The sequence below is a fragment of the Bidens hawaiensis genome, unplaced genomic scaffold (assembly GCF_021521415.1).
Source record: "Bidens hawaiensis isolate Kalapana, Puna unplaced genomic scaffold, B.hawaiensis_p1.1 tig00021502_1, whole genome shotgun sequence".
NCBI classification, from domain to species: domain Eukaryota; kingdom Viridiplantae; phylum Streptophyta; class Magnoliopsida; order Asterales; family Asteraceae; genus Bidens; species Bidens hawaiensis.
In genome coordinates this window covers 147,736-219,824 of record NW_027493339.1, presented here as the reverse complement: position 1 = coordinate 219,824, position 72,089 = coordinate 147,736, and the positions used below count along the sequence as shown (strand labels likewise).

At 32.8% G+C, this 72,089-nt stretch overlaps 2 protein-coding genes and 3 pseudogenes across 5 annotated transcripts in view; 2 read left to right on the top strand and 3 right to left on the bottom strand.

The window, feature by feature from the left end:
* LOC143563637 (uncharacterized) overlaps positions 1–3,849 on the bottom strand; it is a 4,595-nt pseudogene extending 746 nt beyond the window's left edge. The window contains exons 1-10 of the transcript XR_013140705.1: positions 3,748–3,849; positions 2,674–2,787; positions 1,865–1,983; positions 1,702–1,748; positions 1,515–1,615; positions 1,291–1,378; positions 1,090–1,197; positions 558–708; positions 400–471; positions 201–314 (exon numbers count right to left, since the gene is read on the bottom strand). The product of XR_013140705.1 is annotated as an uncharacterized LOC143563637 (transcript). The remainder of the gene's footprint in view (positions 1–200; positions 315–399; positions 472–557; positions 709–1,089; positions 1,198–1,290; positions 1,379–1,514; positions 1,616–1,701; positions 1,749–1,864; positions 1,984–2,673; positions 2,788–3,747) is intronic.
* A 4,845-nt stretch (positions 3,850–8,694) lies between these two features.
* Positions 8,695–10,080, bottom strand: LOC143563622 (putative galacturonosyltransferase-like 9 pseudogene; annotated as a pseudogene).
* Positions 10,081–20,302: 10,222 nt separating this feature from the next.
* On the top strand, positions 20,303–24,509 carry LOC143563636 (uncharacterized). Its single transcript, XM_077051137.1, has 7 exons — positions 20,303–20,377; positions 20,466–20,495; positions 20,759–20,791; positions 21,459–21,529; positions 22,141–22,222; positions 22,370–22,439; positions 24,490–24,509. The coding sequence occupies exons 1-7, from the start codon at positions 20,303–20,305 to the stop codon at positions 24,507–24,509; spliced, it is 381 nt and encodes a 126-aa protein (XP_076907252.1).
* A 630-nt stretch (positions 24,510–25,139) lies between these two features.
* Positions 25,140–33,646, top strand: LOC143563632 (uncharacterized). Of its 2 annotated transcripts, none has more exons than XM_077051133.1 (16): positions 25,140–25,265; positions 26,988–27,253; positions 27,935–28,063; positions 28,634–28,841; positions 28,957–29,103; positions 29,318–29,392; positions 29,524–29,595; positions 29,683–29,754; positions 29,857–29,928; positions 30,023–30,094; positions 30,740–30,811; positions 30,899–30,970; positions 31,056–31,199; positions 32,306–32,377; positions 32,474–32,620; positions 33,448–33,646. In XM_077051133.1, the coding sequence occupies exons 2-16, from the start codon at positions 27,056–27,058 to the stop codon at positions 33,630–33,632; spliced, it is 1,737 nt and encodes a 578-aa protein (XP_076907248.1). In that variant the 5' UTR covers positions 25,140–25,265; positions 26,988–27,055; the 3' UTR covers positions 33,633–33,646. The 2 variants fall into 2 exon arrangements, with proteins under 2 accessions (XP_076907248.1, XP_076907247.1); XM_077051132.1 differs by lacking the exon at positions 25,140–25,265 and adding an exon at positions 25,416–25,525.
* A 1,884-nt stretch (positions 33,647–35,530) lies between these two features.
* Positions 35,531–57,006, bottom strand: LOC143563635 (paired amphipathic helix protein Sin3-like 3; annotated as a pseudogene). Its single transcript, XR_013140704.1, has 17 exons — positions 56,720–57,006; positions 56,481–56,643; positions 56,273–56,374; positions 55,854–56,184; positions 55,641–55,777; positions 55,360–55,435; positions 55,047–55,267; positions 54,800–54,963; positions 54,440–54,567; positions 54,092–54,346; positions 53,356–54,011; positions 53,051–53,145; positions 52,837–52,975; positions 51,909–52,061; positions 51,662–51,828; positions 51,333–51,444; positions 35,531–35,587 (listed from the first exon to the last, which is right to left on the bottom strand). The product of XR_013140704.1 is annotated as a paired amphipathic helix protein Sin3-like 3 (transcript).
* Positions 57,007–72,089: the final 15,083 nt, after the last annotated feature.

Below are 72,089 nucleotides of genomic sequence, written 5' to 3'. Positions count from 1 at the left end.
CACTGGGATTTCAAAAAAAGTTACTAGCTTATTATTTTATCCATTGGGGTTCAATTTTGCACTGGTACTAAAGTTGGGACCGGACAAATTACTAATTTTATCGAGGTTATTAATTTATAGAGGTTTTACTGTACTAAGAATATAAAATATAGAAAACAAATATTTATAAAACACAAGTATAATGATAATAGTGAACTTACAGGAACTGTGAGTGGAGTACCGGTAACAGAGGTTATACAGTTAGCTGCAAGACGACAAGCTTCTTCACAATAATCAGAAAAAATAGTTGGAACTTCTATTTCTCTTATCAACTCCTGATATTGCAATTCAAACGAGTCAAGACTGAGTCAAACGGTTAGAAGTATACAAACTTGAACTTCATATACATAAAAGACATACGATAGTCGGTAACCAGCTTTTGTAAGCAGCAATACCGGCATTTGGAGCAATGATCAAATCAGGAAGAAATTCCTGTTCATGAAGAAAAGAATGCAATTTTAAACGCATAGAGTAAAATACTAGTGATTTATGAAAATAATAATAATAATAATATATACCTTGGTGAGTTCTTGATAACGGTCATTATAATAGCCTGAATGAAACCTTAACGTAATCTTTGAAGAATCATCGGTACTTTTAGGAGTTTTACAACTGCAGTTTGCCTCCATGCAATGTGCATAGCTACTAAGACTGATTGTCTCACCGTCCCTATATACCAGCTGCCACGTCAGATGTCACATTCAAAGATTGGTTAAGTGGAAAGAACATTATTTATAACTTATAAATTGAAAAATAAAAATGATATGTTTTTAAAGATTTATAGTTGGAGTAACTGTTAAATGCCACATCAGATGTATGGCATTTACACGTACACTAAATGACAAATAAGATGCTACGCCACGTCAGCAATATTTGGAAAAACGATAAAAGTATGATATGCTACCGTTTAACCTTTGACCAGATCAATGATTTAAAAAATCAGGAATAATCTGACGCTGACGTGTAATTTGAGGGAAAACGGTTAAAGTATGATATGAAATGTACACTAAAATTAAGTTTCTTACTAACATATTAACATATGATGCTGACCCGTCATGTGGAACTGCGGGCCCCACGAAATCTATATACACTCGACTCCAGGAAGAAGAGCATGCAACTCCCCAAAGACAGCAGTTTGATAAAGTTCTCGCTCTGGACCTTTATATAGACAGTTCATTTAAGTGAAATGAAGAATCAAGCTCTAAAAGTAAAAAATAAATAAATAAAAGAAAAATGCTAGTGGAATAATACCTAGGTAGTGTATGCAAAGTTCATCTGTAGTTTCAGTGGTCAACTGTTTACCAAAAGCAAGTTGAATGGCTTGATATATGGTCAATGGCTGGAATAAAGTCTAAGTATTAATGATAGTTATCATATCACAAAAGATGACTAAATAGCTAGATATAACCATATAGGCATATTATTCTACAAAATTATATTTTTATTATTCATAGGAAGTAATAGTAGTTTAGTACCCAGTGAAGAAGTAGAGCAACTGAAGAATCTAAAGAGATGCCTCGCCATTCATAATATTCACTCCAACTGCATAACTGTTTCTTTAATATAGACAAAGGCCCTGTATGTTGAGTTTGTGTATTGTAGCTTTAAGAAGCAATTGTAACTGATTTAAAAACTATAATAATTGAGAAACTATAAAATTACCTCTACAAGGGCATAATCTATTTGGAAGACTCCATCCCTTATCAGACCTTCCAATAAAATGAATAAAACAGTGATAATAATAATAATAATAATAATAATCAAAATGTTGATATTGCAATTATATTGATTAAACTTCAAGAATATAAAAGAGTGCAATAGAAACCACAAATCATCCAACGACAAATCTGAAGATCCGCAACTGCATTCACAGATCCAGATTCCTGCACGGTGGATTCCAAGTTTATCCAATAATGAACATCTGGTCTCCATCTTTTCACACACCTGCAACAATTCAATCAAATAAATTAATTAAAATCATCCAAATAAGCTCCATTAATCAAGAGAACACTTTTGACTTTTGAGGTCAAAGATTTAACTTTTACAAACTAAGATAGATTCAAGTTGTGTACTAAATTTACAACAATATAATTAGAGGTGCAAATGAGCCGAGCCACTTGCGAGCTACTCGAGATCGATAAAAAAAAGCTCAAAACGAGCCGAGCCTTATCTAGCTCGAGCCGAGCCTGAGCCTCAAATTAAGTTCGTTTAGTTATCGAGTCCAAGCTTGAGCCTTGTATTAGAAGATCGTTTAGGCTAGTCAAACCTTGTGTTTTTTTAAGTTTTAACGCTTTTGGACTTCTATGTACTAACTTCACACTACAATGCCGAGCATTGGCCCGTTTAACGTTTTATAATAATATACAAAAATTAAAATGTAGTTAATTATTAAATAATAAACGAGCCGAGCTCGAGCTTTAAAAAAGGAGCTCGAAACTAGCTGAGCTCGAGCTCAAGCTCTTGTAATGTAAGTCAAAAGTCAAAACGAGTTGAGCTGGAGCCTAGTCGAGCTTGGCTCGTTTGCACCCTTAATTATAATTCTAACAATCTTCAAGAAATTGCATACTTCATATCAATCTTGTATTAGAAAATTGGACCAATTGGCCTTATGATCAAACTATATAACACGATTACCTGGTAAGTAGCTTCCCGGGAAAAAGTAAAAGGGAAGTCATTTAGCAGCTTAACACAACTCATTTGTTGTTTTAGTCTTCCACATTCTTCTTTATGAACACTCCAATGTGATATCTTAAACCAAATTATTACAAACACAATTAGTTAATAATGTTCATGGATATCTGAAATTTTCGGATAGTTGATAACTTGATATCACTAGATGTATAAACGAGCCGAACCCAAACTCGAATAGGCTCGAGCTCGGCTCGTTTTGACTTACGAGAGCTCGAGCTTAGCTTGCGAGTTGTTTTTTTCAAGCTTGGGCTCAGCTCGTTTAATATTTATTAATTAATATATATATGTTTTTAAATATTTTTATATATTTTGAGAAAAACCTTAACACAAGCCTACGCTCAGATTGAGCTCGTGTAGTACCTTAACGAGCCAAAGCTCGTTTGTGCAGTGTAAAATTAGTGCATAAAGTCCAAAAAAGGTAAAACATAAAGATAAATAAGGCTCGTTAACAGTCGACAAGCCAACAGCCTTCCCATACAAGACTCGAGCTCATGCACGATAACTAAACGAGCTTTATTTGATACTCGGGATACGCTCGAGCTTGAAAAAGGTTCTACTTGTTTCAAGCTTTTTATCAATCCGAGCTCAAGCAGCTCGCTTGTTTGCGCCCCTAGTTATCACTATCCGAATCCGTAACCAAAATTTCGGATCAGGATATCCTAATTCTAAAAAAAGTACATTTATTATTTATTAATTTTTAAAAACATATTTAAGAGTTAAAAAAAATAAACTTATTTTGGATATCCTAAATTTATTATTCATATTTATCATGAAATATATATATTTTTTTTGGATATCCAAATATTCAGATTTAAAAAAATAAACTTGTTTTGGATATCCTAAATTTATTATTCATACTTATTATTCATCATAATTAAGAAATATATATTTGTTGTATATGATTATCTAGGGTTTGTATTGAGGTTTAAGCAGCTGAAGATATATAATAACGAATTGTGTGAGTGTTTTAATAATAATAATAATAATAATAATAATAATAATAATAATATAGAAAACCTGATGACCGGCTGAGCAGTAGAATACGGCACCACAACCGTCGCACCGGCGATTGGCTCCGCCGGAGCACCGCCGTGAACTTCCCGTCGCGGCACACTCCATAAATATTATTATTATTTACAAACTCGTTATTAAATTATTATTGAGTAAATATTTAAGATATTAAGCAGCAGTTAATTTTGTTAAGAGTGTGCGGTTTGGTGTGGTTTTCTTTTAAAACTAAAACTTTAGTTTTAGGAGTTTTGAAACCCTTCACTTTCGGTTTTTTTTGTGTTGGTTTTCGGTTTTCATTTTGGTTTCGGTTTTTTCGGGTTTTGCCATTTAAGTTTGAAAAGTTTAGGACGATAAAAAAGTTGGCAAAAAACAAGTACTTTAGGTATAAATAATTTTGTTAATTGTAAAATAATAGACTATTATTCATTTGATAAAAAAAATATATTGGAGATACATATTTATTAAATTCTTATAAATCACTTAATATAATATATAAAAAAAACAAAAATTTAGGAATTCGGTTCGGTTCGGTTTTTTCGGTTGAACCGATAGTGCGGTTTCTACAAAAACATAAAACCAAACCGTTGTTTTTTTGTTTCGGTTTTTCAATTTCAAATTAATTTTTTCGGTTTGTTGCACACCCCTAATTTGGGTCACTAACTAACAATCTATGTTACATTTGATTATCTCTATTTCCCGAGTAGGAATTGTAGGGTGTTAGATGACACTTCTCAAAATGAAAGTCTGTCCTGGAACCTCACATAATTATGACACGTGACGCAACCAGTTACTTATTTATTATGTATAGATTTTAAACCAATCTATTTTTAACATTTAGGTTTATGGATTTTGAAAATTACTTTATTAGGGCGGAGGGAGCGCAGGCTAGCACTACCCGTCGTCCCACCAATCACCACCTCAACCATTGTAGTTGAACCGATCTTAACCCAAACCCACTGGTACCACATTACCCGCCCAACCCTGCCTCTCTCTCTTGCACGCACAAACATGTTTTCTCAACTCCCCAGTCCCCCGGGTTATATCACCCGCAAAAGCTACTCAGAAAGAAGTTTTGAAGGAGTGGCAGCGTTGTTACAACCTACTCCCACCCCCTCCATTGAATTTTGTCTTTGTATTTTCTCGATTAACTTTTCCATTTATATATTTATGACGATTCTATTAACATTAATAATAAACATCCAACCAGACAAGTATAAGTATTTCAACACAAATACGCCCTTGTTCGATATTGAGAAAAGAACATAGGCTAATTCCTTTTGTTATATTCATTTCTTGCCTACCTCTTTGCTTGCAACATAATGCTATCCTTGGATTCCATATTCCATACTTCTAAGGGCGCTTTTGTTTCACGAACTTTTTTAAAGGATTTAGAATTGGAATAGGAATTGGAATTGGAATGAAATGTTTGAGAATCCCTATCATGTGTTTGGTTGGTTAATATGTATTGGAATTGGAATCTTCTTCATTATTGGGTTTTTTTTTTTTTTAAGAACGAGGGCAAAGGCGGAAACGCTTTAGTTTTTTTACATTTTTCGTTTTTGATTTATATTTTGAGTTATGATTTTTTTTATTAATTTTTTTGAATTTTTTTAGAGAGGTTTTTATTGTTAATAAGAAAATCCTTAACAATCCTTTCAAATAGGTGGGATTTTAAAATCCCATGAAATGTGAGATTTGATGGGATTTAGTTTCTATTCCCATTCTTTCATTTAATGAAACGAACATATCAATTCATGGGATTTAAAATCTCATTCCTTAAAATTCCTTACAAATTCTTAAAAAGAACAAGCCCTAAATGTTGGCATTGGAGGTATCTCCTCATGTTTATCTAACAATGAAAGCAATGTTTATGAACACAAGTACATTAGAATATATTCTCTTCCATTAGAAAATGTCATTTGCCACCATGTGATGCAACCCATAGAAATATTCAAATTAATTCATCTTTATAAAATATTGTTAACTAACAATAAACAAAAGATGTAAATAAATAAGATGTAGAGAATATATGTTATCAATGTATTAGCTTAAGAGCAACTAGGCCACATGAACTTTGACCATTCTTGGATTCGATGTTTTCTTCATTTCTTTATACTATTTTTTTTATTGTCATTTTATTGTAAAAGTACAACTTATGAATATAAGTACAAAACAAATAAATGAAGGCATATACATTATATATTATATATATAGATAAATATTAAATGTTGGTGCCACAACTCCTTTTATGAAATCAACTATTTTAGTATTTGTGATTTTAGTTTCATTATTGAAATAAGTTTGTTTGTGATGGTGTGTTGGCTAAGGTGTGCTTTGCTAACTTTCTTTGTTTAAGGTTGCCTGGTTTAAATCTTTAGTGGTTGTTTGTATACATGAATTTTTTTTTAACTATTTATTTTTTTAAATTTTGTTGGGTGTGACATTATATTTTTGAAAGGCCTTTTAACTTAGATCTTTTTTAAAGGTTTTTAATTTGAGAAAATTGAGTTTTAGATTTAGTTTCGGTATTGTGACGAATTTAAGTGACGCCAACTAAAAATGCAACGCCTCATCGCCGCAACACTAGTGTTATTGTTTATTTAGTTTTGTTACTGTAACAAATCTAGCCAATAACGGAACTATTTTTTATGTTTACTTCTGGTATGATAACGAACCTAATCTTTACCAACCTAATGTATGTCGACTCGCCACAACGCCGCGTTTGTTTGTTTTTTAAATATGCCTATTTTTTGACATTATTTTTTGGGTTTAGTTCCACTGTTGTGGCGAACCTATAGATACCGACCGTATTTTTGTCACAACGCTTGTAATTTGCCAACCAAATGAACGTCATTTTACTTATATTATTTTTTGTATCATAAGCTATACGTTTACTAATTTATTTTTCTATCAGATACCGATTGTATATGGGCCGCTTTCATCATAAGTTATACGTGTGCTGACACTATTTTGGGCGTTCACATAATTTTTTGATTTAGTGTACGTGTCGTGACATACTTAACTGATACCAACCGAATATGCGTCAAGCCGTCGTCGCAACGCGACGGGTTCTAAACCTGGTTTTTTTTAAGTATAAAAGATTGTGGAAACGTAGGATAAATGCAAAATATTATTAGGAGAACGTATAGATTTCAGGGATTAGGTGTGCATGTACTTTTAGGTGTAGGGTGTTTGGGACCTGAAAATGCTTTAGTTTTTCATTTATACGGCTTTTTGTGTGCCTTATGGTCTTTTTATCTTCTGTTACTCTCGCTACTGACAATTTTGACGTGTTGTTTATGTGTATGTGTATGTGTATGTGTATGTGTATGTGCTATGTGTATGTTTTTGAGTGTTGGTTGCATGTGTTTTTTCTTACTTCATCTTTGTTATGTGTGTCCTTAGAGCCCAAGGGGGGGGGGGGGGGGTGTCTTGTCATGACCAATCTATCATATAGAAGAGATGTAAGGTTTACCTCCATTTAAACCCTCCCTAAACTCTATTCAATATATAAATTCTCACCTTTTTTTTCCTTAAAACTTTTGAATTTGATTATGTAATGTTAGTATACATTTATATGCATTAAGAAGTTTACCAAGACAATAACAGTAGTTGAAATAATTACTCTTGAAGGGGAAGAAAAGACTTTGAAAAAGTGATTAAAGGTGAAAACCACTTCCAATGGCTAAGCAAAGGGGTGTTTGACACATTCATCTTCCCATTACCTTTGCCTTTAAATCATCACTTATCAAAATTAACCAATCATAAACCTATACAACAACTCCCACAAAATTTCACAGCCCATAATAGTGTGAAATTAAATTCTCATTTTTGATAAATCATCATCAAATATTTTTTTATTTTCTTTTGAACTTTATCAACTATTTTATCTTGCTTTAAAAATTCTAACTTATATTTCTAAATAATATGCATTATACAATGTAAGTTTGAGGGACACAATGACATAGGGTTCTTCCTGAGACGCCCCTTTCACCCTAAGCGCATCCGTAGTAGAGAGGCTAAAAACATCATTTTTTTTTTGTTACGTCAATGTCACATGGAGTGTATGTAGGTTTTTTTCATTTTTTAAGTGTATTGGTTAAAACCTTTGTAATAATTGACGCCGTTGCTAAAAGACGTGGAGTTTTCTTTGTCAAAAACGCCCAAGGCATAGTAGTGTTTGGGCGTCGTAGATGGTTTTGGGGCGTTAGCGAAGCGCACTATGGATTCCCTAATTTCTTTAAAAACACTAGTTTAAAGTTTTCAATTAACTGCTAGACACAGTTTTCCAATAGACAACATTTATTTTACATATATTCAATTATGGAAATGATATTAATGGTACCAAAACACATGAACCTCTATTTAATTGTCATTAACCACCTAACTTATATTCTCATAAATATATTAGATTTTCTTATTTATTATTCTGAAATATTTTGGTGCTACATGTTAAAAATTCCAATCAATTGTCATAAGCAAACCTCCAAACCAAACCCCATAAACTATCATCATGTAATTAATTGAGAAACAAATTAAATATAATAATACATTTTAAAATTTAAATAGTATTTTACTTTATATGTTGCATGTTAAAAGTTACCATTTTCTGTACTTTGTAAGGTATGTTACTATAGTTTAATCAAAGGGGTTACGAGTATCTATTCGATTTTCAGTTTGTTCGGGTCATCAAGTTAGATTTTAATTCTCCGGTTAATTCCTTTCGACTTTGTTATTTTTATTTGGCATGATTACAAATGCGATACGTAAACTTACAATGAAACTTCTTGAAAGCGGGAAATAAGTGAGAATCAAGTGTAAACCTATAACAAATTATACGAGTCAATTCACTACCGACCAGTTTGTCATAATATTATTAAAACTCTAGGTAAAAATAATAAACCATTAAACAATTGAATACCATATCATAACATTACAAAGATGAAATGAATCACAAGAACAAATCAATTTTTTCTATTTATATCACTAAACATCTCTACCAATATGTCATCTTTGAATCACCAAATCCTCCAAAAATAAAAAAACTTAAAAATAAAACCAAAAAATAAAAAATAAAAAAACTTTTCCTTAACCAAATAATCCGAATCGAATCCAAATAATATTCTAAAAAACTACGACTAATTGAAAAAAATCCAACGGTTGAGATCTCTTCCTATACAGATCATACACCTTCCAAATATGATCCAACGGACACGGTCTCTTCTCATCAAACCGCACCCACGGCTTCCCTTTCCCACTCCAATGCAACAAACTAACCGGACCCGGATGCAACGACCGACAACTCCCCTTCACATTATCCCCACCGAGCCCATGTTGATTCCACCGATGATCAATCGCCTCAATATCTCCCGCAAACACCAACAAAAACGGCGGCAACGATCCCAACTCGTAAATCCGCTTCTTCCGTTGAATCTCCATCCAATTCTCGATTTTTCTACGGTAATTCCCCTGACGAAACCTACTTAAGTCCATCACCATCACGCCCGTGTTAAAATAACACGGGCGTGCTCTGATTCCCGTTCTGGTCCCCGTTCTAGTCCCACTACCCGACATAAATGTTTGATTTAAACTCGGGTCGGACCAGAATGCGTCAGTAAAGTAATTAGTAAAATTCGCGTGACAATATTCCGGGGCTCCGATAACCCGGTTATTATTTAATTTTATATTCCATAGTTTTATAACATCATCCACCAATACAACATCACTATCCAAATATATAACCCGTTTCACATTCGGGTCAAGTATATCGCCTAAATAGTTCCGGGCGTAATTCAACGGGTTCTCCAACGCGACCCGGACTGACGTGGATATTAAGTTGATGACGTCATCTTCCCGGTAGATATAAACTTTGAAACTTAACGACGTAAACGTGTTTCTAACCAATCGCGTGAGGACACGTGGACTCGCCGGATCAAACTCTGCGGCGATGAAGTGGAAGAAGATGTTCTCCGGACACGAGGCGTGGCGGAGGACGGAGTGTACGGCGGCGATTGAGCCACGTAGGTACTCGGAGTCCAACGTCATTGCCACGTGTACGGAGGCGGAGGTACGGCAGCTTGCGGCGTTGAGGTACTCCGGCGACTCGGTGAACTGGAAGAACTTGTCGCCGGAGATGACGTCATCGGTGGCCGGAAAAGAGCGGATGCCGATGGAGAGTAGCGGGAGAGATAACAAGAGGATAATGTTGAGAGGATTGATCGGAGATGACGTCATCTTGCCGGTGAAGATGACGGTTATTGGATGGTTTTAAGAGTTAGGGTTATGGTTAGGGTTTCATCTCCGGCGAGAAGTTGGTCAAACGGTCAACGGTGACTGTGTGTGTGTTCGTTTATAATGAGATATATTGAGATATAGAGAGAGATATGTGTCTATTTATATATGTACATATGGATTGGGTCAAGTTATACGAAAGACAACAAAAATGAGAAGTGTGAGAAGCATAAATAATTGACATGCGTCAAGTGTGGATCAAAAGGAAAAAGGTACAGAGGTAATTGTACATATTTTCTCTCTCCACATGCATGGCACATGTTAATACCCCATCATTTTAGAACGCCTATAACTTTTTCGTATGATATTTTTTTAAAAAAAAGTTCATCACAATAACAATCGTTTTTTATCTTTAATATGAGTATGATTTTGTTATATAAAATTTAAAACAAAAATTACGTCATTGTGTCTTTTCGTACACCATTGTGTCTTTTTTCGCCATTGTGTCTTTTCGCACACCATTGTGTTTTTCGCACACCATTGTGTCTTTTCGCTTATCATTGTGTCTTTTTTCATCATTGTGTCTTTTCGCACACCATTGTGTCTTTTCGCTTATCATTGTGTCTTTTCGCGCACAATTGTGTCTTTTCGTTTATCATTGTGTCTTTTTCGTCATTGTGTCTTTTCGCACACCATTGTGTCTTTTCGTACACCATTGTGTATTTTCGTTTATCATTCTGTCTTTTTTCGTCATTGTGTCTTTTCGTACACCATTGTGTCTTTTCGCTTATCATTGTGTCTTTTTTCGTCATTGTGTCTTTTCGCACACCGTTGTGTCTTTTCGCTTATCATTGTGCCTTTTTTCGTCATTGTGTCTTTTCACACACCTTTGTGTCTTTTCGCTTATTATTGTGTCTTTTTTCGTCATTGTGTCTTTCAACTCATCATTATGTTTTTAAATATTAATAACACCGTTGTGTAATAATTATATGTAAAAATAAAGATAAAATAACAACAAATTATCTAATACATAAAACACAATGATTAATACATGTTACACAATAACTTGAAATATAACACAATGATGAATACGTATAACACAATGACCTAAAAAGTAAGACACAATGGTGAATACGTATAACACAATGGCTTAAAACATAAGACACAATGGTGAATACGTATAACACAATGACTTGAAACATAAAACACAATAGAAACAAACATATTACACAATGACACAATGGCCTAAAAGTTATGGAAATTTTAAAATGATGGGGAAATTTACACGTGCACTGCATGTGGAGAGAAAAAGTCAACAAAGGTGTGTTATTACCTTCATGCCCTCTCCATCAATTTTTATTTATTAAATTAATCTCAACCATTCAAATATAAGATTAATGGACTAGATTCCTTCTCACCCTTCTCATTTTTATTGTCATTTGTATTTTAACTTTACCCCATATGGATATATATATATATATATATATATATATATATATATATATAAGATTGATTTCTTTTGAGAACCGCTTTGAGCTTTAAGAACTCGAAAGAACTCAACGTAAAAAATTTTTTTTTGGATTTTTTTTACACATGTGTAATACGTAAGCGTAAATAATGTACAAAAAATTACCGTAATTTTTACACACCGAATCGACTTATTACGCATGTGTAACTAACATTTAAACTTATGTAATTATCAAAAATACTTATTCTCTCTCCTGATTCATTATTTAATCAAATTTAATCTCAGCCACATATTCAAACTCAATTAATTAAATTTGTGGTCCGAAATTGAGTTTTTAAAGTTCTTACAACTCATCAAGTTCACAAAATATCCCTCCCATATAAATATATATATATATATATATGTGTGTGTGTGTGTATATATATATATATGTGTATATATATATATATATATATACAGGTGAGAGTGTATGTATGTATAGCTTGCTGGCAAGAAAAGATGATACGATGGGGATGGTTTAGGACTCAGTGGCGACGAGTAGGGATGTTCAAAAAGTTTGCGGCTCACAGCTCGTTCGAAAATATCTTGAAAAAGCTCGGCTCGAAAACGCTCGATTCTAAATGAGCTTGGCTTGACTCAGCTCGATTTCCAAACAAGCCAAGATTGAGCCAGGAGTCAGCTCGGCTCGTTGTTCGGTCTTGGCTCGACTCGTGATCCCGGCTCGTCTGCTCGTTTATATTAAACTCTAAAAATATCTATATATAATAACTTCATACCAAAAAAAATAAATAAAAATTATTTATATATTATATCACTTGATATCTAAAACTTTATAAAAAATAATTAAAATAAAATATATAAAATTATAAATTATCTATTTTATTTATTTTATGACATATTTATGTTAGTGTTATAATATAGTCTTTTATCTATCAAATTTATAAAATATAAAATGAAAATAAAAAATAAAAAAAAATAAATGAGCTCGGCTCGAGTTTTAAACGAGCCAAGCTTAAGCTTGATTTTCAGCTCGATAAAGACAACGAACCGAACTCGATTAAGTTCGAGCTCGAGCACACTCTGGCTCGACTCGACTCGGCTCGTTTACAATCCTAGTGGCGGCTGGGATTAATATTTTTTTAAACGGTCATCACTTATTTTTTCACCGACTCACTTGAACTATTTTCAATCCTCGAGAATGAAACTGTTAGGTGCTAAGCTGACACGAATTCGAAGGGAAGTTTGTACACTCTATAGGTCCCAATCAAGAGACCGATCTTTGAAGGAAATCCGACATTGTTTGTCATTAGTGAGATCTGAACGGAAGAACTCTTCCTTTATAACTTTTAAATAAAGTATTTGGTGTCTCGTTATTAATTAACAAATGTTAGAAAAGTAATTGTAGAATATTTATAAATGATAAATGAACACCGAATGATGCAAAAATTAAATACTTTTGGTAATTTATAACTTTTTTGCTTGTTATGAATAAAAAATGGATTTGGGTAAATATGGTTAGCTAAAATAAACAAATGATTAATTAGCAATTGATTGAGAAGTTGTTGTAGAAGAAATATTAAATTTTAAATATTTTTGTCAACTTTTGCTTACCATTAAAAAATAAATAGTTAGTTATAATCTGTTACATTAAATGTTTATCGTCGTCGCCGTCTTCACCATCATCACCCTACCACCACAACTGCCACTATTCCAGAAAGGATAACTTTAAAAAATGTTTAAAGTATTAGAGTTTAAGTTTAAGTCAATTATTTAAGTTTATCGAGTTGTTTAAACTTTAGTCATTAAGTTTATCTTTTTATTATGATAGTTTATAAGAGTTTAAACTTTAAAATCATAAGGTTTATCTTAATAATTTGTGGATGGTCTTATTTTCAGTTTGGTTAAATGAATAAGGAGTCGATCAATTGCTATTGATCAACGTTGTGTTGTTCTTTTGATTATGGTTTCTAACAATCATCAACTCCTAACCACCGTCGTTGTCGCATTACCATTTTTTTATATTTTGTTAAATTTTACTTACTTTGAGGCAATAATATTTTGTCGTTTTTTTTAATCATCGCATGTTTCGTATCTACCAAACAAAATAAGGTTATTATTTATTACATTTATATATCAGCGAAATAAGATGATAGAATGATAATGATTCATTAGACATTTCATTATCTATTCATTTTCATTCACTCACTAATTTCATTACCTCATACAAAATTAACTATAGTTTACTATTTAAAGTTGAAAGTTTCGTCTTAAAATCCAAATGATGTAAATTAAACAAAAAATTATAAAGTTATATATAATAAAAAAAATAAAATTATTGCAAATATCATCTCAATGTATGAAAGGTGATATTGGGACACCGAACCCTTAGTTTAAACACCATTTCATCAGGGTCTATACAACGAGTTGAATAGACTTCAGGGGCACGTCAATGGTACTCCTCACAATGTGACTCGTATAAACGCATAATTTGGCGTGTTGTCCGTGATTCTTGGGTGATGTCACGTGAAGGTAATATTGACATATATAAGATTTCACCGACAGTTATATGTTGGGATATAAGATTCTTTCGAAACTATTTGACAAATTTAGTATTCTACATATAAATAGGACTATAAGTTTATAAATTTTATCCATCTTCATTTCTCTGATTATCTCTATAAGTTTAGTCATCTATAAAATTTAAACGAATTAAGTTATCCTATATGACTCGTATATAGACTATATATATATGATCTTAGTGTTTATCTAAACATAAATCAATGCTCTAGTAAAATTGTATTGTATTATAATATTGACTTACAACTCTTTAGGGTTGAAGTTCTTTGCTTTTTAAAGCTATGATTAAATGATATAAATTACATTTAATTTTATAAAGAACAAAAAAGGACAAAAGCAAAACCCAGCTGTGGAATATAATGGTGGCAGATGTGTACAAAGCAAAAATTAAAGTGTTTTTTATTTATTTAATAATAATTAAATTAAAATAAAAAAACATGCATAAATTTGCTATTGTCAGCGGGCTGGTGCACCACTCACCCTATCACATGCCACGTGGCCCACCACCTCCTCTGTTTTCCGACATGGCTTATGTATTTATCTATCCACTTTAAATTCTGTGAACCTGCTCTTAGTATATACACTAACAAAAATATTATAAAAAAAGAATCCCGTTTAGAGCATCCGCAACAATAAAAATTCAAACCGTTGAATCAATTATGTCTACGTCACGTTTTAAACATTCTTTAAATACTCATATTTTCTTCTACAACAACAAACTTTTACATACCAATTAAAAAAATACGTCTGCGTACATGAAAGTGATGCGACCCTATAACCAGAGGCGGACCCACATAGTTTTGATCGGGGTCACGGGACACCAATATTTTTTAAAAACTATTTAGATGCGATATATTAAATTTTGTAAGAACCCCATAAAATTAGTACTTGAAACCCATACTATTAATGCTGAATTGATCTAGTGAAAAGTCCTTTGTTTTTCCTTTGAGCCTTTGAGAGGTTGGAGGTTCAAGGCTCACAATATTCTGTTTTTGTAGCTTTTTATATATCCTATTCAATATTAGTTATTTAGTTAGGATATTTATGTATGTGTATTATAATGAATCATTTATTTGTATTAGAGTTAGTTTTTCATGTTTTGGTCATGTATGTAAGACCATATATATAGCTTACGTTTATGTTTTCAGGTATGAATAAAAATGAATTAAAAGTCTATGTTCAGTCTAGTTTATAATATAGATTCTTTCTACTTACTTGTTTCCAATGACACAATATTTTTATGTTTTGTTATGTTCCTCTCCTCGACTTTACCCGGATAACGACCGACCTGAAAATTTTATAAATCGAAAAAAATTGGGTCTCCATTGGTAAAAATACCGAGTCCGCCATTGCTATAGCCCATCACCTCCAGTATGCCTCTTGTTTGCAGATACAAACGTGCCACAAACATGATCTCACAAACTTGCTCCACAGGGGCAAGGTTTGTGGTTGGCATGATTTCGAGAGACAGACTTGGTCACCTAGACACGTGTTGTGCGCGCTCTAGTTGTTAACATGTATACGAACATCACTAACATATTATGTACACCGATAACATGTCATGCAACGTGTATGACATTATTTAACATTTTAACAATATCATACACAAGTCGTATAACCTTATACGGACCATTTGATATGCATAAATGTATATATAAACACGTATAAGATGTTATATGAGTTGTTATACAAACTTTTATGACTTTACAAAAACTGATTAACGTGACAGAAGTGTATTGTTATAAATGTCATACGAGTCGTATCCATACAATACGTATGTCATGTTAGTGTACATATTTGGAGGTGGTGTATGTATAACACCACTCTTTTTAAATGGAACCGTACTACATAAACTTTTAAACTTATAAAAAATGGGCAATTTCATATAATAGTAACCAAGTTTCAAAAGTGTTCCAATTAGGTCACTCAACTTTAAAAAGTGTTTAAATTAGGTCACTCAACTTTCATATTTTATTAAATTAAAGGTTTTAACTAGGGGTGTGCACAAAACCAAAAAAACCGAACCGAAACCAATAAAACTGAAAAAACCGAACCGAAAAAACCAAACCTAAATAGAAACCGGTGGTTCGGTTTTGAACTTTAGAAAAAACCGAAATATTGGTTTTGGTACGGTTTTGTATTTTGTTAAAAACCGAAAAAACCGAACCGAACCGAAATAACTATAACATCTTAACCATATATAATCATTAAAACAAAATCTACCGATGGATATTTGTTTAATTTTAACATATTGTTAATATAAATATATTTGGTTTGCAAGTATGATTAAAAACCAATAATAGGTACTTTCGGTTTTGATTTTGAATTTTAATTTCAAATATGTCTTTTATTATCTTTTAATATTTTAGGTGTAAACATTCAATTTTCTAGTAATCATTAGTTTAAAGAAAAAGAATGGCATGCTCGATTCAATATCTTGGGTCAAGTTTTTTTTGCCCAAAAAGTTTTTGCTCGACTAGCAAAACCGAAAAAACCGCATTCAAAACCGAACCGAACCCAAAAACCGAAAACCGAAAAAACCGAAACCGAATGGTTTTAAAAAATCATAAAACCGAAAGTTTGGTTTTTGGTTCGGTTTTAGTCAAGAACCGCACCACGCACACCCCTAGTTTTAACATGTTTTTTTAACGCTTTTAATTTTTGTTTCACATAGAAAATCTTTTTATCTTTTTTTTATGTTGACGTTGAGTGGCGGTGTAGATATTATTTTTTATTTTTGAATTTTAATATAATTAACGTTTTTTAATTTTTTAAAAATATAACTACCTATATTGCAAATTGCGACCACCACATCTTATCCTCCATTTATTTCTTAACAAACAAAAAAAAACGGTGAGACTCGATTTGAAGATTTAGTGACCTGATTTGAGAAAAATATGCATGAGTGACCTAATTAGAACACTTTTAAAGTTGGTTACTATTTTATGAGATATTCCCTATAAACAACTACATAATTTTATTTATATGTTTTTTCTTACATTGATGTTATAAAGAGAGGAATAATTTGTTGTTATATGAACATAATTAAATAATGATCATGTTCCATGTTTGTTCATTTTTCCACTTTACAACTTGGATAGTGCAACTGTGTTAAATACCTTTGATTTTGTAATTATTAATAATAATAATTACAGTTGTATGAATTTAGATTTGGAGTTGAAATAATAAGGCAGTTTTGAACCTTTTTTTTTTGAATTCTGATTTATCTCCTATTTGTGATGTAAAATTCTGTATACACTTTATCATTATTTATTTATTTATTTCGATAATTGATGATAATTATATACTAGTATCTAGATATGTTGAGTCGTGCTTGTTTCATTTCATAGAGATTATTTTTTAAACTCAAACTCTACTTGTTTATTAACTAGGCTATACAAAATATTAATTTCAATGTTTTGTGTCGCTCCTTTATCCGGAAGACAAGGGAAGCTCTCGCCACATGGCGCTCCTCCTTGTCTCGCTTTTCTCTTTCCGGATGGTGTCATTCTTATAGATGGTTTACGTATTTTTACCAAACTAGGATGATTATTCATTAACTCACGCATTCTCGTGCTGCTCCTCACCATATTAGCTTTCACCCTAGCTTCGTACCCAAACATCTTATATGCTTGCTCCCTACCTCACCCATTACATCTCACCTTAGAGGGGACGGAGTGGAGTCTAGATTTTCTCAAAAATATTCAGTCCCGACTTTGAATATCACCCCCTCTGTTTTCTCCTGTTCATTTTTGTACGTTTTATTATATTTTTGGTACTTTTTTGATCGGGGGTTTGAAGAGACAAAGGACAACTCCGTCTACTCTTATCCGATATTTAATTTTCACATTAATACACACATGATAACTTATGCTACTTATAATTTTGTAAAATCATAAAATATATTATTTAATTATTTTTTGCGTAGTTTTCTATATAATTATACTAGGCTAGTGACCCGTGTAAAACACGGGTTGAACAAAGGAAATCTACATTAACACGGGTTTGGATCAAATACAAATGTAATTAACATTCTAAACGTGAGAATCAAATAGAGTAATTATATATACAAGTAGAGTAATTATATAATTACTCTATGATAAAATTAATATCTAATCGTATTAGGATTTTTAATTATATAACATAAGATCCATATATTTACCAAAATTCTCACTGTCGCTCATAATTTTGCCAACCAGAATCCTTTATTCTTTACCATTGCAAAGAATTACCAGGCTTTAAATATCGACATGATCTAGTTCGAGATGTGCTTTACGACGTCCTTAAGCGGGCCGGGATCTCGGCAAAAAAGGAAGCCCCGGTGAACTTCTTAACCGACCCTTTAGATGGGAGATCAACCCTACGACCCGCTGACATTCTTGTCTTTGGATGGGAAAAAGGGAAGCACGCGTGCGTTGATTTGACAGGTGTGTCCCCCCTCGTTGGGCTACGGGGCCATGGGTTTGTGGTGGGTCATGCGATAAACAAGGCAGAGGCGGGTAAAGTAGCTAAGCACGAGAAAGCTTGCCTTGAGAATCAGCACGTGTTCATACCGTTTGCTTTTGACACCTTTGGCGCTCTTGGCCCTGACGCGGTTCAGTTCCTTAAGCGGGTTCAGCAGGTGGTCAGCAGTAACTCCGCCCATGCTAAAGGGAACGTTGTATTTAGTAGGGTAAGGTTTGCTATTCAGAAGGGGGTAGCGGCGCAGCTTGTTGCCCGTCTATCTGCCGTTAGTCTGTAATTGTCCCGATGTAAACATCATCTATTAATAATTAACCAATGAACATTGACCAATTAAGTTGATTTAAAAATTAGGTTCTTGATAAATTTTATTAAAATTAATGTGCTCATACATTTAATAATTTGAATTTTGAGTAATGTGATTACAAAAACCGATTAATCAATTGGTCATGTTGGTTGGGATCAACCGACCAAAACAAAATGAGGTTCAATTTTGACCGTTTATGCTAAAAGAGATTGTTTTTAGCTTAAAAATGTGAGTTTTGTTTTTGTTTGTTTTTTTTAAGATAAAGATAATAAGGTTTTAAAAGCAAGATGATTGTATACTTGCTAAATTTTGCCCATTGTTGCTGGCACAAAGGGTGTGTTGGGATGATTATTTTTCATCACCGAGCCTCATTGCTTGCTCATCATGTAACTATGGTTGTAAAAATATCATAAAATCTAAATACTCATTGATATTTATTCAGTTAAGTAACTCTCATCCAGTTTAATTATCGCATTAATTGGGGCTTCATGATTGCATGCTTGCTAGTACCCGTATATGACCACACTATAAAAGATTTATATGTAGATAATTTAGTTTTCCATTTATATGTAGGATTCAGAGGTCAAATATGACAAATTAAGGACCTCTGAACCAATTAAATTATTCAACACTGTGGTGTGAACATACATTGCAACTTTTAGTAACATTTAATAAAGTTCAAGTATTAATCTAATTGTTTTGTGTGTGGACCATTTTTTTTAAATAAAACCCACACTCAATTGCTTAGTTAAATGCAACTTTTAGTAATATTTAATAAAGTTCAAGTAACAATTAAGGACTGTTGCATTGTTTGGTATTTGATTCAAAGCATTTTGTAGCTTGTTTAGTATAGCTGTCACAATGATAACGGTGATTATCAAATTACAAAACAAAATAAAGATTTAGATTGGAATTTGGGAATGTTGTTTATTATCTTAACAAAACAATTATAAGGTATACTATACATCCGCAAAAGCCCTGATATAATTGTTAAGCTTACAATTAAATAACTAAAATTCTGACTTCATCCGTCTGTTTACAAATAAAGACGATTGTGCTAAATTTGGTGAAAGTGTGAAACACTCTTTGCATTACAGTATCACACTACTAGTCAAAAAGTTGCGCGCGTCTGTGCGGAAAAGTGCTCATCTTTATACAACACGATTGCAAACAGTCGATTTTTTTACTACTTTTACATATAATTGAGCTATTTTGATTGAAACTATGATGTATAAATAACTTTTAAAGCATTATTTTGAAACCTAAACTTCACGCATGTTGTCACTTGCCTCGGCTCCGGGGTACATATCACCTTGGACTTCCTCACGCTTTTCAAAAGACGGTTATAGTTTTAAATTTTTTTAAGCTAATTATTATAGTTATATACTTATATTATTGACAAAATTATTATGTGACTTAAACTAATTTAAAAACCAAAAGTAGAAAGAAATATCAAGTGTTTGTTGAAAGAAATGGCTGGTGAATTTATGTAACATCTGGTTTTGTCTAATAATATTATGAAGGAGTTCTGCAAAGCGTTTCCAAGATTTACTCAAGCAGAGAAAGAGTGTCTTCATCGACTGTATATTCAGGTCACCCTTTACAACCATTTCTACTTATTTCAAGTACCTTCCTCTTTGCTGGTCATATAACTCAGATTTTTGGTTATTAATATAACAGGTTATTGTGTCTGTGCATCAGAATATTGAGGTAAAAGTGCTTCTGTTCATCAAATGCTCATTATGTTCTTGGTCGATTTTGTTATAATATTTGTATGTTTATTATTAACATATACATTGAGGGTAAATTAAAAAAAAAAAAAATAGTTCTTTCATGAAACTATGATATAATCATATAATGGTTAAAAAAACTAGAAGAATATTGGGCAATGAAAGTAATATATTTTTCTTATAGCTATGTGAATTTTCGGTTTGTTCAAAGCCTTATACCTTGTATTGCTTGCCATTTTACAGGATGAGTTTGAAGCTTTGTGTGAGGAGATCAAGGTATTTTTTTTACAAATGCAACTTCATTTTTGTTAGAAAATATAACTATAAAACAATAAGAAAGCCACTTTGGGCTGTAAAAGTATGTGTAGGAGATAGACCTGCAGGTTGTTTAGTTGCTTGGAATAGTTTACTAGTTTACTATCACTATAAATAGCATAGGTATTGTAACATTTAGATTTGTGAAATACAAACATATTTTTTTCCGGTTATGCAGTTATAGCGGTTCAAGATATAGGTTATCACGGTGGGGTATCAGTCATTTTAATATCATGCAGAATTTATATATATATACATGTATAAAACGTAAACACATATAATATTAATAGTATTATCAGAAGTCAAAACTTAAAAGTGTCAATATTTGAAACATGATCTAATCGTAAGCTATGAAATCTTCCTCCGAGTCCACATCAACCAAGGCATGCGAAATATCGGTCAATATTGCCGATGATATCGGAACTGCTATTCTGAATCGCTATTTTGCAAGGGACCGATAACTGCTATCCCACCGCAATTAACTGCATAGCTCCCTGATTTAATGCATATAAGACTGTACAATATCTTTTAAATCTTGTCATATGCATATAAAGTTTATCACTGTTTTGTGTTATAAATAGCAGAGCTATGAGATTGTGTATGTATTATTATATTTGAGTTGATGCAGGTTGGAGACACTCTTGGTAGGGTAGAGGAACTTGTGGAAGAACAAACCCTGGATCCTCTATATCCGGATAAGTACGCGTCTCATATTTTCAATCATAATAAATGTTCGCTGCTGCTTAGTTACTTACATACTTATCTTCATTCTCAAGGCATGTAAACGAACCGAATGAACACAAAAAAGGACATATTTTTGTTCGTTTATTTAACTTTTTACGAACATGAACACTTAATCGGACAAATATTTGTGTTCACGTTCGTTTGTTTAAAAAATGAACATGTTCGTGTTTGTTTATGTTCGTTCATTAGAATCTAAATGAGCAGTTCAAGTTCACGAACATAAACAAACATAATTGAACAAAGATAAACGACCATAAATGAATATACGTAAACGAATGCAAAGCAACATTTATGAACACAAAAAAAATATAAAACATATTAGGGCTATATAAGTTGTACAATGCAAATAATATTATATAGTTTTCTATTAATATGTAAACGGACATAAATGATTGAACATAAATGAACGAACGAAACATGTGTTCATGTTCGTTCGTTTAATTAAATGAACACAAACTTTTTGTTCATGTTCGTTCGTTTATTAAACGAATGGACATAATCAAACTTCACGCCAAACAGTTTACGAACAATTCATTGAATCATTCATATGATACATTTGTTTTCAGGACAAACTTGAATGATGTCGCACACGTTCTATCCACGTTAAAGGAACAGGAGATCCAAAGTCTTACAACTTTGCTCCATGACGTATGCTTCAACTCCTTAGTTCATCTGCATTCATATTTTTATGGTTTCAATTACATAATATCTCTTCTCAAAAAACAAATGAAATCTTTTTGCATATTGTTGTTGTTTAAGGCATTATATTTATATCTGGTTTTGATGTGTTTTCAGTCAGAAGCACAGAACGAGTTACTGAGACGTCGCGTTGAACTCTTACGCAAGGAAATACAAGATTCTTCAGGTATTTTTCACTTTGTCTTGCTTAAAGTTACTAGATTCAAACCCAAATGGTGGTTTTGCGCTAACAGCAAACAAACGTCCATGTAGTACCTTAAACGAGCCAAAGTCCGGCCCAAGCTCGGCTCTTTTTTTCCTTTTTAAGTAATTTATATTTGTTTTTAATTATTTTTATATATTTTGAGAAAATCGTAAATGAGGCTAAGCTCAGTTCGAGCTCGGGCGTGGTGTGAATTTAATGCATAGAAATACAAAACATGTAAAACTTAAAATTACGCAAAGCTTGTTAAGGTCTGATGAGCCTAAATGTGTTTCACATACAAGGCTTGAGCTTGAAAAAGCTCGGCCCGAACTTGGCTCATTTTTTTTCTTTTTTAAGTAATTTATATATGTTTTTAATTATGTTAATATATTTTGAGGAAACCGTAAATGAGCCTAAGCTCAGCTCGAGCTCGAGCGTGGTGTGAATTTAATGCATAGAAGTACAAAATAGGTAAAACTTAAAATTACGCAAAGCTTGTTAAGGTCTGATGAGCCTAAATGAGTTTCACATACAAGGCTTGAGCTTCAAAAAGCTCGGCCCGAACTCGGCTCATTTTTTTCTTTTTTAAGTAATTTATATATGATTTTAATTATGTTAAATTGTTAATATATTTTGAGAAAACCGTAAATGAGCCTAAGCTTGACTCAAGCTCAGGCATGGTGTGAATTTAATGCATAGAAGTACAAAATTGGTAAAACTTAAAATTACGCAAAGCTCACTAAGGTCTGATGAGCCTAAATGAGTTTCACGTACAAGGCTTGAGCTCGAAAAAGCTCGGCCCGAACTCGACTCGTTTTTTCCTTTTTAAGTAATTTATATATGTTTTTAATTATGTCAATATATTTTGAGAAAACCGTAAATGAGCCTAAGCTAGGCTCGAGCTCGGGTGTGGTGTGAATTTAATGCATAAAAGTACAAAATTGGTAAAACTTAAAATTACGGAAAGCTCGTTAAGGTCCGACGAGCCTAAACGAGCTTCACATTCAAGGCTCGAGCTCGAAAAAGCTCGGCTTGGTTCGAACTTTTTATCGATCCGAGCTCGAGTAGCTCGCAAGCAGCTTGGCTCGTTTGCATGGTCCTACATAAGACAAGTGGATATGTAACATATTTTTTCTTTGTTCCAGGATGATGAATAATTGAACAAGAGGGAATATTATTGTACTATAGTGTGTCTTGTCATCTTATTTGTCTAGTATACATTCCATCAAGTTATACTATTATATATCTTTGTTACACTACACGTCATGCTTGCTATTGCTTTATTTTGTTTTTGCCCAAGCCCAGTTTAAAATGGTCTTCAAATTAGGCCCACTACCCTATTATGGAGGTGCACAAAATACTCGGTTCTGAACTTGATTCGGAACTGGTTCTTACCCGTACCTGAACCGCATGTACGACATGGTATTGGGTTTCTCCCAAGACCTGTACCCGTAACCAGTTCCACCTTTACCCGGTCAAACCCCGACCCCTGGTCAAATACCTTGCTATACTTGGAACTGGTTCCTACTCGTCTGGTTTTGACTTTTGTTGACCATACTCTAAACTGGTTCCTACCCCCGGTTCCGGTTCCGTTTCCTACCTGACCCGGTTTTCACTTTTGTTGATCATACCTTAAACCGGTTCCTACCCCCGGTTCCGCTTCCTAAAAATAGCTTGGGTCTCTTTGATTTGTCATCCTCTATACGCACTATGGAAATTTTTACATTTAGTTATAGGTGTGGCCCTGCTACACATGACCTTACAAAGCTTGTTTTGGACTTGCATTTGTTGCTAGGGTTGAATAATAACCGAACTAAACCAAAAATCAACGAAACCAAACTTAAGTTAACCGATAACCAGAAACCTGTTATTTTTTGTACCTCGACGACCAAACCAAACTATTCATATTTCATGTAATTCTATCTTTTATACTCCATTTCAGGTTTTTCATGTTTTATAGTTTATACTACCATTTCATGTCATATACCTTAATTTCAAATATTATGGCTCTATTTCATGTATATCTAAACAGGAAACTTTAGTCCAAATTAGATTTTGGTTATTCAACGAAATTAACCGAACCAATTAACCACCGAAACCGATTGTTTAATTTGAATGAGGCCAATAACTGAAACATGCACTCCTCTAACTGTTAGTGGTACTGAAAATTGTAATTCTTGAAAACAACAAGGAGGCAACAAGAATGTGATAAACGCTCACAATACTCATCAGTTTTCTATTGGAAGCACCTCTTGACAGAAGGACTGACCTATAAAAAAAAACACTGGGACTCATTTGTGTCATTTTAGGTTTGTGAGGCTCAAACATCACCCACCCAGAAGCCACAAAAACACAAATAGGAATTCCCTCAAATATATTTATAAAGAAAACACACCGTGAGTTTGTTTGTATGGTTTCATGGTTTAAAACCGAACACCCATGAACTTTTTATTTTTTTCTACGGTATGACAGGGTGGTCTGTTCCCGGGTCCTCCCCACGCCCTTGAAGGAATGATACTAGCTATGACGTCACAACAGTCGAAACCCTCTGACGTAACGCAAACAACTTAAAACCCCGTTTTAACTCGAATTCAATCCAATGAATACAATAAGAATAAAATATCCATTTCCCGATAAAATATCATTAAAAATTGGCTACAAGATTTTATTGTTGAATATATAGATATAGATATAGATATAATCATAATAATAATATATACAGGTGGGACCTGTTTAAAGCTTATCCTTAGGTCCGTGATCAGAGTTTAATCATCAAACTCCAAGCCTCCATCTGTTGTTCATCTGCAGGTTCGTTTATTGCTTCGTTATATTCAATATATACATACATACATACACACACATATATACACATAATAATATTATTATTATTATTATTACTTACACGCTTCTTCTTTATATTCATATATTCATTCTCTTCTTCACCCACCCAATTCAATTCAATTCAATTCAATTCAATCATAATAATCTGATCATCTTTAATTTAATTTATGTTATTATTATATTTCAAGAAATTGGAAAACGATCGTTGATGATTCTTGTTTCTTTAGGTTTGTTTATCGAATACCCTTTTCATTTCTGGTTAATTTGAATCAACCCATTTGATTTTTGCTTGATGGGTATTATAGTGATGATGAATTGGTGATGGTGATTAAATAATTAATTTAATTTAATTAATTTATCTTATGTAACTGTTTGTATTTCTTGTTTATGCTATGATAATTTCAATTTTAAAAAAATTAATTTTGATTTAAAAAGGTTGAATTTTTTTTAGTAAAGTTGCAATTTTGACTTTTGTTGACCTCAATTCATATCTGTTAAATTTCAATCCACTATTTTGATTCTTTTGCTTTGCTTGATGATTGTTTTAGTTAATTTGATGTGTGTGTAATTTTATTTGTATTTTTAGTGATGGTTGTGTGATGATGTCATGATGATGAATTGATGATGATGGTGCTTATATTTCTTGATCATGTTGTTTAATTTCAGATTTAAAAAAAAAATTATTTTGTGAAATTAGGGTTCTTCATTAAATACTAAATTGGAAACAAGTTTGAATTTTCACTAATGATTTTTTAGCAAAGTTTCATAAAATTAAGGTTTTTAATTTGCTGTGATTAATCAAATAGGTAATACTGTAAAAATTGGAGAAAACTGTCAATTTTGACTTAAAAGTTTGCTTTTTTTGGTAAAGTTTCAATTTTGACTCATAAAGTTTAATTTTTTTAGGAAAGTTGTAATTTTGACTTAAAAGGCTGTTTCTTTTTAATTTGGGTATTTTAGTGATGAAGTTGATGATGATGGTGATTAACTGACTTGTTCATGTTCTTTAGTTTCAGATTAAAAATAAAACAAAACTTGTTTTATGAAATTAGGTTTCTTCATTTGCTGGATGCTGTTGTCAGTGATAGACTGGAGAAAACTGTCAATTTTGACTTAAAAGTGTGAATCTTTTTTTTTTTTTAATATTTTACAATTTTGACTTTTGTTTTGACTCTAATTCATCTGCAGATGTGTTTATTTTCCAGAGATTTCAAGAAAAATTTCTTGTTATCTTTACAATCTGATTAGTTAATTTATTGTGATTGGTGTAAAGTTATCAAACAAACTTTAATCTAAGCATCTGAATTATGATTAGTTTATCCTAATTGATAATATTAAGTCACAATAATTACTTTAATTTCAGACTCTTTTTTTTCTTTTCAATATATGTTATATGAAATTAGGGATCTTTGTATAGTTAATACTAAAATATTTAATTTTTTTTTTGAAGTTGCAATTTTGACTTTTGTTTGAGCTTAATTCATGTATAGATGTGTGTATATTCCAGAATTCTAACAAAGATGGAAACTTTCTTGTTATTACACAATCTGATCACTTAATTTATTATGATTGGTGTTAAGTTATCAATCTTTAACTTGATCCCAGTTAGTAATTTTTATGTCAGAATTGTCACTTTAAAGTGTTCTTTTACTTACATGCTTACTTATTAGAAACCATTTTATTTCACAGGTTAATGAAATGGACTCAAATGCTGAATAACCTACATAACTTCTAGCAGCTTTTAAGGTTAAATTACCATGGGAGGATCTTGTTCTAGAAAGTGGGACCCGCAACCCGACGAGGAGAATGTACAGAGAGTCGTTTCTAGAAGGTTCTCGAAAAGCGGAAGCTCAAAATGGCTTGGAACGTCGTTGTCCCGAACAAGTGTAGATAATACAAAAGGAACCGCGTTATGCCCGTCTCTCATGGAACTATGCATTTATAAAATTTCTGAAGTATGTTATCTTTTTTTTTTTGGGTATATTTGTTTTTATTGGTCTCAACAATCTCTTTTTTGGTCGCTGTCGGTCCCAGCTAATGAATTGGGTCCCAACTAACTAACGAATTGGCTGCTGACGGTCCCAACTTTTAACGTATTTGTTCCCAACGGTTTGTGACTAACGGAATCCTAACACCATTAGTTGCAGGCCATTGCAGGCCACTGGAAAAATGTTTTTGTCGGAAAAGTCACATTTTTTCCAGAATCACCACCCGAACACCGACACCACCACCACCACTTGATCCCAGCAACCATTTCCGACGATGGTTCTAGGGTTCCAGCGACCTCAATAATTAGGGTTTTTACTGTAAAAAAGTTCCTAAAGGCCCGATACAAAGTTACAAAGATGTTTGGGAAAAAAATGTTGAGTTTTCTGGGAAATAAATGTGAGTTTTCCGGCCAAAAACGTGTATTCAGCGACCTGCAACTAACGGCGTTAGGATTCCGTTAGTCGCGGACCAACAAATACGTTAAAATTTGGGACTGTCAGCAGCCAATTCGTTAGTTGGGACCGACAGCGACCAAAAGACGATACTTGGGATTAATAAAAACCAATATATCTTTTTTTTTCATAATTTTTTTAATAAATTGATCTATGTAATAAACACTAAAGTTTGTAACTTTATGTGTTAAACAGGAAATTGATCAGTATGGGACCTTTTCAATGCTTCCAAGAGATATTAGTCAGCAGATTTTTAACGAATTGGTTTGTTCTCAACGCTTAACCGAAGCATATCTCAAAGCTTTTGAAGATTGTTATCTGCAGGTATCTCTCGAATAAAGAATAGAAATTTGTAAAAAAATGATGACGTGGATGATGCCACGTCATCTTTTTTGCGCGAATGGGTGCCACGTCAGCTGTTTTAAACACAATTGGCATTCTGCGGGTTCGTGGGAATTGTCAACCTAACACGAGCCATATTTTTATTGGTCAAAAAAATTCCTAACCTGAACGCACTTCTGCACTTCCGAGCACGACTAGTTTGTCTAATCGTGTCAAATGGGTTGGCGGGTGGTAACCAAGTTGTAAACGTGTTGATCAAGTTGGGTGGGTTTTAAAAATTGGGTTAAAAACGGGTCCTAAACGGGTTAGCGGGTACGACCTGCTTAACTAAACAGGTTGGTGAGCCAACCTGTTTAACTAAATGGGTTGACCCGCTAACTCGTTTAGTACCTGTTTTTAACCCATTTTTTTACAACCCATTAACTCGATTAGCACGTTTACGGCTTGGTTGTCACTCACCAATCTGTTTGACACGCTTTCTAGAAAATAACTAGCATAATGGTATTTGTAATTTAGAAATTTTTTAAAATTTACTCAATGATATTTTTGCAGGATTTAAATTTAGCCGAATATCCGGGCGTTGATGATGCATGGATGGATGTTATTTGTTCTCAGGGATCATCTTTACTAACTGCAGATATTTCTGGTTCAGATGTTACAGATTCCGGGTTATTAAATATTAAAGACTGCAACAACATTGAGGCCTTAAATTTGAATTTTTGTGACAAGATTTCAGATGCCGGGCTTGGCTGCATTAGTGGTATTTTTTTCGCGCTCAAGATTAAAAAAATATTGAACCTTTATTTATTGAATGTTTTGTAGTCTTATCTTGGTTTACTATTATTAATTTATTTCGTAATAATTTTTAATTACAGGTTTTTCAAACTTGACAAATTTGAGTTTGAAGAGGAACAATAATATTACCGCGAAAGGAATGAGTTCGCTTTCGGGTTTGGTAAGTTTGTCAAAGCTGGACTTGGAAAGATGTACAGGGATACATGGCGGTCTAGTTCATTTGAAAGGTATTTTTTGTTAAAACTTATAATTATAATTTTAATTTTGTTCGTCGTATCAAAAACTTTTTTGGTTTCTTGTAATTTGAAAGTGGATGTTGATTAAAACTTTTATCCGTATTCCAATAAGATACGGAAAAATAAAGAAGCATTCGTATGTTGTTGATTTTATCTGATGTATATAATGTAACAAGGGTATTTTGGGTATATTAATATTTGGCAGGTTTAAAAAAACTCGAATCACTTAATATCAACTGTTGTAATTGCATTACTGATGCAGATATGAAGCCTCTGTCAGGTAATTCAGTAATTGTTCTTTACCATATTATGATTTTGATTATTCATAATTTATTCTTATAAATTTTGTAATGAACTTGAAAGAATTTAAATATCATCTTGTATGCAAATAATTTTTGTTTTATGTTTCAGATCTTACAAGCTTAAAAGAATTACAAATTTCATGCAGCAAGGTCACAGATAACGGTGTCACCTTCTTGAAAGGTCAATCAAGTTTCGATTTTAAACCGGACATATTTTATTTTCCGTTATATAATGATGAATATAAATTATTATGTATTTGTTTTTCAGGCTTAAACAAGCTTTCATTGCTGAATATGGAACGCTGCCCTATAACCGCAGCATGCTTGGATTCACTTTCAGGTTAATTATATGAAATTATTACATTTGTTTTGTGTTTAATTCATTTTACCACTGGATAATTGAATCTCTAAATTGATTTTTTTTTTGGTAATAATTATTCAGATCTTGGTTCTCTGCTTTATCTGAATGTAAGCAGATCTGGTCTCACTGATGATGGATGTGAAAAGTTTTCAAGTAAGCCTTTTTACCGATGTGTTTTTTTTTTTTATTAAATAAAGTTTTTTAGTTACATAATTACAGAAAATAAATAAATGAATATATGTTGCAGAGCTCAAGTCTTTGAAAGTACTCAATCTGGGATTCAATGATATATCAGATGCTGTTTTGGCACACTTGAAAGGTGATATATCGTTACACACGCCCCGATATGTACACGTATATGCCCACATATATATATACACACACACAATACATATATCTTATACAATGATACACACATACATATATACTGCGCATGTACAATACAAATATACACATACAAATATGCATACGTATATACACACATAGAGATGCACACATGCATATATACTACGTATATCTACATACATACAAATATGCATACGTATATACACACACAGGGATACACAAGTATGTACACATACATACAACATACTACGCATGTATACACATACAAATATGCATACGTATATACACACACAGACACACACATACATATACAAACACACAATAGGCACACACATACATATATACTACTATATACATTATAGACATACATACATAGATACACACGTAGAGATACAGATACATATACATATACAAATATGCATACGTATATGCATACGTATATACACCCATAGAGATACACACATACATATACAAACACACAGAGACACATAGTCACATACATATATACACACATAGAGATACATATACATATATTCATATATACTGATACATGTAATATATACTCATATATGGTTATGTACAGATACATATAATATATACTCATTTTGTATGTATGCAGTTCTAAAAGATTTGGAAAGCTTGAATCTTGATTCATGTAGAATTGGAGATGATGGATTGGTTCATTTAGCAGGTTATTCTTTCATTAAATTATATTTCTTTTACTGTGTTGGAAAAGTCAGTAACTTACTAAATTTTAATAATAATTACCGGTTTACAGGTCTTAATAATTTAAAATGTTTGGAGTTATCCGATACAGAAGTAGGAAACAGCGGTCTTCGTCATATTTCCGGTTAACACATATTCCTATGCATAATTATGCATACATCTTATTTGACCGGTCGAACTAAGATTAAGATATTGTTTTGACTTTTCAGGTTTAGTGAATCTTGAAAGCTTGAATCTTTCATTCACTGTAATTACCGACGGCGGTTTACGAAACTTGGCTAAATTAACATGTCTTAAATCACTTAATTTGGATGTTCGTCAAATAACCGATGCGGGTCTCGCAGCTCTTGCAGGTATGCTTCATTGACCGAGTCAAACTGGTTGGGTTTGGTTGACCTTGAATAACCTTTGTTCAATTTTTTTTTTCACAATTATAATAATCTATATTTTTGAGATTTTATTGGTTTTATGACTATATGCGCGTATAATATGTAATGTTTAGCTATATTTATTCCCCTTACTCATAAAGGGTCTTACGGTCGGTACTAACTAAAGAAAAAGAGTCTTCTTTCTAAGAGTAGGCGTGGAGAGCTTTTTGCGGGGAAACTTGCAAGTACAGTTTGGGGGGAGACGGGCGTCGACCCAACCTTATGAGTATTCGGACTATAACAGTTCCGATGAACAGTCACTCACTTTTGACAGTTATACGACTCCAGAAGATGATCTAGAATTGGGTCAATTACGTTTATTAGAAGTTGACAATCGAGTGGTTGTACCAGCCAAAAGTCATCTACGTATTATTGTAACAGGACCCTTTGATTGACCATAGATGCGAACCGACCGACCGCTACCTAAGAGAAGATAAGTAGTTCTTCTATCGTTCAAGGGCAAGGGGAGAACAGGTAGCGGCTTGCCTAGATCTCGTATTTCCCACGTAGTCCGTCGAAAAAACCAACGATTCTCCTCTCAAAGTAATAGAGAGATCCTTTTCTTTTTCCGGTATGTAGCTCCGCGAACAAGGAGCGCATCATCAGAGCAGGGCGAAAACGAACATTGGATCATGGCCCTTTTCTTCTTTCTTTTGCTGCTGATCTCACATCGAGAGCAGCCCCTTCGTGTTCAGGATGATCGGATGAGAGATCTTCTGCCGACTCCGATAAATCGGTCAAGCGGGAGGCTACCCTCGACTTACCTCTCTCTAGAAAAACCCCCTCCCCAGAGGAGAGCATAAGCTCCAGGATGAGTATGTCCTGGATTACCGGATTCATTCTCGTCCTGATCCACCATGAAATTTTTTTCGAAAGAAAAATGATAGGAGCCCTAACTAAATATATGATAATATTATGTGCAACATATATATTAATTAAAAAATATAATATTTATGTGAATAATAGGCTTGTTTAGACTCTATACTATAATAATGATGTATAATAAATATTTGAATTCCTGTTATATGCAGGTTTGACCGAGTTGACTCATTTGGATCTGTTCTGTGCAAAGATAACGGATACTGGAACGAAATATATACGCAGTATGCTTACATTTTAATCTCTTAATAATTTATTTTTTACAGAACAAGATTATTATGTTATATTAATATTAATTTGTGATTTTTGTTTTTGTGTAGATTTTAAAAACTTAAGATCCTTAGAAATTTGTGGTGGCGGATTAACTGATGCTGGTGTGAAGAATATTAAAGATCTTAAATCTTTGGTGCTTTTGAATCTTTCACAGAACCACCACCTTACCGATATATCTCTGGAATTTATTTCTGGTAATTTTTTTCACTTTACAGTATATATTTAACTGCAAGAAATATTTGTTTTAACAACTGATTCTATATGCGTAAGTTGCTGACGTGGCACATGTTGATGCCACGCAAGCGCTGCATTAATCTAATAACTTATTTACGGGTTTTAAAAGGGTTTTTTATATTTGTATTTTGATTTAAATCATCAAGTTATATGTCATGTGTGGCATATACATATAAAACTAAAATGGCAAATAAGATGTCGCATAAAGATACTCTCCCGGTTTTGTAGGGATTTGCATAGGTTGGTTTGTATCGGTTTTGGGCTAAAATTGAGATTTTGGCTGTAAAAATTCTCTGGTTTTAGTCTTTTCGGCTTTACCATGGGTTTCGTTTGATTTCGGCTTTTTTTGGGGGGGGGGGGGGGGGGGTGGTTTGAAAATTTTGGGCTGAAAAAAAAAAGTATTAGGGTCTAAAATATTTTTTTGTTAATTAATAATTTATTAGTTTTTACACATTTGGACATAATGTTTTTGGGCTACACAATTTACTGATTTCTTATATATTACTTAAAACTGGTTTTTTGTTTACGGTTATGTTATTTCTCTCGTCTCGGTTTTGTTCAGTTCGGTTTTTGCTCATAGCAAAACCGGAAACAAATCTTTTTGAAAAACATAACACCAAACTGTCGGGGTTTTTTTTTTTTTTTTTTTCCGGTTATTTCGGTTTTGTGCACATCGCTAACGAGTTGAAGTTGCATTTTTTTTATGCAATTTAGCCCTTATTCCTTTAATTAATAAAATACACGCGTACATACTCTAAAACAACTATGGTTCGATTTAAAACTGCAGAATTGTCACAGCTGGTCTCTTTAAACGTGTCGAGTTCTCGAGTATCAAACACAGGATTACAGCATTTATCAAAATTAAAGAACTTGAAGTCACTAAGTTTGGAATCAACTAAAGTAACCGCAAACGATATAAAGAAGCTCCACGAGTCGCATCTCCCGGACTTGGTGACATATCGACCCGAGTAAACGACGTCGGTTTGGGTTTATGATTTGTTGACCTGTAAATAATCGTGTTTGTGTTATGGGTTTGAATGTTTGGTAATGTGAAGCTTCTTATAGCCATTAAAAGATGGTGGAAGTTGTAATGTAAATAAATGGCATCCTGACCTCTATACATTCATCTCTTTTTTTAAAGGAGTTTGTAAATATATTAATATTATGTTTTGTTTATAAAACTTATTAAATGGTTCGTATTGCTCTTTGACAAACCATAAACCTATACGGTCGTATAGAAGACATTTGTAGGAAAATTCAGACTATGGACCATATGTTTTTCAGTATGTTTTGGTTAAATATTTTTTTGTTTGCTTAATCATTGATTTATTACTGTGTATGAACTATTATAAAGTGTAATATAATATAATCTTAAACGAATGTTCTTGGGATACAACTACAAATTACTTAGTCAAACTAATATAAAAGACAATTTATTATATTTTAAAATATTATATCATTCAACTTTTTAATATAAAACATAATTCTTATTCTATATAGGTGAAACAACACATGAAAAGGTCGAAAAAGAGAACGAAATGAAAAGATCGAAAAAGAGAACATAAATTGTTGAAAGTTAGATAATATATTAAAAAAAAAAAATCTTTATACGGCTGTATAGACCTATACGACCCGTATAAGGCTATACGAGGCACTATAAACTATGGCCAATAACATCAGACACAAACGGACACAATTCAGGTGCTATACGACCGTATAGCCCTATACGAGGCGTATAGAAAAAAAATGGTGTGTGAGGATCACAATCGGTGTGGGAGGATTCTAAGCCTTTTCGGTTTTGGGTTCAACAGGTACGAAAACCAGAAATTTCGGTGAAATCAGTTTTGGAGTTTTAAAACCTTTTCAGATTTTTTGGGTACAAAAGACCTTCTGGTCGGTTTGCTATCGTTATTTTCGGTGTTGCCATTTGTGCTTGAAAAAGACGCCCTCTTCAAATGATGTAGTGGTTTTAACATTTAAAAGTACGGTTGAGTGACATAGAAGTGTACACGGGCTGGTTTGGTTCACTTACTAGCTTCAAAATGAATAACTGATTAGTCTTTGGTTAAGTAATTTTTTGCTTAATAATACATGGAATGCAATGAATCCATAAATACAAGAAATGAAGTTAAAAACTACATGAAATAAATAAAGATATGAATAAATGAAATTAAAAACTACATGGAACAAATAAAGGTATGAATACATGAAATTGGTAGTATAATTATATGGAATACATGAAATAAAAAGCTAGAAAACATGAATGTTTGGTTTGGTTAATTCGATTTCATGTTATTTTTGTTTGCTTTTTGTTAATGTTTCGATTATTACTCACCCCTAAAGTGACATTTCAAGTCTACCCATTCCCTACATATTGTCTTAAATTCCCAATTCTACCCTAGGCCCACTTTCAGAAAGAGTGTTTCGATTATATGTAAATGAGATACCGCTCAACGCTTATATTCGAAGAACAAAGATCTATAGACAGTATAAGAAACAATACAAAACTACCATTTTCGTTTTCTATCTACATAAAGTTCCATAACCAAGTTTAATTGAGAATTTACTAATAAAAATCACCGTTACATCATAGTAGCCACAACTCCTAACCAGTGGTATGTAAAAGAGTACTACGTTCCTGTCGCCACGCACGCCACCCGCCAACACGCCACCAAAATGAAAGGGTTTAACCTTTTTTAAGTGAATTGCCACCCGAACTCGGATAAATCATCAATTAACAATATACTAATTCATTCAAGCATCATCCGCCTAGTATCTAAGTTAACAAGAATCATAATTTGCATATATTCTCTTCTTGACGTACACAATCTAATCTATAGATATACTTAATGTTTTGGTCTTTAGCAATCTTACTCCTTTGACCGTTTACGCACCATAAAGTCTTCGGTGTCTAAAACATAGGTTATCTGCCACAAACAATACACAAGAAAAAAAAACATAAATATATTCCGAGGTAAGAGTGTTAAAAGAGTCATTTAATTTTCTTAAACACAAAATATAAACAAGATTTTATCATTTTTTTTCATGATATTAGCAAACAAGTTAAAATTAGCTGCGAGATAGAAACCAACTTGCAATTTATTATCATGTTCGAGTAATCACACTAGGTGCCACATATGTCACCCCAAAAATGACATGCATATTCGCGGGTTAACGTGGACACAACCCGTTTGACACAAAAGTTTTTTGTTCTATTATCTTTTTTTCTTTCATAAATCAATACTTTAATTCAGAATTACAAAAATTCCAAATTTATACAAAACAATGACATTTTTAAAATAATAAAATCTTATGTTGATTCCTTCTTTTTGTTTTCAATTTTGCCTTTAGATACCCAACCAATTTAATTTATTACATAAAACATATGTTAAAGAAAAGAAATGTGTTAAACGGGTTGACCCACAAACGCACGGGTTTTGACCTGAACTTGACTCAATTAGCTAAACAGGTTCACGGGAGTGACCCGAACCCATTTATACCAAACCGAAAGATACAAGTTCCGTGTTTACGTTCTGGTCATATCACAAATTCACACAATATAGACTGACAAATTCCTTTGTATTTGTATGGACCGATCAAAACAAAAGTTATAACAATTACTAAAAATCAATGTTTATAAACCAAGGTGTTAGAAGATTTGACCTTGGTTTGAACCCGTTAGCAGGTACCATCTTCTTTCTCGGCAAAATGCAAATCATCAAACTGTATGATTGTGGCCAAAGATTTGATTTCTTATCATCCTGTAGGTAATGCAACAATTTGTGTTATATACAATAGCAATCATGTTTAAAACATAAACTTAAAAAGAAAATGCATTCCAAAATGGATTCGAAACCACAAACAAAAAGAACTCACGATTAACAATGATGGTTCATTACAAACGGTGCTTCGCCGCCAAGAGTAACCATGAACTTTTACCCAAGCCAAGTACTTCAGTTGATATATTCTAATTTGAGGTGTTTTTCCCTCAATCCGTAGCTGGCTATACACTCAATTTGTTTACATCTATAAGAAACCTTACATGCTTTATACCCATTACAACTTGTTTACAACTAGCAGATGACTTGTCCTAGCCAATCAGAGTGTGACACGTTGCAACTCATGCAATCATAGAGTGGCACGTTGCACCGTTTACTCATGACCTGTCATAGCCAATCGAAGTTTGACAAATTGCAACTCGTGCAATCACTGCGTGACACGTTGCACATTTTTGTCACAGTGACACATTTATTTCCACTTGTGTCTAGATTTTCCACCTTGACATTTATTAACTTCACCATATCGCTACCGTTATGATTAGCTTGATAAACAATGGTCCTAACAAAATCTCTCTAAATTAATTTATTGACTTAAATTCTAACATCTTATATTTATCGTAGAACCCTCACTTCATATCAAGTCATCATTAAACCATGTATGTAATATACAAAAGTAGAAATGAAAAAAAAATTAAATAGTAAATAAATTGACAAAAGAAGCAAATGAAATGTACATTGTTCATCACAAACCTTCATATATTCATTTATCGTAAATGATCCAGATGTCGTGGTCCAATAAAATTTAAAGTAATTATGATCTTTTAATTACCTATACGAACACAGGTAAGCAAGGTCATCTTCATATAGAATTGGTGGAAAGTGATTAGTTTATAAACTAAGTTAACTAAATACTTAAGCAAAATGTATAATCTTTAAATTATTTTTATAATAAAGCAAGGAACTTGATTATGATTAAAATTTATATAAAGAAAATGTAACCCCTCCGGATTTCCGGTTCAATGATCCACCAAAACCTTTTTAAGTAGGTAGATCCCACAAATATGTAGATACGTTCATGTAAATGGTTAACTCAAGTGATAACTAAACACAAGTTTTTAATATGAACTCGTGCAATCTAATTACCAAATTATAAATGCCACCTACTCCTCACAGTTACAAAACCGCTCATGATGGAGGAAAACAAATGCGAAGGATAAAAGATTGACAAATGAAACATCATCATTCATAATTATCGTACTCAGTATATCCCACCAATAGCAAAGCTATGGTAGAGTCAGAGGAGGGTAAGATGTAGACAGTCTTACCTTTACCATTTAGGAATAGGAATAGAGAGGCTGTTTCCGGTGAGACCCTCGGCTCGACAGTAGTTTTGCATCAAGCCTTGGACATAAGCCACATAACACTCAACCATCGCCTTGTCTATCGGCTATCAACGTCACCACATGATGCATGATTAACATTCCGTCACTTCACTTTTAACGTTATGTTCACGAGATTAGTAAAATAACGTCAAAATTAGTGCAATTTCACTTTCGCCCACCCGAGGGTTCACACATATATACAAATGAAGCATAAACAATTCATTTAAATAAATCAAACCACAAGTATTTTTCAAATAAAGAATAACAATCCAATAAACTAAAATAAACAGTGTTCACATAAACGAACTATCCACACGGAGGTGATTACAAAAAGATTCAGTCACTCATAATAATAACAGATAAATTAATAACACTATTACAACTTTTCATTAAAACTAAATAACTAAGATTTTCATTAGAAAATGGTCCAAGTTATAATATTTTTTGCAACCATTTATAATTGTTATATATAGCTCAAAACTCTTTAGTCTTTTGTTTTGCTTTACATTTCCAAGTGTTCTTCTGCAAATATGTCAAAACAAATTATTTCAATTCTCATGAATAAAACTCCATTTGATTTTAAAAATATTTATCAGCTAATTAAAAAAAAGATGATGGTTAGAAAAGGCTAGCTAAGCAACACTAAAACAAAATTACATGAAAGAAGAGGGTTTTGAAACTACTTGTTCTACGAAATAGTAATGTTTTTGTTTCTAGTAACTAGGGGTGTGCGTGATGCGGTTCGGTGCGGTTTTAGGCTAAAACCAAACCGAAAACTTCGGTTTTTGGAGTTTTTGAAACGTGCGGTTTCGGTTTTCCTTTTGGTTTCGGTTCGGTTTTTTCGGTTTTTGCCATTTGACCTTGAAAATTTTTAGGCCGAAAAAAAAGTTGGCAAAAGATAATGAATTTATGTATAAATAATTTTATTAATTGTAAAATAATAGACTATTATACATTTGATAAAAAAAATATTGGAGTTACATATTTATTAAATTCTTATAAATTACTTAATATAAAATATAAAAAAACAAAAAAAGTAGGAATTCGGTCGGTTCGGTTTTTTCGGTTTTTTTACATGCAAAACCAAAACCGAACCGTTAGTGAGGTTTTTACAAAAACATAAAACCAACCGTCGTTTTTTGTGTCGGTTTGGATTTTTCAGTTTTTTCGGTTTCGTATCGGTTTTTTCGGTTTATTGCACACCCCTACTAGTAACAATCCATAAAAATGAAAAACGGACAATCAAATAAAAAATGAACTTCATATTCAATCATTTCCAAATCACCCACCACATTATACGAATATTTCTTACACCACATTTTCCTTCTTCAAATGATTACACTGCTCGAGCCAATTTTGTATCACCTTCAGTTGCATTGTGGAAGTAACTAAAATATGAAGTTATTTACGAAATGAGATCCAAGCCTTTTCCACAACAACACACGAGATGTAACATCCGAATTTCACTAAAATAGTAACAAGAAAATTATTATTTGTTGTGTATGAACCCCGGGTTTTGTTAAAGTACAAACCAATGCCCACATGAGGTATTTTTGACATGCTTATTTTCAAACGGATCAATTTGAGTAGTTCAGAAATTGTAGTTAACTAGTTTTTTGTGTAATTTTTTGTATTTCTTTTGTGTATCAAGGTTCATAACAATATTTAAATAGCCATAAACACTTGAAACGCTTATTAAATAGCTAGCCGTAAACACTTGAGACATAAGAGATTTTCGCCCCAAAAGACATTTTCAAACAAATTACAATACAAACAAAAAGCTTTAAAAATGTAAACACAAAGTTGTATATTAAGAATATTGACATGTGTGCTTTCCTGGAGCTTAAGTTTTCTCACTTGTTTTCAACTTTCTTCTAACATTGTTATCTTCTTTATTCTGCACCTGGCTACTCACATGAGACTGCAAGACCAGATGTAACCAAACCTGATTCTTTTATGCACAAAAGGCATACAAAAAAAGAAGCCTAAAAACCAACCAAATGAGCTGCAAGCCAAAGTGGCATAATAAATGTTACATAACACAAAATAAGGGTCCAAAAATGCAAGTAAAATCACTTCAGATGCCACTCAATATTTATGGAAACAATCACATAACGCATACTAAAAGCTTGATGCTAAGTAAAAACAAATGGCTAATTTGTTAGGCTTCATACACAGATACAATAACATACACTTCAATGCTAAAACCACATGTCACCCATGTAAAGAACAAATGAAGCAGACCAAACCTCACATTCAGCTAACTTTATGCATCCATGTAAAATTCATATGCCACAAAAGCACATAATGAAACGCCATATATACTTCAAATGCAACAAAATTTTTTTGAAAACAATCACTCAAGTCACACTTAACATTTTAAAAGCTAAAAAGTAAAAACAAACATCGGATCAATTAGGTCTCATACACACAAATAATATCACACACTTCAATTAGGGATGAGCAAATTTGGTATATCAAATAGTGAATGATGAATAACTATCTACAATGCATGTCAACTAACTATTACGCAGCGGACACTCACCATAGCAAATCAACACTACCCACCGAATTACAGAATGTCGCACCAAATTATAGAAAAGACGAACCAACAACCACCTTCATAATCTAACTTTTCTAATGAATCGGTATCGAAGGTATTTTCCCTTTTAATAAACTTCAAAGTTGGGATAACTTTCAACCCATTAGACATGCATCAATTTAGTTAATTTCTTTAGGAGAATCCACGCTTACATATTACATACATATTCACACGCATACAGACCAAAGAAATTGGACGTACCTGTCGTTTCTCAAGTGTGTCTGATTATAACGGGATGGTAGATGCGGTGATTACACGATATACCATTTTTGTTGCAAAGGGTACAAATAATGAAGCACAAAACCTCCCGAAAATGTAAATATATAAATAAGTGAACGGGTAAGTACTTTTCATGCCTCTTTTCAAAATACTAGTACAAGGAAACAAGTCTATGTTATTATTTGTAAAGTTTTATGTTTTTATCCTTTGTATTACGGAGGAGGTTGTTTATTATTATTTATTTATTTTTTAAAATTTTATTTTTTTATTGTATGAAAGTTAATAATATACTTATGGTTTGATGATAAATTATTTCACAAATAAATGAGATGTTATAACCCGGTTTAAAAGCTATGTGAGTTTGATGAGACATAAAACCCGTTTATTTTTTACAATAAAATTGGTTTTTAATTATAAATAATATATATCTTGTAGCGTTAATGCTGGCGACTTCTGATTGGGCGGTGCTCCACAAACTTTTATTTACGATTGTTACCGGGTTCGATTTACGAAACCTAGGTGATGATCATATGGTGGTGGCAGTGCTCCGGTGTGGGCAAGTGATTGTTGTTAAATCTACAGTTTCTGATGCCGATTGTTACCGGATTCGATCTATGAAACCGAACTTAAGGCCGTGATGAATACACGTTATTTGACTAACAATCGGGTTTAAACTTGGCTTTGCATACACGTAGGATGGCAATTGGGTAATCCATTTTGCAACCTATCTTGAGTCGTGTTTCTGTAACGATGTTTTTATATTTGTCAAACGGGTCTGAGCCTTAAATCGTATTCTAATATCTATAATTTATCAAGATTATTGCATTTCAGAGTTGTTACTATCTCTAATTCTTTTGCAACCTATCTTGGACTTATGCATTTGGTTCATCAATTCTGCATCAATGACTTTAGGCATATTTTAGATAAGTATTAGATATTCTTTATGTAAAACTATGTATGTAATTGTTATGACTAACATTGCTTATTACTTCTATTGAGTGTTTCTAGACGATTGATAGCTGTGAATATTTTTTAGAATCGATTGAAGGCGATGCTGTTCTTTTGATCCTACCATGAAGTCCAACAGTAGCGATGATCGCATTTTTGAGGTTCAGGCTGCTACCGGAGTTTCCTTGGTGGTGTAGGCCAGCGAATGGACTTTCAGAAATAATCAGTTAAGAGTTTTATGTATGTTTAGCCATTTTTAGATTACTGCAAATGTTAATGTAATTTTGGGTATTTTTTGCAACAACATTAACATTCATGCTGAAATTGCTAGCATTGGCTTTACAATAGGTGAAAGTTATTATGTTGTTTATGATTGTAATAATATATGTGCTGTTATTATAAAATACAAACAGTGCAGTGATTAGATGGAAATTTCTTTGTTATTCAGGATTACAACATAGTGTTTTGACTACAAAAGTCAAAATATAATCTAATTATGTAATTCTTAATGCAGACACTAGAGTAACTAACATGCTGCTTCATGCTTCAATACGCCATCTAAAGGAGTTCCATGGGAATAGGTTGGCCCTCTTAAGCCATTGGTACAAACGGACTTTCAGTTGTTTGGGTTTGGAACACATTTTGTCTGAATGGTATGTGGGTAACGAGGGTAAATTTTGCAACTTCAATGTGTATCATTTAACCGCTAACAAACAAAAGCAATACCTCACATTTACTTGCTCGCGCCGCGAAGCACGGGTACACCCACTAGTTAAAGTATTAAACTATTTATAGAAATAAACAAAGTATTTGCGGGGCCGGTGAGCCGAAGCTTTTATCAATTCATTGCCCAACCCAACCCCAACCCCACTCAATCGGTTTCAGAACGTTCGCCTTAACAGTTGTACTATGGCTTTGTTTTCTCTCTGTTCTACTTCGGTTGGGCTTTCGGAATTTGTTTGATCAGCGATTTCTTGATCATCTTCATCAAACAGTTTGATGCTAAATGTATGCATGTTAATTTTCACGTTTACATGTATGCATGATCCTAGATATATCGAGGAATCATTGCTGTTTTGGATATTCAAATTCCTTATGTTTTGCATTGAAAACTACATAAAAAATTGTAACAATTATTAATTTACGTTCACTACATTTTTTAACAACAAAGGCTATAAACCAAGATATGAAACATATGTTATTCAAGAAAATCATGTCAATACACAAACTTGATACCAATAACTAAAAATCAACAATAAGATAAAAACATGTAAATAAAACATCACGATTAAATAAAGGGAAAGAAACAAATTAATTATAAAATCTTGGATCAATGCAACGGGAACTTGAAGCTTTCAGTGGTGAATTGGGTTTGGTCCAGAAGGGACTAATCTTTTTGCAACGGCATATCTTGGATCGATTTCTTCTTCTGGCAACAACGACGGTTGTGGTAGAAGTAGGCGACGAGTATAGACCAAGTGCGACTTTAAGTAAGGATGATATATGTGCTTCGGGTTCAAGATGGTGGTGGTGGCAGTGGTGATAACAAGAGGTAAGAGTAACAACAACACGACAACTAACTTTTTGTAAAAGTTCATCATTTCTTAACTCTTTAAATTTCTTGAGAAAAAATGGTATGTGAATTGGTGTTGATGAAAGGAGTATTTATAACTAAGAGTTTGATCATAACTAGAGTCATATTCCTATAATAAATGTATTACTAATTAATGGATCATCGTAATTGTTTTTAAATATTAGTATTTTAGATATATACAAGACTAATTCGTTTGTTTATTATACAATTATAATTGATTTAAAATTTTCGTATTTTATTGTAAATTGTAAATGTTTCTGAAAAACAAAATAATCTTGCGTTAAAAGTTAGTTACAGAAGGAACTTTAAAAGTGTATACAAAAGTCAAAAGTTTTATTAAAATTATAGTATTGTTATTTGAGATATATACTCATTAATTTATTTGTTTATTATAAAATTATAATGAATTTAAATTATATGATGATTTAAAAGCATAATTTAATAAGAATTTCACAACTTTCATCATATAAAACGAGCTTAATTTCCTTATCAATGAATGAAATGTTTTCAGGTTTTACCATAATTTTTCTCATAAATCAAAAAATTTAGATAAAGAAAATGTAACCCTTCCGGATTTCCGGTTCAATGATCCACCAAAACCTTTTAAAGTATGTAGATCCCACAAATATATAAATAGAGTCTTGTAAATGGTTAACTCAAGTGATAATTAAACACAAATTTTAGTACGAACTTGTCCAATCTAATTACCAAATTATAAATACCACCTACCCCTCATAGTTACCAACCCAATCATGATGCTGGGAAAGGAATGCAAAGGATAAAAGATGGACAAATGAAACATAAACAATTCATTTAAATAAATCAAACCACAACTATTTTTTAGATAAAGATAAAAAAACTAATAAACTAAAATAAGCAGGGTTCACATAAACGAACCATCCACACGGAGGTGATTACAAAAGATTTAGTCACTCATAATAATAAAGAAATTAATAACACTATTACAACTTTTCATTAAAATTAAATAATTAAGATTCGCAGTAGAAAACTCCATGGTCTAAATTATAATACTTTTTGCAGCCACTTATGATTTTATTTATAGTTCAAAACTCTTTGGTCTTTAGTTTTGCTTTTAATTCTTAACTGTTCTTCTACAAATATGTCAAAACATATTATTTCAATTCTCGTGAATAAAACACCATCTGATATATTTTATTTAACAACTAATTTTATATAAAAAGATGATTGTTAGAAAAAGCTAACTAAATAACACTAAAGCAAAATCACATGAAAGAAGAGGGTTTTGAAACTACCCGGTTTACGAAATACTAATGTTTTTGTTTCTAGTAACAATCCATAAAATTAAAATGGACAATTGTATAACAAAATGAACTTCATATTCAAATCATTTCCAAATCACCCAGCACATTATACAAATATTCCTTACACCACATTTTCCTTCTTCTTCGAGTAATTACAATGGCCGAGCCAAATTTTGTATCGTATCTGATTACATTGTGAAAGTAACTAAAATATAAAGTTGTTTACGAAACCAAGTCTTTTCCACAACAACACACGAGATGTAACATCCGAATTTCACTAAAATAGTAATAAAAAATTATTATAATGTTTGATTTAAGTTTATTGTTTATTTTAAAAAATAAATATTGTTAAAGAGCATAGACTTGAAATTTATTGGGCTTGAAGGATGAGTATCATCTTAAGGTTCACGGGCTAAGGGTATAACGCAGTTTATCTTGCATTCAATCCCAATCCCATTTGATATATGAACGTCCGCCATGGCTTGCATCAATGCTAAGTTTTCATCTTCGCAAGCATATCTTCTATTATTTCTGCATAGATAAAGTTAAAGCAAGTTAGTAACAAATTAAAGCATACACTACGACAACTACTAGATTTGCACACATATGTTAAAGGAAAGATATCCGTTAAACGGGTCGACCCACAAACCCACCGGTTTTGACCTGAACATGACCCAATTAGCTAAACGGGTTCACGAGAGCGACCCGAACCCATTTATACCAAACAGAAAGATGCAAATTTCGTGTTACGTTCTTGTCGTATCACAAATTCACACAATATAGACTAACAATTCCTTTGTATTTGTATGGATCGGTCAAAACAAAAGTTATACAATTACTAAAAATCAATGTTTATAACCAAGGTGTTAGAATATTTGACCTTGGTTTGAACCCCTAGCAGGCATACCATCTTCTTTCTCGACAAAATGCAAATCATCAAACGTGTGATTGTGGCCAAAGATTTGACTTCTTATCATCATGTAGGTAATGCAGCAATTTGTGTTATAAACAATAGCAATCATGTTTAAAACATAAATTTAAAAAGAAAAATGCATTCCAAAATGGATTCGAAACCACAGACAAAAAGAACTCACTATTAACAATGATGGTTTATTACAAACGATGCTTCGCCACCAAGAGTAACCATGAACTTTTACCAAGCCAAATACTTCAATTGATATATTCTAATTTGAGGTGTTTTTGCCTCAATGCGTAGCTGGCTAGACACTCGATTTGTTTACATCTATAAGAAACCTTACATGCTTTATACCCATAACAGACTGTTTACAACTAGCCGATGACTTGTCATAGCCAATCAAAGTGTGACACGTTGCAACTCATGCAATCTTAGAGTGCACATTGCACCGTTTACTCATAACCTGTCATAGCTAATCAAAGTTTGCCACATTGCAACTCGTGCAATCATAACGTGCCACGTGCACCTTTTTGTCACAATGACACATTAATTTCCACTTGTCCAGATTTTCCATCTTGACTTTTATTAACTTCACCATATCGCTTGTAACACCCCAACCCGGAACAGGCTGACGTGTCACCATTACAGATATCATAAACCAAACATAATCCATTTAAAAGAAAGAAATAGAATCCAAGGACAGCCAACGAGTTTTAAACAACCAAATTAATTCCTAAGTCAAATTTTATTTAATCTTAAAATAAACGAAATAAATAAAAGTCTTTATTCCCGAACTTCATTTTACATCACTGATTTCCCTTATTTCCCGGATTTCCTGTGAACAAATAAGAAAACACAGACAAAGAAAACACGGCTGAGCCAAAAATTCCCCAGTAACGGATAGAACAATAGTACATGTGAAGACGAACTTACGAAAAAGTAACAAAATAGAACTGACACTAGACCATAACTGAACTAGCTGAAACTAATACAGATACTAAATATAATACTAATACGAATGCCGATTAACCCAATATACTAAATAACAGAATCAGATATAAAACAATAATAATAATAATAACCATATACAGAAACAGAAACAGATGCAGAAATATATATCAAACTACACGACAATAATATATCCATAAAATAAGTCGTGTACACATAATCACCCAGAGCCAGAAACAGAAACAGATGGGTACACAGTTAGCTAAGCTATGCACCAATGAGATGGCACGTGTGGCGTACACGCGTTGTTCCATCCCCAGAAATTAGAAGTCAGAAATCAGAATTCAGAACAGAACTAGGATCGATCCATACGCCCCTAAGTGGCCCTAATACTTCACAAGTACTAGTTAGAGACGCCGTGAACTTTAATTACGCACTGTCACGACAAGTGTCATGTCGTTGACGCCCCAACGACAAGTCAGAAATTGCTCGGGTAACAGAGTACAAAACTAAAACATATAACTAAAATATATTATATAAAATAACTGAACTCAAAATATAACTGACGTGTAACAAAAATCCGTAATACAAAGTAACGGAATAGAGTTTATATTATAAGTAAACGAAAACAGAAACCGTAACGAAGTAACAGAATATAATTTATACTATGAGTGACAGAAACCAGAAACCGTACTACGAAGTAACGGAATATAACTAATACTATGAGTGAAAGAAACCAGAAACCGTACTACGAAGTAACGGAATATAATAATACTAAGAGTAACAAAAACAGAAACCGTACTATGAAGTAACAAGAAACAGAATCCGTACCTTAATCAAAAGTGAAAACCAAGGTAAAGTCAACGTTGTCCGCCAATTGTATGAGAACCTATGGTTTAGTTTCTTGTAAGATTAATTTACATAACTTAATTTATCATGTTGGTGATTTGCTAACTTGCGGATTCCCGGCGACTAAACATATAAGATTCTTAATTGATTATTTAGTTAGTTAAGGATTCGGTTGACTCTTTTATTCAAAGTATTACATTACTTGGTTCTATTAAGAATAATAAACATGTATCTTTACTTGTTAAATTATTTACAAACATTATCTTTAAATATATTAAATATAATTATACATGCATGCGTACTGTAATGAACCATAAGGATAAATTAAATGAAATAAACTTCAATATGTTTCAATTCTTCCCCGACTACTACTGTTCGGTTTCGCAGTCAAACAACAAATAGCAAGAAAGCCAAGGGCTGGTGAAAAGATCCATTAACGAATGGTCACAAAAGAAACCGGTACTAAAACGTTAAAACGAAATCACACGATCCAAATAAACGTGCTTGATTTCACCGAAAACGTTATTGCTTGTATCTTATTGTTATTTATAGAAATCTGATTTCAAGTTAGGTGTTCTTGTTGGGTTTGTGAAAAGAATATATATAGTTAAACGAATCGTGTACCTCAAGTTACGCTTCATTCTTGTGATAATATGACTAGATTTAATAATTCAAATTATATAAGTTTTTGCCGGAAGACTCGTTAGGAAGATGCAGTGGGATTTTAATTCAGGTTTTGGTATATGGCGAAACTCGTCGTCCTACTTTGTTTCATAATTAATTTAATATTTACAAAACAAACCTTTATGTTTAGTATTTAATTTAAATAACTCCTAAACTTAATTAGTGTTTCATCTGCTTAACGAGATATTAACACTTCTAATAATTGACCACAAAAATTCGACGGTTATTACTTTATTATTTTATTGTTTCAATTTTTCGTATATTACATCGCTACCGTTATTATTAGCTTTATAAACAATGGTCCTAACAAAATCTCTCTAAATTAATTTATTGACTTAAATTCTAACATCCTATTTTTATCATAGAACCCTCCATTCAATATCAAGCCATCATTAAACCATGTGTAATTGTGTATAACATACATAAAGTAGAAATGGAAAAAAATCAAATAGTAAATAAATTGATGGAAGAAGCAAATGAAATGTACACTACATATAACCTTAGTAAAGAAATTAATAACATTATTAAAACTTTTCATCAAAACTCTTTAGCCTTTTGTTTTGCTTTTCATTCTCAGGTGTTCTTCTGCAGATATGTCAAAACATATTATTTCAATTCTCATGAATAAAACACCATTTGATTTAATTTTTTAACAACTAATTTTATATAAAAAGAAAAATTGACGCTCGAATAAAAAATGAACTTTATCTTCAAATCATTTCCAAATCACCCATCACATTATACAAATATTCCGTATACCACATTTCCTTCTTCTTCGAATAATTACACTACTCGAGCCAATTTTGTATCATATCTGGTTACATTGTGGAAGTAACTAAAATATGAAGTTATTTAAAAAACGAGATCCAAGCCTTTTCCACAACAACACACGAGATGTAACATCCGAATTTTACTGTAGTAATAAGAAAATTATTATTATGCTTGATTGAAGTTTGTTGTTTATTTTAAATAATAAATATTGTTAAGGAGCATAGACTTGAAATTTGATGGGCTTAAAGGATGAGCACGAGCTTAAGGTCCATGGATGAGGGTATAAATACGCTGAAACGCTCCCTAAATCCCCAACACACCCATGTTCCCATCTTTCACCAACACCTCAAAACGCACGCATAAACTCTTAAAACACCAAATACCGGTTTAACTCAAAATCAAGAACGGACTTCACAAAGGCGTAGATCAGTACTAGATTAAAAGAAAACTTGAAAGGCTTAACATAAAAAACATGATCTAGAAAGCCAGGTTTTTGGATATAGACTCAATAAGGTACGTTTTTGTTATAAAGGTAGTACATTGATGTCAGTTTGATTGAAAATTGGTAGGTTGTTAGATCGGTTTATGATATAAAGGAAAGTCACAAACTTGATAATAAACGAGCTATTTGGACTAGTTCGTGTTAAACGAGTAAGGTTCGGTTCGTAAAAAGAACGAGTTAAGGAAAGCGGTTTGGCCCGAAACTCATCATGATGATAAATCAAGTAGACTAAATTAATTAAGTTGCAAACTTGGCGATGAATGAGTTTTATATATTACATCTAGCAAATAGAGAAAGGTTCGGTTCGCTAAAAGGATGGTGTGGCTCGTGACGGGTTGGGTCTGGAACTGGAGTGGTTCCATTGGCTGTTTCTATGTTGACTACTTCGTTAAGCATGCGGTAAATTTGCTACCACTTGTGTTTCTGCTGGTCTGTTCTGCAGTCTACGCTTACAAAAAAACGACATAAAGAAGCTTCACGAGTCGCACCACCCGGACTTGGTGATGTAAGGTTGGGTCTAATAAATGAGTTTATGATTTGTTGACATGTAAAATATGTAAATAATGGTGGAAGTTGTAATGTAAAATTGTAAATAAATAGCATCCTACCTCTATACATTCATCTCTTTTTTTAAGGTGTTTGTAAATATTATGTTTTGTTTATGTTTTATCTTGTGTTTGGTTTTGCTTACGGCTTTTAGCCTAATTATTTTGGTAAAAACCGTTAGCTTCAGATTTTTCGGTTTTTGATTCAATCCATACCAAAATCTAAACTTTCAGTGAAACTACAGTTTTGGAGTTACAAAAACCGCTTTTTTAGTTTTTCGGTTCAGGTCTGCTTGGCTTTATTTTCGGTGTTTTGCCAATTGTGTTTGAAAAATATGCCATCTTCAAATGATGTAGTGGTTAACGCTTAAAAGCACAGTCCCACTCAAGATTGGTTCGGATTTCGGAAAGCCTTATTGGTTATGGGTTTAACCTATTTTAAATGAATATTCTATAAATTGCCATCATAACTCGAATAAATCATCAAATTAACAATATACAAGAGATATTATGTAATTGAAACCATAAATTTGCATATATTCTCTTCTTGGCATACACAATCTAATCTTTAGATATAATGTTTTGGTCTTTAGCAATCTAACTCCTTTGACCGTTTTTACGCACCATAAAGTCCATAGGATATCTGCCACAAACGATACACAAGAAAAAAAAATGTAAATATATTCCGAGGTAAGAGTGTTAAAGAGTCATTTAATTTTCTTAAACACGAAACAGAAACAAGATTTTATCGTTTTTTTCATGATTTTAGCAAACAACTTCAAATTAGCTGCGAGATAGAAACGAACTTGCAAATTATTATTGTGTTTGAGTAAGCACAATAAATGCCACATATGCGAAAGAAAATGAAAATAAAAATAAAAACAAAATTTACTTACGACTTACGACACATATATCAGTAACAAAATGTAAATTACAGCTTATTATCAGTTCAGCATGTGTTGAGCAAATCATTCATTGCTACATCAGTAATAAACTGCAACTTAGTTATTAAAAGTAAAACTACTAATGAATTTTTTATATTATGCTTTATAAACTGCAACTTTGTTTGTTTTGTAATAAGGACGAAGACAAACTCGTGTTTATCGAAAAGTAAATGCTTTTTATATTATCGATAACATAATATAAAGTGGTTTTCTATTTAAAACCTAATTTAAATATGGTTTCTAAAATCGAGAGTAGAGGTGGCAATCGTGACCCATGGGTTGAATGAGTTGTATCAAAATGTATATGATGGGTCAAAATGGGTCAAACTAAAACAGAAAACAGGTCAAAACGGGTTGACATTTCTCGGTTTTTTTTTATGAAACGAGAAAAACGGAGGAAACTTTTTAGTATCTTTACTTTTTAAGTTTTTGATTTATATTTCGAGTTATCATTTTTTAATTTTTTTTTTTTTTGAATTTTTTGGTGAGGGGTTTTGAAATCTCAACCCATTTTGACCCATTCAAAACCCTTCACCAAAAAATTCAAAAAAATTAATTAAAAAATTTTAACTCAAAATATAAATCAAAAACTTAAAAAGTTTCCTCCGTTTTTCTCGTTCCAAATAAAAAAAAACACCTGAGAAATGTCTTATATGTAATGCAATTGTCGGGATAAATTAAACAATACGATGAGTAAGATTCATACCTTATATGTAATGCAATTTATCTTGCATTCTATCCCATTTGATATACGAACTTCTTCCATGGCTTGCACTAACGCCAAATCTTCATCCTCACAAGCATATCTTTTTTTATTTCTGCATAGCAAGTTAGTAACAAATTAAAGCACACACTACGACAACTACTAGATTTGCATACGCTTTTTCCGATGCAGCTTAAAGTTAAAAGTATGATTTTTTGTCAAAATTCATTACAAACACGTAAAAAGAAACAGTTACATGCAAATATTTACACTTTTGCAAAGTGTGAATGATGCGACGAACAAAAATAACCGAGATTTTGTAAGTTAAATACCTTTTTAAGAAGAGAGGAGCCTGCTTTTTCCCCGGAACTAACTGATTTGTTGGATAAGCTTCAAAATTTGTGTCTACTGAAACGGTAGGTGCTTCTGATATGTCACATCCAGGGTCCATTAGCCGAATAGTCAACCGAGTTTGACCAACTGTTTTCGATTTACCCGACTATCATGACACAAAAAAAACTAATTAACCAATGTGTTTTGCGCAACAATCAGGTTATATAATAGCATTTTAGTACTTACACTTTCAAATCTATAAATGTTATCATCATTAGCAATCACTCTTGCATTTGCATAATAGAGTTTATCTGCATATCTCCCGGGCTTTCTCATGTGTTCATATGTATAGAGATGAAGAAGCTTGTTATCAACCTCATCCATAGCAATTGCTAGCAGCTGTGGAAGGGTATTATTGGCACACAATTCAGTCAATAAGGGAGGTATCCCTGGGTCGGTTTTGGGCTAAAACCGAAAACTGTTTGATTTTGGTTTGGGCTCAGTCCGGCGTTTTCCATTTTACCATTTGGGCTTAAATGTTTTGGGCAGAATAAAAAAATATCCGCCAAAATAATAAATTTGGGCCTAAATCTTTTTGTTAATTAATAATTTATTATACATTCAGGCTAAAATATTTGGGTAACGCTATTTATTGAATTCTTTTAAATTACTTAAAATTCGGTTCGGTTAGACTTTTCAGTTTTGTTACATGCAAAACCGAAACCGAACTGAAAGTTCGGTTTTATGAAAACATATAACCAAACAGTAGGGTTTTGTTCGTGTTCAGGTATTTCGGTTTCATGCAAACCGCTAATTTCAATAAAAATTTGTTTTTCTATATATAATGATTTAGGATGCTTTATGTTAAAGATACAATTTGGGTGAGTTTTGGCCCGTTTCCTTTTGATCAAAATTTTCTTATATTACCCACTTAACCTGTTGAGATAAAAGATAACCCCAAATGCAAAATTGCCACGTTTACAAGAAAAAAGAAAAATCCTTTTGTAATGCAAAAAGGGCACCCTAATTTCTCAGCATGAGTAGTTTTGGGAATTTGCAGAGCTATAAATGCAAAAGTTAGTCGCATTGACAGTTCTTTTTTTTTTCTTTTTTTTTTTCGCAAGAAAAGACGGTTTGTTTGTGACAAATAAATGATATAAAATAAGCATGTCACCTGTTTAGAAAGTTTGTAAATCAGCTTGTCTAATGTGAAGAGAGGAAATGACCAATTTCCAAGAATAGTTCGACATTCATCCTCATATTTTGCACTGTCAGTATCACCACCAAGAAAAGTGTAGAGTAACTTTATAAATCTGCACCATCATATAACAAAAATTATAATAATTATCTAAACAACTATCCATTAATCAATTTAGAAAATGTCAAACCTAGCATATGAATCATTAGGCGTTGTATCATTCGAACCCTTCCATTTATCATTAGCAGAGTTTTCCTTTGCCTCCTTCAATCTTGAATATAACGTCTATACATTAAAAACAAATAAATAATTAAATACCAATAAAATGCTAATAAAGATAATCGATATTTAGATTGCCACGTTAATGCCGAACCAGGAAAGAGTCAGCATGGACAAAAAATGACCAGCATGTCAGTTGCCACGTCAGCGTTTTGGTCAGGTTAACTTAAATCAAAATATAGATAAGTTTGTAAATTGTAACATAATGAGTCTTACTTGATGGAGTCTGAAGAAAACATAGAAGTCATCGTTTCCATAGAAAACACGGGGGCCATTTTCGTCATTATGTGACACTGCAGGTGCGTATTTTGCAACTGGCTTTACTGTTACAAGAAATCGTTCCTCTGCTTCATCTTCACTCTCAGCCTTTTTATCATCAGCAGTGTCACTAGATGATCTATGTGCACTTGCTTCTTCACCTTCATCGTCTGCTTCATTTTCTAAACCGTCTTCATGATACCCGTTTTGGTAATTTTCTTTAGTGCCACTTTCTCCAAATGATGCCAAATTATCTTCAAAATCTCCATTTGGAGATATTTCACCCTCCTCTCTTTCTGTATGGACCTTTTTTTCCTCAATTTGCATGCCATTTTTCGCGATGAGGTGAGGGCGAACTGGAACATTAAACATGGGTTCCACAAAAGTAGTCCAGACTTTCATGAATTTGTCAAACTGTTCAATGGAACAATTTTCTGGAATATAATATTTCATGAGTTGATATATGTCAGCATGAACATCCAAATCACAGTACTCAAATTCTTGATGTGGTGTACACTGTTTACTGTTATGTCTTTTCACAGAAACAAAATGTTTATAAATGTTTTCTTCTTTAGTTTTTTCTTCACTGATTTCCTTAATTTCCATTAATAATGCTGCATTATGAAAGAATATGTATTAAGTTTTATAAGCTTAGTTAAAAAGTAAACTTTTATGAAGTTACATTTTTAATTACCTTTAGCACTCAAGCGCTTTGAATACTGCTGTTTGAAAAAGAAGCTGCGATGATCAAGAGATTTGTGATAAACTTTTGCATAGATTTCTCTCCAAATTTTATTAAAACCAAAACGACATCTTGCCCATTCTTCTTCTTTTTGCTTCAAACGAGTTAATATTACTGGTAAAGCAAGAGGGGTGTTCCTTTTTAATACAGCCATCGCATCAAGCCGTTTATCTCCATATAAGCGTTCAATGCACCTCAAATTTAAAGCTGAATAACAAACCAAAATAATGGTGAAAAATATGTAAAATTATATAAAAATAGAATGATTAATGACTTATGAGTTTATTATCACTTTCTCACCAGTAAAATGATCTTCAACTCGGACCACACTGTCTCTCCTGATTGAATTATTATTAATCTTATCTAGAAGTAGTTCCACGCGTCTGATTGTCACGTTCACAGATTCTAATAACATGTCCAGTTCAAACCTGAAATAAAAGTCAACATGGTCAAAGTTACCAACACGTCAGCTGCGACATAATCATTATAGCGAGGTAACCAGATCAGATCACTCAAAATCAAAACTTTTAAAGTTGGTAACTCGGATTAAATTCTTTTGGAAGCACGTTACTGTTTTATGGATGTAAACGAAGTTTGTTACCCCAAATAGAAATCAAAATAAAGGACATTATATTTATAAATAAAATTAAACTTAATAACTGTAACATACCATCATCTTCGCATCTAAATAAGCTCTCTTCATACTGGTTTTTACGCATGTGCTTAGAAGAGTAATCCTCACTACCGGAAGTAACAGACACCCAATGATCATTCAACACCTCAGCACCAATATTTGTTCGCTGACTAGCTGAAGAAATTGGAAACTGTTTCAAAAAATAAAAAATCAACACATAAGAGAATAAGGTAAGAGATATTGATTATATGTAGATAAATGTAAGATAGTTACATTCTTTGGTAAAAGCCGGTAACTTGGAGTGCATTGTTTGCAGTCAGAAAGGTCAAGTTCATGAATTGGTTTTGCTAGATACTCATTATTGCTTGGAAGCAAAGATGTCTTAAATCCTAATGCGTTTTTACTGCCATTGATCTTGCGACACCTGTCTTCTTCATTGTCATGATCTTTATCACGATCTTGATCCTCTTTCAAAGATTCACTCCGCAAAGAACCTAGCAAAAGATCTAGTTAGAGATATTTTTTACTTTTACAAGAAAGGATAATTATATTTGGCAGATCAAATTACAGTGTTCACTATGCTTACTGTTTTTCTCACTTTGATCAATAAACTCGCTGACTTCTTCCATAAGATCTGGATAAGCTCCAAGTAGATCATTCACCTAATGAAATATAATATTTTTATTTACGATTACAGAACCCGTTCAAAAATAAGTAAGTTTTAACGAAATAGATTGTGCAAGGTTTTTGTAACGACTGATAATCTGATAGTTATAAAGATACCGGCCCATATACGAGTTGTAATAATTGAATACTGGGAATTAATTAGTAAATCTTAATGATGATATGAAGTGTAGATAAGTTTACCAACACTTGCAGATCTGGTCGAGTAAGATTCTCTGTGCAGTAATGCCTAATGCACTTTAAGAATGCATGATAAATCTCTGAGTATTGCAATCTTACTTTCACCTTCTCACGGAGACTAATCACTTGTTCACGCATATCTGCCCAAAGACCACAACTAATTCAAATAAAGAATTTTACCCGATATAATAATAAATATTATGAACTAGGACATGCCTTGATGAAATAGTTCTGTGACAGTATCCTCAAGCGTATTATTAGCAGAACTATGTTTGCGGCTAGCTTTGTTCATCGCATGATTATCAAAAAAAATTTCCCTTCTCACTTTTTCTTTCTTTCCATATATCTTATGATCATTGTCATGACGACGATCCGCTGCGTCAGCGGTGACACCATGACTCGCACTATGACGGTCATCATGACAAGCAATATCTTTGTGGGTCCTACTGGAATGAACTTAACGATTGGATGCTGCTGCTGACGTATCAGGTATAAAGTTGGTGAATTCATTGACTAGATCTGTATGGTTATGAAGAAGAGCAGCAATCTGTAAAATAGGAAATTATTTAACAAGTTAAGAACCGACACCTTGAATTTGCTAACATAGATATATAATAGTTACAAAAATAACAAACCTCCTGGTGGACCTCAGGAATGGATTTGGTTCCCCTTTTGTACATATTCAAAATCTCAATAAAAGACTTGTACACATGATCATCATCGCCTTGGAATCTCTTCTGCAAGCATAAAGTGTGTTTGATAAAAGTTTCCAAAAGCAAGTTGTTAATCATTATACTGTTATACAATATATGTCATGTGATATTATTAGTTATTAGTTATTACCTTAATTTTCATTACAAGTTCTATCGCATCCTCAAACTCCACACCTTTCTTAACTTGTGGTTCATCATCTTCTGGTAGAAGAAACACATTGAAACCTAATAGTAGTTTTCGGTGCCCTTTAAATAGTTCTTTAACCAATTCTACAGCGCCCGTTCTAGTAACTCTATAACAAAATAAAAAAACCATTAATCATTATACCTCATCATTACAAGGTTAACAAAGCAACAGTTTAGCCAAACCTTTCATCTTTATAATCTTTCATGATTTCAATAAACTTTTCAAATGTATCCTTGTCATCATGAAATGTGTCTTGCACGTCCTTAAGATAAGCGACTACATCACCTTCTGTCACATTAGGTGCACTCCCTCCACACGTAATTTGCGGTCTCCCGGAGCTTCGTTCCATAAGATAATTTAAATAAAGTAAACAATTCATACAACTATTAAAAAAAACTCTCATATTTAACCCTAAACTTATAGCATCACATCTCATTATCACAAATCCTAACCTTTTGTTTTAACCATAGGTGATTAATTCACTTGTGCATCAAAATTAATCGCATAATGCTCTTATATACTTTCGCTTTATAGTTAATAAATTTGCTTAAATCTATGTGACAAAATTAGAAAAGTCATTCATAATTTAATGTACAAACAAACATTAACGGACGCAAACGAATACCTTGCCGAACGTACACGGACACAGTTTGTAAGTCCCCCGCCCCGGGGCGTCGCCGATCGATACGAGATCCGCACGATGTCTAGGAGTGCGGAATCCTCCTAGACTCGTTTATGGTGTAGAAGACGAAGAACACGATTACACACAAACACATACACGAACAAACACACGAATGGATAAACACATCTGCAGATCTTTTATATAATAACCGAAACACTTACATACCAAACATGAAAACAAATGACACGGCCGACCCGAGGTGAGCTCTACCTCGGGTCGTCCCACACGACTCTCTCTCTCGGTTTCTCTCTAGCTACTTGAACTGAACACAAAAACACTCTTAATTTCTGGATCTCTAAACCTAAACAAGACACACACATATATATATAAACTTCGCGGGCTTGGGCCTGTAGGCGAAGTTGTTATAACTTCGCCTATGGCGAAGTTATTCTAACTTCGCCTATGGCAGAAGTTGTTACAACTTCGCCTATGGCGAAGTTGTCCTAACTTCGCACTTCGTTTTCGCTTAACAGAATTGCATAGCGACGGTCACAAAATGCACCAACAGACTCCCCCTTGACCGTTGCTCTCAATTCTAACAAACACGAAAGATCATCTGTTACAAAACATGCACCAACAGACTCCCTCTTAACTGATGATCTTCTGTTTGCTCTTCAACCAGCCGTATCTGAAACTGTCTTGTAGCTTCACAAATCTACCAATCACCCAGCGTCTTCCATATCAAATCTCCCCTTCAGTGTAAGCTTCTCCGACTATATAGGTTGAGGTCTTTGAAATGCATGCATCCCCGTGCCTAATTAATCATCTCAACCAATCACGTGAGTCCTTCTGACTTCACAACACGTGAAGTTCTTCTAACTTCACCAACACGTGAAGTTGGGCTCCCTTCACAACTTCACTAACACGTCGGCATACGATAAGGTTTAATCTTCAACTACTCAACATCAAGTGATCAATTTCATCACAAAACCACCTTGACAGAATCTAACACACATGACCATTAATTAATCCGAAGCATCTTCAATCACCAGGGATAACGATCAAGAACATAAACACTTTAATTCCCGATTAAATCCAACTTGTTCCAGAATTTTCACTCTAATAAATAAGCATCACGTTTCAGGATCCAATTCTCGAACGCCTTGAAAATAACATAAATAATATGCTCTGACCGCAATCCAGTAATGACGAAAACCTTCAGTTCAATTTGACTTTCTTCAGTTGGTCAACCTCGAACAACAACAATTTCATTGCCCACAAACACCCAAATATGTGTCAATATCCAGTTTCAATCAATATCCCATTCACAACCTCAACTCCATATCCAGAGTTGACACGTATTTGTTCACATGTAAGACCAAGAGATAACAAGTTTCACTCGTTGACGGAATAACGTCTTCGGTCTCACAATAATCGTGTACACCTGGCCATACAGACGAAAAGTCCAAACACTTTTTTTTTTTTTTTTTTTTAACTTCGCCTAAAGTCAACTTCGCTCCTCCTTAACTTCGCCTGTCCATAACTTCGCCTGACCAAAACTTCGCCTGACAGATAACTTCGCCTGAGATAAGCGAACTTGTGAGGTAGGCGAAGTTGTGAATAACTTCGCTTAACCTTATATCTTCGCCTAAACCCTAAAATTTAAGCGAAAACTTCGCCTGAACCCAATAACTTCGCCTGCGGCGCTGGTCGGCCAGAAACGCATCAGAAACGTGCCAGAAACACCAAAACGCAGATCTCGAACCATAGCATAAGAGCCTAAGGCTCTGATACCTCTTGTAAGTCCCCCGCCCCGGGGCGTCGCCGATCGATACGAGATCCGCACGATGTCTAGGAGTGCGGAATCCTCCTAGACTCGTTTATGGTGTAGAAGACGAAGAACACGATTACACACAAACACATACACGAACAAACACACGAATGGATAAACACATCTGCAGATCTTTTATATAATAACCGAAACACTTACATACCAAACATGAAAACAAATGACATGGCCGACCCGAGGTGAGCTCTACCTCGGGTCGTCCCACACGACTCTCTCTCTCGGTTTCTCTCTAGCTACTTGAACTGAACACAAAAACACTCTTAATTTCTGGATCTCTAAACCTAAACAAGACACACATATATATACATAAACTTCGCGGGCTTGGGCCTGTAGGCGAAGTTGTTATAACTTCGCCTATGGCGAAGTTATTCTAACTTCGCCTATGGCAGAAGTTGTTACAACTTCGCCTATGGCGAAGTTGTCCTAACTTCGCACTTCGTTTTCGCTTAACAGAATTGCATAGCGACGGTCACAAAATGCACCAACACAGTTGAACGAACATGGCCTCTGTTCGCTGTCATATTTAACCTAAAACTTATAGAATTAGACCTCATTAACATAAATCCTAACCTTTTGTTTTAACCCTAGGTGATTAGCTCCCTTGTGCATCAAAACTAATCACATAATACTCCTATATATTTTGTTTAATAGTCAATAATTTTGCTTAAATCTATATGATAAAATTAGAAAAGTCATTAAAATTTATTTAAAAAAACAACCATTAATGAACATAAACGAACACCTTACCGAACGTTCACAGACACACTTGAACAAACATGGCCTCTGTTCGTGTCCATTCATTTACTTAATCGCACAAAATTCCTTGTTCATGTCCGTTCATTTATTAAACGAACGAACATAAACGAACTTCCCGCCGATCATTTCTTCGAGCGTTCGGTCTGTTTACAGCCCTAATATTTTATATACATCTCTCGTATAGTCGTATTAACCCTAAACTTATATAACTGGACCACATTAACACAAAAATTTAACCTTTTGTTTAAACTTTAAACCCTAGGTGACTAATTAGATGATAAGTACACAAAATTACAATTAAATCACATAGCAAAATCTTCAAAAACTACAAAATTAACCTTCAAAAACACACAGTAAATCACAACTTTACTCTTCAAAATTACATCAAAATGTATCCAAATATTAACACTTACGGTTCCGATACGATCGGCCACGGCAAATCAACGTCGTCTCTAGACCTCTTCAACCCTGTAAACACAAAAAATAAAAATAAATAATAAAAATAAAAAAATAAAAATCCTGAAATTAGCAATTAAAAAACCTAAAAACCTATATTATCAATAACTGTTTACTCTTCTTTACAGATCACCTTATTATTCAACTAAAATTGCAGTATTAAACCTTGAATAATAAAAATAATAATAATAATAATCCTGGAATTAGCAAGCTAAAAAACCTAAAAACCTAAATTATCAATAACTGTTTACTCTTCTGTACAGATCACCTTATTATTCAACTAAATTGCAGCATTAAACCTTGAATAATAAAAATAATAATGATAAAAAAATATATAATACTAATAATAACAATCCTGAAATTAGCCAGCTAAAAAACCTAAAACCTAAATTATCCTCTTCTGTACAGATCACCTTATTATTCAACTAAATTGCAGCATTAATAACAATAATAATAATAGACCTAAAATCCTAAATTATCGATAACTGTTTCCTCTTCTGTACAGATCACCTTATTATTCAACTAAACTGCAGACATTAAACTATAAATTTGAAATAATAATAATAATAATAATAATAATAATCCTGAAATTAGCAAGCGATAAACTCATAAACCTAAAAACCTAAACGATCGATAACTGTTAACTCGTCTGTACAGATCACCGTCAACAATCGCTTATTATTATTATTATTATTGAACTAAATTGCGTCATTAAACGTTGAATTCGAGCAAAACGTATGTAATAATAATAATCTACAATGCGAAGAGTAAAATTAAACGGAAGATGAATAAATAAATAATAATCGTACTCTGCAACAGCAAACTATACGTACAAATGTGTGTATGTATAGGCTCTGGTACAAATGCAGAGGAATTTAGAGAAAAATTGAGGTGTTTGTGTGTGTGTGTGTAGAACCTATACGTATAGAGAGATTGTATGTATAGACGCAGTTGAAGGTGTGTGTGTGAGTACTGAAGAAGAAGAAGAAGAAGAAGAAAGAGTTGAGAGTGGTGTTGACGTCTTTTATTTAGTCAGTGTGAACTCGGTGATTTGGGAACCGGTGATTGCCGGTCATTTTTATACGTTTTTAAAATATGTATTTAATATATTTTTAAAGATAAACGGAAAACACGTTCAGTGTCGTTGCGGTAAAACCTGGTTTGAATTGGCGTCTAATACCATTCACAGCATATTTCATATATTTTTTCATATAATTTAGCTAAAAAAACACCATTTTATAAATTTGTTTATCATTTTTCAAAAATCATCCACATTCTATTCTTTATTCATATCCATAAATTTTTTTTTTCTCTTTTGTCTTATTGTATAATATATGTTGATTGGGCAATAGTTGATATATTATATGGTATGGATCAAAAGTGAGTCCCTATATTTAGGGATTTACTTTAGTTGCCATATAACTCATCCATATAATAGGGAACGGATTGGAGAGGTGATTTTGATGATTTTCTCAAAATTATCCTAAATTATATGAGTTTAACTTTAAAGAATGTGTTGAATATGCTCTAACTTAAGACTTTACAGAGTTGTTGCTTATAGTTCAGGTCTTCGTTTTCTTTTCAATACAAGATGAGCTAAGAGCAGCATCTATGATAATCGATATATAAGATGTGGTTTTGGGTGTTTGTAACAGTGCAAACGAGCCGAGTTGCTCGCGTTAAAAAGCTCGATTGAGTTGAGGTTAATCGACTCCGAGCTCAAGCCTAAAAGTAAGCTTGTTTAACGAGCCTGATTATGAGCTTTACTTATCGAGCTCAAGCAGCGAGCATATCGTTTATATAGTTTTTTCAAAATATATATATATATATATATATATATATATTTATATATATATATATGTATAATTATTAATTAATATGTATAATGATATGAAAAATAAATAAAAATAACTAAATAATATATATTATTTTATACAAAAAGTTATAATTGAAAAAATATATAAAAATAGTTATAATTATATAAAAAATAATTGATAAACAGTAAACGAGACGGGCCTAAGACGAGCTCAAGCTTCAAAACCTACCCACGAACCGAGCGCGAGCTCTGTATAAGTTAAACGAGTTGAGTTTGAGTCTATTCGAGCTCGGGCTCGGCTCGTTTGCACCCATAGGTGTTTGTCTACCTCATTTATTTTTGTCTATCGTGGGTGTAATTTTTGTCATCCATTTTTAAAAAATGTTTTTTACAACAATCAAAAACCTAACTTTTTGCTGATGGTAGGGCCGGGTGAAGGTTTTAAGTGTAAAATGTAATGATGATGTGACAATGTTTTTTGATGTCTTTAGAATTTTTTATTGTGTGAGGTGTGAGGGTGTGTTTAGAGTGTTTTTATAATGTGACATCTGATTATACATGTTTTTTCATAGTCGTGATTGTGGATGCTTTTATGTTTATAAACTTCGCATAAGTGTTGCTACAAAAACTAAGAGTGAGTTAAATGTGTTCTCCATATTATTTATTCATTTTTCTACTTCTTGAACTCTTTGTATATTTGTCACATTAGTAATATTATCTCTTATAATACTTATATATTAATATTAATAAAAAAAGAAAAAAAAAACTCTTTGACTTGATGTTTCCAAGGAAAAGGTACAATGAAAATTTGAAGAGGGGTGCATATGGCTGACTTTTTTAAAATATACAATTCTCATATAGATACCATAAAAAATTTCAGGTGTAACTTCTATACATGCATCTACTTAAAAGTCGAGTTAGCTTTGTATAATTGGAATTTAGATATTAATAATCCATATTATGATGTACTGACTATCATGGCCAGCTCAACATTTTGGAGGCCTAAAAACTAACTAAAAGTTGAGGCCTTTTTATTTTCTTTTCTATATACGTATAGCGCTAGAGAGTATATACGTAATATGGATGGTATGCCGTGATAATGAATATGAAACAATCATCCTTAGCGTGTGGCTCATCATTGAGTTATTAATTTTAAAAGAACTCTACTTTCAAAATATCATAATACATAACTCTTATTTAAGATGGAGGCCCTATAAATATGGAGGCCTAAAGCCATTGCCTCATTTAGCTTACCCACGAGACGACCTTGCTGACTACTAATCCTTCTAAGCAATCCGTAACATTTCTACTTTTTTAAATTTCGTTATCAAGGGCAACCTCACTTTTAATATAAAAAAGAATTTCGTATGCATATAAGAGCGTATTTAATACGCAATCATTTCTAATTAAAGAACAGTAAAATCGTATAAAATTATATACACGTGTGGTATCGTATACTATATTTAAAACAATAGATATAATAGATATAACTATTATATGATAAAATCTGACGAGATATGAAGATGTAAATATTCTTAGAGGTAGTGATTTTTTAGACCGCATGTAGTGGGCGTTTTGAAGGGAGAGAAAACATCACATAGCACCCGGATGGCCGCCCCGAGACGCTATTTGGGGGGGGTGGCTTTGGGTGTTTTGGTGAAGGCGTCAGGTGTGGGAGAGCCTTGGCCAATTATGATGTTTTCCTTCATTTTTATATTTTTATTTGTCTTAAAAAACTATGAAAAAAAATAATATTTGTGTAATGATTGAAAGTGGTCATGAGTCTTTATACCACTATATCACATTTTACATAAAGCCCTTTATATGACGTGTATGTCACGTGTCATATAACGCCTCTAGGTGGGGCTTTACTACTACACATGATCTTATCAAATAAACAGTTTTGAAAAAGTGATAAATTTGTGATTTTCTTCCGCGTTAATATTTTTTTATTTGTTCTTTTTAATAACTTTTAAAACATTTAAGTTAATAAAAAATATCTTCGATGAAAATATATTATACATGTATCTACGGTTGAGTTTAATTTAGGGTTAATTATATAAATCCAATGAAATATCATTTAAATTCCAGTCAAACTAGTCTTGAATTATTATTCTTAACTTATATATGAATAGATTTCCATTATATCTGACTTTATTTACTTAACATATTTGTTTTATTACATCTCATTTCCAATGTTTTGGACAATAATATTTTGCGATTTACATGGCAAGAAAGTAATTTGAGTATGACCATATTAGAGTTTGACCATATGAGAATGAGAGTATGAGACTATGAGTGCTGAAAATTTGGGATCAATATACTTGGGCTTTCTATATTGGCCCACTAATGTGTTGAATTATAGCTTTAGATTCTAGACAGAGGTGTATAAATCAGGTATTAAAAAACTCGGGTTTGGGTATGATAGGATATTGGGAAATCGGGTATTAGCAATACCCGGGTCAGGTTCGGGTCCGGGTCCGGGTATTGCCTCTAAAAATCATATCTTATGTATCGGGTTCATGTCGGGTATTTTAAAACCGGGTATTTGAATACCCTATTTTCGGGTATTAAAAAAACCATATTTTCGGGTTTTTTTCTGGTATAGATTGGAATTTTTAGGAGTTGCACTTTTTAGGGTATTTTTTAGGTATTTTTCAGTTATTTTTCGAGTATAGATCGGTTATTTGAAAAACCCGGTTCCGGGTATGGAAACGGTTTGGGTTTTCGGGTATTACCGGATACAAATAAGGTCCAGTTCGGGTACGGGTTTTGGTACTAAAATGCATACTCTATCCGTACCCTACAGGTAGGGTCGGGTATTAAAAACCGGTTCCGGGTATTTTTTCTGGTCCGTTTCCGGGTACGGGTTTTTTTTGCACTTCTAATATTCATTATTAGGATTTGGGCCGGTATCAGAACTGGGCTTAAACTTACCACAAGGTCTCAGGCCCACATTTGTTTGTTGTTCATTTTTGAAAACTTGATATATCTGGTTCATTTCTATAGACACTATCTTAAATATGTAATAGTAATCTTTAGTTCTAAGCTAATAAAGAGAAATCTTAGTCTGCATTTCGTGGATGTAGATCCCCTGTTAAGACTGAATTATGTTAAAAAAAATTTCTTTTTTGTGTTGTTTAAATTTATGTTTTCTACGTGATATTCGTTTTCTATATGTGTTGGTTGTTTCCACGGCGTGCTACTTAGATCATAACATTCGTAATTCAAGGTTCTTTTTAATGCGTTTTTGGTAACCGATAATACAGACTGATAAGTCAACCAATGACCAGTGGACTAGGCCGACAATTGAATAGGTGTGTTTTCTTTATTTCTAAAAGGCATTATTTTATTTGTTTTGCATTTTAGACGTGCAATGGACGAATGACCAATTATTATTTTTATTTGTTAATCATATATATCATGTCGATAATCAATTTAGTGACTAAGTTAATATTTTTTAAAACCGAAGAAATATAATATAAAAATATATAATAGCCTGTTAAATGCAAATAATAGTTATTGAGAAATATTTCATTTTGTTTTCACTCACAATTGTATCAACTCGTTAGTCATAATTATATGATCCTATCCTAATTAATGTATTAGTTAAGTTTATTTAATTATTTGGTTTTTATATTGTACTTTAATTTGGATTCCTTATAGTTTATTTTTTTTACATATATTTTTATGTAATGTTTTCCTATATATTGTAATCTTTGTTTTTTTTTAATAAATATTTTTATATATAATTTACTATAAAACGATTACAATAATTTGGATTCCTTATCGTTTATTTTCTTTATATTTTTATGTAATGTTTTCCTATATATTGTAATCTTTTAGCTTCGTTTTTAGCAGGATTGGCTTGCTATTCAAAAGGGGGTTGCGGCGCAGCTTGTTGCCCGTTTACCTGTCACTTTATTGTAATCTTTGTTTAAGAAAATTAATCAGAAATTTGTCTTAAGTTCGGTTTCTCTTCTCTCTCTTGTTATTGGAGCCTAACCCACTCTACGAGTTTATTGAGACATTGACCATCTCGATTTGATCTCTATCATAAAACCATATGTCCTATTGATCAATCCATTATTCAAGCAGACAAAATGTGGTCACAAAGAAATTACATTTTAAAATTTTAATACCTTTTGTTTTTTAAAATTCTCACACGGAATAGCTTTGTCATGTTTATAATATTACAACTTTGTCTGAACGTCTGCATTGGTCGTTATTTTTTGTAATTAGATGTGATTGGACCCTTATGTCTATTTGTTTAAAAAAAATGGTGAGCACTTTGTTACGGACCTATTTTGTGTATGTTGCGTGGATCGTTGGGTGATCAAGAACTCGGGAACATAGTGTACGTTTGGAACCGTAAGGGGCACTCCTCCTTGAATCGAAATGAAGCCACACCACTAACCAATCATTATGTGCCATTTAAATGATCTGAACGGGTCAAACTCAAGTTTTATAAACAGAACGTTGTCGAGATAATTATCTCTTAATCTGAATGATTTGAACTCGAGCTTAGATCAGCTCGGGTTCATCCAAACTCATTTTACATCCTAGTTTAGTAAAATTATCTTTGAACATGTTATCATAAGATCTTGACCATTTTTTTCTCATAGACATCTATTTTGTAACGGTTCACATGTTTTCTTCGTGTTATCATGACATTAGTTTGTCCTTATTAATGGATGTCTCTAGAGATGTTATGTTTTCATTTATTGATTTTAAGGCTTATGTTTTCATTTATTTATTTTACTTTGCTCTATAATTATCATTTTTTAAGGTTATAATGAATTTAATTTAAATTAGATAATATTTTAAAGGTATTTCATTTGTTTTAATTAATGATTCTCTTCTAACAATTTTTTTATAAACTTATCCCATCAAGTAACTCAAGAAACCAAACATGATATTACATAACCTTATGCAATTCTTTTTTTATGAATAATAAACGAACTTGATAAGCTACACACTTAAAATACTTAATGAAAACAATTAACCTTAAACCTTTACTAGCAATGCATTTAACTTTTTATTTTATAATATTTTATTTATTTTTTGTTTTTTGGTAAGAAGTCATGTAAAATTTAGATCTGGTAAAAAGAATAAACTGATCATCAAAAAATTATGTGAAAGTAGTGATAATATGAAAGTGCAAGAATGTTTAAAAAAATTGTAGGTCGGATAGAAAACCGTCTTTTAAATGATTAGTAAAATTATGACGTCTCCAGTATATTTTTGTTTTATAGTTTAACACCCAAATTATCTATGATATAATGTTTAAAATGTTTTATTTATATAGTCTAATCCCATAATTTAAATTTTTGGTTTCGTTGGGTCAAGTAATTGATGATAGTTACTTTTTTTTAATAATTGATTACCTAATTCACCCATGTTCTATTTTATGGTTTGATGCTATATAAATACATAAAAGGCCAATATTCATAAAGAACATGGATCTTGGGACCTTATCAAATGGAAAACAACATCACAACCTTCAATTTGGCCAAAAGGTTGCCTAATAATCCAAGAAATGTCACATGGATTTTAACCATATTGATCATCTCTCACCATCAACCTCCCCATACATCTACTTATTCAATTTCGTGTTTTTTCTATAAAACATATAAGCATGACGTATAAACAGTTTTAGAATTATAACGTTTCAACTTTGTCATGATAAATTTTTCTACACTCATTTTCAGTAATTTACATATGGTTATTTGAGAGTTCTTACTACAAGAGAAACACGATAACATTAGATAACTATATTAAGAGTTAAGTGCCACTTTATTACCTGTGGTTTGGCCAACTACGTAACTTTAGTACCTAAACTTTATTTTGTGCAATTAGCTACCCCAGCTTCAAAAAACTTGTCATTTTAGTACTTTTTGCTAACCCCGTTAATTTTTTCTCGTTAAGTCAGGGGTAAACTTGTAATTTCAATTATATTATCATAAACTCAAAAAGAGTTAAGTGCTACTTTGGTACCTGTGGTTTGGCCAACTACGCAACTTTAGTACCTATATTTTTTTTGTGCGACTAGCTACCCCACTTCAAAAAACTTGCCATTATAGTACTTTTTGCTAACCCCGTTAATTTTTTCTCATTAAGTCAGAGGTAAACTTGTAATTTCAATTATTTTATCATAAACTCAAAAAAAATATGTGGTGACAGGGACTCGAACTCGCGCCTATGGTTTTTACAAAGTTTAAACGAGGGATGCAATAGCTAGTAGGACAAGTGATTGACTTGTTCATAAGCTGGTTCTGAATACTTTTATAGTCAAGTTTGAAAGACCCCCAAATCCTCATAAACCATAGAAATGTCAAAATTGGCCATAACGGATCATGCAACTAGTTTCACCACCACAATTGGGCTCAATTCCTCCCTCCGATTTCGTCAATCAGAGCTGTTAATCCTCTGCTTAATCAGGTCAATGCACTGCACATATTGTATAGCAGATTTTGGGTTGGAATTCAAAATGAAAATTAACCATTTGGCCAGAGCTGATATGGCCGGAATCCCGCCGGTATTGAGATCGGGACAGAAGCCGGAAAACGAAAAAGAAAGGGGGTGGGGGCTGTTTAGTTTAAGATTTGACACCATCGGTCCCTAGGGTTTTCAAATGTTTAAAAGCTAAACAAAACCTTTACAAAAAGGGAGAATTTGATTAAATGAAGAGTTAACTGCCATTTTAGTACATGTGGTTTGGCCAACTACGCAACTTTAGTACCTAAAGTTTAGGTACTTAAGTTGCGTAGTTTGCCAAACCACATGTACTAAAATGGCACTTAACTCTTAAATGAATTGATAAAATAACTGAAATTACAAGTTTACCCTTGACTTAACGAGAAAAAATTAACGGGGTTAGCCAAAAATACTAAAATGGCAAGTTTTTTGAAACTGAGGTAGCCAGTAGCACAAAATAAAGTCTAGATACTAAAGTTGCGTAGTTGGCTAAACCACAGGTACTAAAATGGCACTTAACTCCTATATTAATTATAAAAAAATAATTTGGTCAAAAGGTTAAACACCCTCGACCTTAGGGCAGGGTGGTTAATTACCAAATCGGTTTTTAGGTTATTCGAATTTAGATATATCTGAAAATGAATTCGTACCGAAGTTGAACTTTTATTTTAAAACCATCAAATAAATTGAATTGCATGAAAATAAAATAATATATAAATAAACGGTATATGTATTTACTTATTAAAATAAAAAAGAATATATAGTTTGAATTCGTATATTTAGGTTAAATCACTTAAAAAATCAATCCATATGAAATTTGGTTCGAATGCTAATTATCCAAAAATCCGAAAAGAGACTTAGATAACGAAAATCGCAATAGAGTATATGAGAATGGACCTCTCGGTCTATGACGATCACCAACTTAAATCATATATAGACAATTTTTGTTGTTTTTTTTAAATAACTTCAAGAAATCATATCATATAAGAGATAATGTTTACACCATCATAGTACGGAAATTATGTTGGATAGTTCATAATGGAACCCTTATATTTTTATATTCTTTTGACAGAATTACAAATTTTGTCATTTAAAAAAAGCTAAATTATGGTTCGTGTCCTTTGTTAAGTTTCCTTGCAGGCGGTGTACTTTAAACATTTTTTTCCTACACGTTATGTCCTTTACGCTAACTGGGTTAGAAAAACTCAGTTAAGTATGACATGTGCCAGACATGTGATGGGCATAATTGTAATTTTAGTGTATCTTTAAATTAAAAATATATATATATATATATATATATATATATATATATATATATATATATATAATCCCCTCCTTTCTCTCTTCTTTCTCTCTAAGCCACCACCATCACCATAAACTCCGGCCACCATAAATTCCGGCCACCGCAAACGATCCCTATCACCCGAACCCGACCCATCCTTTTCCAAAACCCGTATCCCTATCACCCGAACCCGACCCATCCTTTTCCAAAACCCTCCACTGAGATCTGCCCGAATCTCGCACCGCCGACTGGGACGCTGTCGCCGAAATATGGATCGTTTGCGTGGGACGCCGTCGCCGAAATAAATATTGATTTTATATTTATTTTAAGTTTCTATAAAATAAAACATACAACCAGATCTCAAAATAAATATAAAATCAATATCCTAATATATTGAAGCATCACACCACACCCAGATCGTGTTCATCTTCTTCATTTCTTCATATGTGAACCACCCGCCGGAGCACGACACAGCTGACCCTTCATCCAGTGGCCCCACCTCTCCACTTTCGACGAGTCTCCGGCGAAGTCCGCCGCCTGGTCATTCGGATCCGGACCTTCCCGGAGCGGCGACAGGGCTTCCAATGGCCTTAAGCTGCCGGATCTTGACATAACGGGTTCGGGTTGACCCGCATGGTGGCTGCTGCCTTTTCTTCTCCGGAGCAGGCCCGAGTTGGGTGAGCCGCTTTGACTCCGACCGGGTTTGGGAGCCCGGTTTCTTGACCTGCCTGGAGATAAACCTCGTACTACCTCGTCCTTCAATGTGGAGAAAAACCCTTGTTTTTTTTCCATGATTAAGGTTAACCCAGATGGGATTTAGTTTTAGTGTGTGAGTGGGAGTGTGAAGTGAGATGAGAGAGAAAAGAAATAGAATGGTATGACGTTTAATTTGTAAGTTGACGATGATGCGTGGGGGGTTTCATCGGTGAATCGAGTAGGAGTCACGGTGGTGGTGGATTTGAGTCATGGCATGAGGTGCGGCAGCCAGTAGAGGGCAATATCTCCGGCAATATGGTAAGTGGCAGCGGTGACTTAAGAAGAAAGGGAGTTGGTTTGGTGATGGTAGTTGTGGTGGTCACAGCTGAGAACGGTGGTTGGTTTGGTGGTTAGGTAGTGGTGGTGTTGGTGTAGTGAGAGGGAGGGAGAGAGTAGAGAGAGAGAAAGAAGACGGGAAGAGAGAGAGAGAGTATATATTTAATATCTATTATTTATTTTTGTTATAATATATTAATTTATTTTTTAATTATAAATAACTACCAGTAGACGAAAAGACAAAAATGCCCTCACATGCGCCTCACGTGAGGGCATTTAACTGAGTTTTTTCTAACCCAGTTAGCGTAAAGGACATAACGTGTAGGAAAAAAATGTTTAAAGTACACCGCCTGCAAGGAAACTTAACAAAGGACACGAACCGTAATTTGGCTTTTTTTAAAGGACAAAATTTGTAATTCTGTCTATTCTTTTTGCTAATCTATACTATATAATAAACAAAAGTTTCTAAGTGCCACATGGTGATTCTTATAAAATTTCCCCCCCTCTCTCTCACATTAAATACATTTCTCTTTCTTATTAATAATTTTTTTTTTAATAATTCTTTCCTAATTTAATAGTTTAATACCAACATAAACATATTATTTTGTTTTATATAAATATATTGTATTAGTTATTAGTGATAGGTTTTTATAATTAACTAATTTTAACGTTGATTTTAAATAATGATTTCAAAAATTAAGGTTTTAAATATATTATATTAGTTAATTAATATTGAGGTTTTATAAGAAATGGTATGACAAAATCAATTTAAAATTTAGATTTCAATAAACTTGAACTTATTAAATATATATGATATTTACTAAATTACATGTGTTTTATTCTTTCAAACCCTTAAAAGACAATTCACTATTTATGTATGTGTTTATGTTAATTTATAACTGGTTAAAGCATCAAGCATGGTTCAGGTTAAAACATTTTATGATTAGAATGAGTTTCAGTCCAATGGTGGGTTTAAAAAAAGAGACATTTACAACTTCTTTTTTTAATTGACTATTTAATCAACCCATCATTTATGTTAAGTATATCATCTTAAAAATCCACATAAATATATAAACATTAGACTACATGTTTTGGTTTTTCAGAAGGAAAAATCAACTTCTTAGCTTAAAAATGCAAATGTTAGACATTAACACACTGTTAATCAGATGATAAATTGACTTTGTATATCCTTCTATTATTAAAGATTTCAAATATATAGATTTATTTAGTGAACGAGATATACTTGCATCAAAAATATGAGG

Coding starts and splice junctions, on each gene's coding strand:
- LOC143563636 (XM_077051137.1), top strand. CDS start 20,303: ATGAAGGAGTTCTGCAAAGCGTTTCCAAGATTTACTCAAGCAGAGAAA. Junction 20,496..20,758: donor CTGTGCATCAGAATATTGAG/GTAAAAGTGCTT, acceptor GCCATTTTACAG/GATGAGTTTGAAGCTTTGTG. Junction 22,223..22,369: donor TTACAACTTTGCTCCATGAC/GTATGCTTCAAC, acceptor ATGTGTTTTCAG/TCAGAAGCACAGAACGAGTT.
- LOC143563632 (XM_077051133.1), top strand. CDS start 27,056: ATGGGAGGATCTTGTTCTAGAAAGTGGGACCCGCAACCCGACGAGGAG. Junction 30,095..30,739: donor TGTTTTGGCACACTTGAAAG/GTGATATATCGT, acceptor GTATGTATGCAG/TTCTAAAAGATTTGGAAAGC. Junction 32,378..32,473: donor TGGAACGAAATATATACGCA/GTATGCTTACAT, acceptor GTTTTTGTGTAG/ATTTTAAAAACTTAAGATCC.